Consider the following 71,850-nt stretch of genomic DNA (forward strand, 5'->3'; position numbering starts at 1 on the left):
GTCTGTCCCTGTCTCTCTCTCTCTCTCTTTCTCTCTCTCTCTCTCTTTCTATCTAAAAAAAACCAAAAAAACAAAAAAAAAACTGCTAACCAAAATCCCCACCAAATTCTCAGTGTCCTTAGCAGGTGTTAAGCCACTGGGTTAATCAACTGTGCAATGCTCCTTCTTGGCGTGTTCATGAAACTGTCCACTCCTTTATGCAGTGTTCCTGGGACTCAGCCGTGAGCACCAAGAATACTCTACCAGGAACCGTTCTCTTTTCCTTGCCCGGTCCTTGAACCCCTCTTGTCTTCTTCAACTGTCTTTCTTTGCAAAAACTTCTTCCCAAGGAGCCCTCTACTGCTTGTGCAAATAGACCCTCAAGAATCTTCCCCTTCAGTCCTCCAGGTCTGCCTTCCAGGCCTACATTCTACAGTAAAAAGGCAACAATAATAGTTAACATTTATTCATCCAGCAAGTATTTATTGGATTCCTACTCTGTACTAGACAGTGTGCTAAGTGCTAGACATATAGCAGTGTACAAAAAAAGACACCAGACAGGACCCCTGACTTTACGGAGAGCAGATTCTAGAGCTCATATCATCCTTTCTATGTATGAGCTCATTTAAGCCTAACAACCACTCTCTGAGGTGTACTATCATTACACCCAATTTACAAATGAGGAAACTGAGGCACCAAGAGGTTAGGTAATTTGCTGAGTAATTATAATAACCACCATTTATTGAGTTTTTTCACTATGTCAGGCACAGGGTGGAGGAAGGGGCATTTTGCATTTATCCCGGCAGCCCTTAGGAAGAGGTCTGAGGTAGGGCAGGTGTGGCCCGAGCCTCAGCTCCCTGTGTGCCTTCACATGACTCCTTCCCTGTGTCTTAACGCTCACTTAGGTGGCTCTGGGCCTTGTAAACATCTGAAATGCTGAACTGGAGTGAGCTTTCCTGCCTCCCTGAATCCTGGAGGGAAGCAGGAGGGGGAGGGATGGGTCCAGAGGTCCCAGCACTGTGTGCAGAGGGGCCTGGGAGTGCAGCACTGTGTGCAGAGGGGCCTGGGAGTGCAGGTGGGGTGAGGGGCACCTTTGACAAAGCCCATCAGCTCCGGGCTGGGGAGGGGGCAGCGCTGGGAATGGGGCGGCCACCCAGTCACTGCAGACTGCACCTGCTTTTCAGGTGAGCCAGAGCTGCCCTCAGCTCTTGCTGACTCCAGGGGTGACCGCGTTTCAGGGCCCAGATGATCAAAATCTGAGGCATCTTGTCTGCAGACTTTGGACAGGAAACCCTATGGAGGAGGTGGGCGAGAAGGATAAAATTAACACCTGCGGGTCTGCGGGAAAACCGTCGGCCTGGGTATGAAGGTGGGGGTGATGGCAAGAATGCTGGATTCGTGTCCCCTCACTTCCCAGGGTGAGCTGCGCTGCCTTGGTCAAGGCACACCCTGCCCCGCAGCTCTCAAGTTTCCTAATCCGTGAGCGTCAGGGGTCTGACTCCTGGCGAGCCAGGCAGATGGTGGGAAAGAGTAGGGTCTTTCTTTCCTCACCGGTCCCCGCCCAGAGGAGGGGATTCCGGGCCGCAAGGGTGTCCTGCTCCAGGGCTCCCCAGGAGGCACTGCGGACTCTGGCGCCCCCTGGTGGCCGAGAGGCACGGCGCAGCGCCGGCGTCCGCAGCCCACGGCGGGGGGTCTAGGCCGCTGCCGGGACCTGGCCTAGCTGAGTGCAGTATTAAGTCTCTGGGGAGAAAGGAAATGAGTCACCTCCCCAAGGCCGTGGGACGTCCTGGGGTGAGTGCAGAGACACGGCCGCAGGAACCCAGGACAATGGCGGGAAGTGAGAGGAATGCTGGCCTGGCTGCAGCAGCACTGCCCCTCCGTGACCGCTGATCCGGGACCCTACAGAGGGGAGCAGGTCGGTCGCTGGCTAGGCAGGCAAGAGGGTGGCGGACGAAGGTGATGGATGGGGTTGGCATTGGGTGGTTGGAGGAGGGGGACAGGGCCAAGCCCGGGGCACTCCAACTTGAAGGACAGCCCAGGCCATCTTTCCAGCCTAGCCAGACCCCCCAGAGGCTCTCTATTGCGCTTCACCCAATGCTCAAACAGGACTGAACATGAGAATTGTCTCAGGGGCTTTTAAAACCCAGATCCCCCAGCGTCACCCCAGAGGTAAGTCAGAGCTGCGGCAATATACTTGTGCATTTTAAACAAACTCTCTTTTTTAAAAAAAACTATTATTATTATTATTTTTTTTAATTTATTTATGACTTTAGCGAGAGAGGAAGAGAAAGGGAGAGAGAGACGGAAATGTTGATCTGTTCCTGTATGTGCACTGATCAGGAATCAAACCAGCAACCTCTGCACTTCAGGACAATGGTCTAACCAACAAGCTCTCTGGTCAGGGCAAAACAAACTCTTAGTAGATGATGCAGAAGCAGGGCTCCTGGGACCACTCTTTAAGTAGCACTACCTTAGAATGAAGTCCAAGCTACTTAGCTGGCTTATTGTTACTGATTGCTCCAGGCTCGCCTCTCCCCACATCTCTCCCTGCACACATGTTCTAGCAAGACTCAGCTCCTTACATTGTGCAGTTTCTTTCCTCTTGTGTTTGCACAGGCTGTTTCCTTTGACTGAAACAACTTCCCCTGACTCTACTGCCACTCAGGTTGGCTGATTTCTACCAACATCTTCTCCATGGTGTGCATCCAAGGACAGAATCAGCAGAACAAAAAGGCAACCCACAGAATGGGAGAAAATACTTGCAATATCTGATAAGAGGTTAATAGCCTTAATATATAAAGAACTCCTATAACTCAACAACAAGAAACACAATTTAAAAATAGGCAAAGGATTTCAAAAAACACTTCTTCAAATATATATAAATGGCCAATAAGCACATGAAATGATGCTCAATATCACTACTCCCTAGAGAGATGCAAATCAAAACTAAAGTAAAATATTATCTCACCCATTAGTATGGTGACTATAAAAAACAAAACAAAACAAAACAGAAAACAGTAAGTGTTGATAAGAACACTTGGTACTCTTGTGCACTCTTGGTAGTAATTAAAATAGTGCAGCTGCTGTCAAAAATGGTATGGTGAGTCCCCAAAAAATTGAAAGTAGAACTACCATATGATTCAGCATTCTACTTGTGGATATATATCTGAAAAACTTAAAAGTAGAAACTAGAAGAGATATTTGTACACTTACATTCATAGCAGCATTACTCAAAATAGCCAAAAGGTAGAAGCAACCCAAGTGTCCATTGACAGAGGAATGGATAACAAAATGTGGTACAGCGGCCTCCCCTTATTCATGGAGGAAATGTTCCAAGACATGTGGATGCATAAAACCAAAATATTACCAAACCCTCACCTGACCTGTGGTGGCGCAGTGGGTAAAGCATCGACCTGGAACGCTGAGGTTGCCTGGTCAAGGCACATATGGGAGTTGATGCTTCCTGCTCCTCCCCCCTTCTCTCTCTCTCTCTCTTCTCTAAAATAAATAAATAAATTAAAAAAAAATAAAAAGAGAAAGATTTTTAAAAAATATTACAAACCTTCAATATTTATCTTTTTCCTATACATGCATACCTACGATAAAGTTTAATTTATAAATTAAGCACAATATGATACTGACAATAATAATAAAATAGAACAATGATAATATGGTATAATAGAAGTTATGTATGCGGTATTTCTTTAAAAATATCTTATACTGTACTCACCCTTCTTGCGATGATGTGAGATGATAAAATGACTCTGAGGAGAGGAAGTGAAGTGAATGGCGCAGACATCATGACTTAGCACTAGGCTACTACTAGGCTAACTGGAACGCAAGCACCATGATACTGTGATAGTGATCTGAGAACCAATATGGCTACTGAGTGAATAATGGGTGGGGAGCATGTGCAGCATACAGACCTGAAGAAGTAAATACGGGGGACAAAGGGATGATTCACTTCCTGGGGGGAGGGGGTTGGCAGATGAGGAACTCCTGAGATTTCATTGCAATGTAGTGCAGTGCACTCTTTAAAACTTGTGAATTGTGCCTGACCAGGCAGTGGAGCGGTGGATAGAGCCTCGGACTGGGATGCGGAGGACCCAGGTTCGAGACCCTGAGGTCGCCAGCTTGAGCACAGGCTTATCTGGTTTGAGCAAAGCTCACCAGCTTGGACCCAAGGTCGCTGGCTCGAGAAAGGGGTTACTCGGTCTGCTGAAGGCCCACGGTCAAGGCACATTTGAGAAAGCAATCAATGAACAACTAAGGCAGGGGTCTCAAACTCGCGGCCCGGCCCGCCAAACAATTTTGTGCGGCTCGCAGACTAATCCACGAAGTTCAAAATATTTTGGATAAAATTAAGTAAGCCTAGGGGCCTACTTGTATTTTTCATTTCTCTAGCATCCTAGCTAGATATTAGCTTAGTTAACAGCAGTTGTGATGCGAACTACAGTTTCTGGTCGTTTTGTGACACTGAGTAAACTGCATGTACAATTGTGCTTGTTGTACTGATTTTTTTTTGTTTTCAACTGCAGTGAGAAAAGTGTTGCGTAACAGTTGCCTTTGTAGACCTAGTGCGGCCCGCCCAACGGCTGTGATCTTGCTCTGCGGCCCACATGCTGAGTTGAGTTTGAGACCCCTGAACTAAGGTGTCGCAACACGCAATGAAAAACTAATGATTAATGCTTCTCATCTCTCCGTTCCTGTCTGTCTGTCCCTGTGTATCCCTCTCTCTAACTCTCTCTGTCTCTGTAAAAAGAAAAACAACCCCCCCCCAAAAAAATACCTTGTGAATTGTTTATTTCTGAAAATATACGTTAGTATTTTCAGACCACAGCTGATCATGGGTAACTGAAATCGTGGAAACTGAAACTGTGGATAAGGGGAAATTACTGTATGTACATGAAATGGAATACTATTCAGCCCTAAAAAGAAAGGAAGTCTGACACATGTTACAGCTGGGTGAACCGTGAGGACACTCTGCTAAGTGAAATAAACCCATCACAAAAAGACATGTATGACTCCACTTGTTTCAGGTACCTAGAGTAGCCATTCACAGCGAGAGAATTGTGGTCACCAGGGTTGAAGTGGAAAAGGTAGAAATGGGAAGCTCTTATTTTACAGGTATAGCGTTTCCATTTTGCAAGATGAAGAAGAGTTGTGGTTGAATGATGCTGATGGCTGCAGAACAATGTGAGTATACTTAATACCACTGAACCGCACACTTAAAAATGATTAAGATGGTAAATTTTATATTATGTGTATTTTACCACAATTAATTTTTTTTAATCTACCTGGCAGTGCCTGACTGCCTACTTCCCCTCTCTCTCCAGGACAGATCATTCCTCCTTTTTGCTCCTGCTGTACCTCATACCTCCAGGAAAACATATGCCACACCGCACAGTTCTTGCCATTTGTTTATTTCAATTGACATGCTTATTTTGTTCACAGACAGTGGGCTTCTTAAGGCACGTAAACAAATGGGATGAACACTCTAAAGGCTTGACCCACGAGTGAACCGGGCAGCAATTTTTGATCTTTATCATCTCGTGGCACACATAAACGAATTACTAAAACTCTGCGGCACACTAAAAAATATATGTTCTGCTGATCTGATGAAAAAAATAGGTATAGTTTTGATTCATTCACACTGGACAGCTATTGTGTTGTGTTATTTTTTTATTTGATTATCTAAGGAAAAGAGGTCAGTGCCCCTGACTAAAGAGTCAGGTATTGCTTGTTTTAAAAATTCTTGTGGCACACCAGTGTGCCGTTTATGGCACATCAGTGGAAAATCGCTGGGATAAGGGATGAGGGACAAAGAAAGAATGAGTAGATTTGTAGGTGAGTCAATGCATTGGGTGAATGGGGGAATTGGCAAATGTGGGTGTGTTGTTGTGAGTCGGGGGCGCAGAGAGAGAGATCAGCAGACGGAATCATCAAGGACTAGCAAAGGACCACCGCTCACTCAGGCAGATGGCCCAAGTTTGCGCTGTGTCCTAATTTTATTCACAAGACTTCAAAAAGCTTGTTTACTGAGAAATTGGCATAACATCAAGTGTAACTTTTACTTAAAGATACATGGAGTGCACCTGCAAGATAGCTTAGTAGCAACATAATATCAGAAGGCATTAATTGCTGTTGCTTCTATGGATCCCACAACATTCCTCTCCTTATCTTAAGGGATAAGGAAAGTACAGAAATCTTATGAGAAAGTTTTACTGAGAAAAGCCCAGCAACTGCCTTCAGTCACATAGACTTGTTTCAGTGACTCGCCTTCAAGTCACAAAACAACTTTCTTGGCAAAACATTCTTTTCTTGTTGGCTGTGTTCCCATCCAAGGCCATGCAGTGGATTATTCCACTACATGGATGGATGAATGGTCTATGGATAGGTGTCTCCAGAGTGTTAAAAGGGCTCCTGCAGTAACGTGGGCTTTTTACAATGAAGTGGGAACATGTCACAAGACGCTGTGCCTACTGACATGGTGCAATGGGGTGAACAGCTCAGCACAGTTTTACAAACATGGGCACAAGTTTGTAGTGTGAGCCTTAGGCCAGGGATACCCACACACCCTTTGGCAGATATCATGGGGAAAAAGAGTGAGTCCAGACACCTGCATTCTCAGTCCAGCTCTGCACCTACTCTGTGACCTTGGCTAAATAGCTTGCTCTCCTTGGGCCTGTTTACCCATTTATAGAGTGGGGGATGACAAGGTACTAAGATTTTGCTTGGCTCTAAATCATAGTATTTTTTTCTATAATAATTTTCTTAAAGTTAATTTTAAAATATATTCAATAGATAGTTACCAAAAAATACCATGACAGGCACCCATGTACTTGCCCACACAGATTTAACAAATGTTAACATTTTGCCATATTTGTTTCATGTTTCTTTCTTTTTAAAAAACAACAACAACAACTGTGCCTGATCAGTGGTGGCACAGTGAATAGAGCATCCACCTGGGATGCTGAGAACCCAAGTTCAAAACCCCGAGGTCGTCTGCTTGAGCTAGGGATCATCAACATTATCTCAAAGTCACTGGCCTGAGCCCAAGGGTTGCTGGCTTGAGCAAGGAGTCACTGGCTCAGCAACCCTCTAATATCAAGAAAAGAGAAAATAAGAAAAGGTAACAAAGATCTCTGAGAAACTATAGATACTCAAGATCTTTTGCTCTAAATCACATATTTTCATCACTGGAGACCTTCTCAGGCCTCCCTTAGAACATATTTACTTTTATTCTAGTTACTATCCTAAGAAAGTTGATATTCTGGTTTCCTGGCCTACAGCAGATTTAAAGCTTCAAGTTAGAAGAAGCAAGGCAGAGAGGAAAGCATGCTGATAACTAAATCTGACAAAGAAAAGCCCAAATAATTCCCAAGAACTTACACAGGAATATAAGAAGGCAGAAGTAGAATGGAGCCACTCACTTGTATAGCCTTGGAGGCACAGCTCTGAATTTTATAAGCAGAAGGCAGCTCTGTTCCACATGGTCACTCAGGAGCCACCTTCACCTTGTGGCATCCAGGCTGCTCTGGCTGTGGCCATTCTGGTCAGAGATGAGAAGGAACATTCAAGTCCAGTATTTCCTCTTAGGCTACTGCGGTTGGGACTACGCACCCACCACCTGCAGTGCCATCTCATAAGTGAGAGGTTAGCTCTGTGACTACCCAGCTGCGCAGGGGTTGGGCGACAGAATCCTTTGCTGGGGAACCAGGTCGTAGAGGTCCTGTAGACCGTTATAGGACTTTGACTTTCACCCAGAGTGAGACAGGGAGCCATTGGAGGACTTTGAGCCCAGCAATGACTCGACCTGATTTACAAATATCTCCAGTTGCTATGCAGAGAAGGCTGAGGGGGTGAGGGTGGGGGGAAAGACGAGAACAAGGAATTCAGTTTCTATGACCTGCTCTATGGAAGCCTCCTTCTGCTCTCAGGCAGAGCTGACTTACTCTTCCCTTTTCCCTGCCATTCCATGATCTTCCTCACACTTAACCACTTCACTTGTCTCTCTTCCTCTAGGTCAATGTATCCACAACACCTGGCCCAGAACAAGTGCTCACCACTTACATTTCAAACATGTTGGATACAATTGAAATAACAGTTGGAACCCGGTATGCCAGTCAGAGTTTTCTGAGCTTATGCTAAAACCAATTCTGGCCATCTTAAAGAAAAGAAAACTTATGAGATGCCCAGAATCCATAAGGAAGCTGGAGAATGAGGCTTGAAAGAAGTACGGGAGGCCCTGGCCGGTTGGCTCAGTGGTAGAGCGTTGGCCTGGCCTGCGGGGGTCCCGGGTTTGATTCCCGGCCAGGGCACATAGGAGAAGCATCTATTTGCTTCTCCACCCCCCCACCTTCCTCTCTGTCTCTCTCTTCCCCTCCCGCAGCCAAGGCTCCATTGGAGCAGGGATGGCCCGGGCGCTGGGGATGGCTCCTTGGCCTCTGCCCCGGGCACTGGAGTGGCTCTGGTCGCAAAGGAGTGATGCCCCGGAGGGGCAGAGCATCGCCCCCTGGTGGGCAGAGCGTTGCCCCTGGTGGGCGTGCCGGGTGGATCCCGGTCGGGCGCATGCGGGAGTCTGTCTGACTGTCTCTCCCCGTTTCCAGCTTCAGAAAAAAAAAAAAAAAAAAAAAAGAAGTACGGGAAACAGAAAAGAATTTGCTTGGCAGTCAGGTGATGCTGCTGGGGTGAATAAGCCAACTGCCTCTCCTAACCTTGTTTCAAAGTCTAGGGAAGGAGGTCTGACTGGAAGCATTTAGGTTGCCTGTCCAGGCTTTGGTTTCACTGATGCAGAGAGAGGAAGCACTGTGGTTGACAAACCTCCAGACACCCTTTTGGCTTCTACAAGATTGTCTGATTCATTGGCCCACCAAGGCTGCGCTTGTGGGGGAGGTCATGGGAAAAGAAACCAAAGAACTGCTAGGGAAAGTGAATGCTGAGTGGCCAAGAGCCAGCAAATGTCCACCATGTTTTCCCAGGCCCAGGAAAGCATAGAGGCATGAACTGTGGACTGCAGACTGTGATGGAGGACATCTTCCTTGTCTTTGTACTCGGGCACTTAGCATCGTGCCAGGTGCTCAGCAGGTGCTCACCTAATGCTTATCCAGTGAGGGCATGGATGCAGTAACCGGCTATGGGAACCAAGGGCTGTTAGTGTCTCTTGAAACATTAATTTTATGAATAAAAGGGGGATGAGATAGCTGCAGTCTCAATGAAGAGATTTGCCAAAAAGAAAATAAAAATTATTGTCTCAGAGAGGGACAAATATATATCCCACATAGGTGCAATGTAGAACTGAGACTCGTGGACATAGATAAAAAGTGAAATGGTTAGTTACTTGGGGGAGGGGCGGGGGAAGAGGAGTAAAGCGGGACAAATATATGGTGATAGAAAATTATTTGACTTTGAGTTATGGGCATGCAACACAATCAACATTTCAAATGGTATAGAGATGTTCACCTGAAACCTATGTACTCTTATTGATCAATGTCACCCTATTAAATTTAATTTCAAAATAAAAAAATATGTTGTCTCGGGAGACAAATCATCGCCCTGTTTTTTCTGAACCTTCCCAAATGCCCCCGGCCCCATCAATCTAGCTCCCAGCAAGATTACTATTTAAAGCAATTGGCCCCATGTAGCCCTGGCTGATTGTGTTGGATGCATTGGAGAGATTGGACAGCAGGGGGTGGGCCAGCTTTCAAACCCTCTTAGAAGCCAGAGCTCTGGCCCTGACATGGTGTCCAGCAGCATCAAGGGAACAACCAAGCAGGGAATTTTGACTAGATGTGCCATGAAGCCAGTGTTTTCCAAGGCAACCCACTGGCCAGAGACCAATAAGCATCATAATCCAGGTCTGGGGGGTTGGCTGTAGAGCTGGCCTGGAGTCCATACTGTTCCAAATGGGCTCCCGGGACCTAGGAGATCACAGAAGTACCTGTGGTACATACCAACGGGTGAAGGAAAGAGGGAGGCTGTCCTCTGAGCCCCCACCCAGCCCAGTCGTCTTCCACCAGAGCAGGAATACACTTTCAGGTTTTTCAGGGAAGTTTCTATGTGAGTAAAGGGCTCATCTGTGCAAAGACATCAACAAAACGTTTGGGATCTCATTCACTAGCCTAGGGCACACCCATTTCACAAAGTGCTTTCGGGTCTGTATGTGGAGAGAATATTTATTAGTTATGTGACCTTATTAAGTGTTAGTTTCCCCACCTATAAAATGAGGGTAACTTCAGAAGATTGTGGTGAGATGAAATGGGATAGCGTATATAGCTAGCTATGATTTTAAGACACTCATTGATATACTTTTCCCTGTATTTTTCCATTTCCTTTCCCCCATTCCAGCAGTTTTGAGGGTTGCAGCAGAGTAGATAGGAAGAGGAAGAGAAACAGAATAAATCTAAACATCTTTTTAAAGAGCATAAACCCTTAAAAGAATTGAGTTGGCTACTGGAGGTGATAAAAGGGGGTCAGAGGATTTGTGTACGAGTTCAAGGCACCTTGGCCGGAAGCCGTGGGGAGAGGAGAACCCAAGCCAGGAGGAGTGTCCCCGGACCGGAAGAGGAATGACAGAGGGTCCTTAGAGCAGCTCTCAGGGAGGCGGTGGGAGCCTGCAGCAGACGTTTTGGGGATGTATCTAAGCCGGGATTGTGACCGTGATGAACTAGCACAGGGACACAGGGACCTGAAGGGGCCCTGCGGACTGGGCATGGACAGCCTCAGCGGGGACTTGGGAATTCTTTCCTCCTCCTGTGGGGCAGTAAGACCTGAGAACTGTGGCAGGGCTCCTGGAAGAAGCTATACCTTTTTCCCCGGCAGCCTAATGAAAAGGGACTCAGAATCAGAAATGAGGTACAGTTATGCAAAATACACGAAGCTCTATTTCTCTCCCCCTGAGGTGTCTGGACGCTGAGAGAGAGACCCAGCCTGTGGATCTAAGGCCTGGAGGCCAGAGGCGGAGCTGCGCATGCGCCCGCGTCTGCCCTCTCTACCCCTCCCGCTTGCTGTGAGCTTCTGCACTTAAGCTGCTTCCTCCCCAGGCCCCATCTGTTCTGCAGTCACATCCCAACTTTGGCTTCCCCTGGAGGGTGAAGCCACATTTTATGACCCCTGTAAAACATTGTGGGGCTGTTTCCTTCTTGCTGTGGGATAGATTCTTCTGGGACCTGGGAAGCGGGCAGTAAGGAATGGATGGGGCAGGCTGATCTTTTGAAGCCCTCCCTTCCCCCACCCCAGGCATCCACAGGGAGACTGGCCTAATCCCAACACTTAGCAAGACAGCCACAGATATTTGCAGAGTGACAAAAGAAGGGGGGGGGGGGGCAAAGGAAAAACTGCTTCACACATGAAAATGCCTGGGAATGTTTTCCAGACACATTATTCTTCTAGGTGGTTTTCAAGGCCAACAGGGCCTGGGGCCTGAAGCTCTTGGAGTTGACTCCAATGACTGGGCCAACATGCAGCTGCTTCTCATCCTCACTGTGTATGTGTGAGCATGTGTGTGTGTGTGTGTGTGTGTGTGTGCCCCCACCCCAGGACAAGGACTCCCCCTAGATCTTTAGAGCCCGTAAGGCATTTAGAAATCTCCTAAATTTAACCATTTCTTTTCAGGGATGTGGAAACTGAGGCCTAAGCGATCTGACCTGCATGAAATCACAACGTTCCCCAGAGATAGAGAAAGAAGCAACCTGGGACTCTGAAGTGGTCTCACCTGCACCCCAGCACTGGCCCCTCTTGATTGGTGGAGGTCACTCTCTTCCAACGGCACCACAGCCGCTGGATGGAGAGAACACTGTTGGCGTGCCTAGCCTGATCCTTACCTCAGGTCAGGCTCTGTGCTTCATTGTTTACATAAGTTGTGCCACTTCGTTTACTTTTCACCATCCTCTTCCCCAAAAGGCATTTTAATCTGCAGTTCAAATGAGGCAACAGAAGCCAGGTGCATTAAATTTCCCACAGCCCGAGCTCATTCTGTTTATGTAACCGTGGTTGACATTTTGGAGCACGTACTATGCACCAGGCACTGTTCTAAGCACGTCACATATGTTAGCTCATTTTGCCAATTATAGCAGGTTCTGTGACTATCCCTGTGTTATAACTGAGGTCCCTAAGGCACAGGGTTTAAGTAATTTGTCAAGAAAAAGAAATAACCAGGGGAAAAGTTAAGAACCCAAGACATAGTGAGGCAGGGAGGGCAGATATGTTAGGAAGAGAAGGAAAGCCATTGACGTCTACATTAATAAGCAAGTTACCACTGTGGGCAACGGGGGCTCAGCCTCACCAGGGACCTGCTGAGAAGCTGTATAGAACACATGTCAATCAGGATTCGGCAGAGAGGTCAGGATGCTCGTCATTGGTAGAGGGTCACTTTTGGGGTAGTGGCAATTCCTTGACACTTCTGAGCTGCCTCTGTATTGGCTCCTCACTCAGAGAATATCCTGGGGCAGAGATGCAAGAAGGTACCTTCATAAACTACTGTTGGCAGGTGACTCCAAGTGGCCCAGGGGAACAGCAGGACAGCAACTGCAATGGTGAATTAAGCCTGACACATTTTACTCAATAAATGCTCATTTTTTTCCTCTTCTCTCTACAAGTATTTTTCCCCCCAGACATTGTTTACCCATGAAATTGATTTCATTAAGTACACTTCAAATGTGATTTGCTTTTATAGCACCATGAAATTTTCATATTAGAAATCTTACAAATTAAGAAACTTGCTTTGTCAGATCTCTACCCAATTATTCATAAAAATTCTAGTTTCTATGAATATTCATAACAGCTCTATTTACAATAGCCAAAAGGTGGAAGCAAGCTAAATGTTCCTCAATAGATGAATGGATAAACAAAATGTGGTATATATGGACAATGGAATATTATTCAGCCATTTAAAGGAATAAAGTGTTGATACATGCTGTAATATGGATGACTTTCAAAAACATTATGCTAAGTAAAAGAAGCCAGACACAAAAGGCCACATAATGTACGATTTCATTTATACGATATATCAAGAACAATTAAATTCATAGAGACAGAAAGCAGACTCACAGTTGCTGGACTGTGGGGAGAGAGAACGGAGAGTGATTTTCCAAAAGGTACAAGGTCTCCTTTGGGGGTGATGAAAATGCTTTGGAACTAATAGATAAATGTGATCGTTGCACAACATTGTGAATTTATTAAATGCCAATAAATTGTTTGTTTGAATGGTTAATCTTATGTTCTGTGAATTTCACCTCGTTTAAAAGTGATCATGGTCACATTAACTATAAGGAAGAGTAGAGAAAGAAGTCAGAGGCAAGTCTCAGATGAGCCACACAGGAAATAGGAGAGCTGCTCCCCACCACCCCCATAGTCCTGCCAAGGAATTCCATGATGTCAAAGAACTGCAAATTAAGAGGCAAAACAATGAGGGGGCATTTTTTTGGTCTTTCAAACTGAGATTTGCTTTCACAAATAATTCTCAGCCTTGGCCAGCCTGCAGTGAAAAAGGCTTTCCCATTCACTTCTGGTGAGATACAAATTAGTCTAGCTGTTCTGGGGGAAGTTTTGGCATTTCATATTATAAGAACTTAAAATGTTCATGTCCTTTCAAGTGAAATATTTCCTATCCAGTTTTGTGTGTGTGTGTCTAATATATATTTGTTTGTTTTGTTTAAAAAAGAAGTCCATACCCTTTGACTCAGTGTATGAGATTGGGGTCTCAGCCAGAAACAGGTCTGACCATTTAGTCTGCAAATCAAGGTGGGATTTTACATCAGTGAGGAAGGCTGAGTGATGCTATTTAGGAAGTTGGCTAAATATTTGAGAAAAAATAAACTTAGATCTTTACCTCACCACATACTACATCAAAATAATTCCAGATGGTTTTTGTTTTGGGGGAGTTAGAGAGACAGACGCCTATATGCAACCCGACCGGGATCCACCTGGCAAACCCACAAGGGGTGATGCTCTGCCCATCTAGGGTCGTTGCTCCATTGTAACCAGAGCCATTTTTTAGCACCTGAGGTGAAGGCCATGGAGCCACCCTCAGCGCCCAAGGCCAGCTTGCTTGAGCCAATCAAGCCATGGCTGTGGGAGAAGAAGAGAGAGAGAGAAGGGGGAGGGGTGCAGAAGCAGATGGTCGCCTTTCCTGTGTGCCCCGATCAGAATAGAACCCAGAACATCCACACACCAGGCTGACGCTCCACCACTGAGTCAACTTACCAGGGCCCCAGGTGGGTTTAAAAGCTAAGTGAAAAAGAAGTAGGAAGAGAAAAGAAAAAACAGAGATCTAGATGAAAATTAGGGAAATCTTTGATACTCAGATGAGCCAAGGGAGCAAAACGCCAAAAGCAAAGGAAAAAAAGGATAAGAAAATCATCAAAAGCGCAGACACCATAAATATAGTATGTAAACTGTAGCCTGGCCTGTGGCGGCACCGTGAATAGAGCACTTGACCTGGAACACTGAGGTGGTGGGTTCGAAACCCTGGGCTTGCCTGGTCAAGGCACATTCAACAAGCAAGTAGTCAACAACTAAAGTGAAGCAACTATGAGTTGATACTTCTTGCCCCCCCACCCCCATTAAAATCAATTTTAAAAAATCTTTTTAAAAAAATGTAAACTCTATGCACTAAAAAGCACCAAAACCATAGTAAAAAGGTAAATTCTAAGTTTAAAAAAGTAAAAAAAAAAAAAAAAGTATTTGCGACACATATGACAGCTCTGACATTTTAAGAACTTCCACAAATCAATTAGAGGGAAAAAAAATCGAACCCTGCCTGATAGCTGGGTTGGTTAGAGCAGTGGTCCCCAACTTTTTTTGGGCCATGGACCGGTTTAATGTCAGAAAATATTTTCACGGACCAGCCTTTAGGGTGGGACGGATAAATGCACAAAATAAAATTATGCGACCAGCGTAAACTGTGGTATTTTTAAATATAATTGTCGAACTTACGAGACAAGCGTCAAGAGTGAGTCTTAGACGAATGTAACAGAGGGAATCTGGTCATTTTTAAAAAATAAAACATCATTCAGACTTAAATATAAGTAAAACGGAAATAATGTAAGTTATTTATTCTTTCTCTGCAGACCGGTACCAAATGGCCCACGGACTGGGACCGGTCCGCTGCCCGAGGGTTGGGGACCACTGGGTTAGAGCATTATCCTGAAGCGCAGATGTTGCCAGTTCGATCCCTGGTCAGGGCACATACAGGAACAGATCAATGTTCCGCTGTCTCTCTCCCCAATAAATAAAAATTTAAAAAGAGAGAGAGAAAAAATAGAAAAATGCACAAAAGTGATGAATAGACAACTTACAAAAGGAAAAGGGCAGATGTTCACATTATTTTTAAAATGTATCAGACACGTAGTCTTGGGCACGCAGGAAGCCAGGCTTTCGGTAAAAAACAAACAAACAAAAAAACAAAAAAAAAAAAAGGAGAAGGAGAAGGAGAAGGAGAGGAGGCATTCCCCTTTATCCAGCTGGGGCGCAGTGGCCTGCTGACCGCTCTCTGTGAGGAGCTTTCCAAAGAGCAGGGTCTGGCATGCGGAGCTCGCCCTTGCCCGGAGCGCTGCAGAAACAACCGCATCCTTTGTGGAGGCTTTACCCGGCGCGAACCCCGTGGCCCCTCAGGGAGGTGGGGATATGATTCCTCTCCGTTTACCAGCACGGACAATGGGCGCCGGGGAGCTGGCCTTCCCATCGCGCAGCCAGCTTGCTGGGAGCTGAGCCGGGGCCCCGAGGCAGTTTCCTGAGCCCGGGCTCCGCGGCCACCGGGGGGCGGTGCTGCTCAGGGGACGCTCCAGTCTCCGGTCCGGGCGGCGAGGCGGGGGCGGAGAGACCACAGGCCCCTTTCTTCTGAGATGAGTCACAGCCGAGGCAAAGGTCAGAGCCGGCAGAGAGGCGGGGGAGCGGGACGCAGGGCAGGTGCCTCTGAGTCACCGTGGACTCCTGCTCCGGAGCATCTGCTGCTCCCTGGGTATGGCGGGCCGTGCAGGGAAACTGGGTCAGGCCAGTGGCCTAAATTGCTGTTTCCCAGCAGCGGCCAACGGCAGGAGGTGAGTGGGAATAGCAGCTCCATTTACTCCCTGGCCCATTCATGTGACAAATATCTGAGGAGTTCCTACTGGGTGCCAGGCAAGTCAGGAGGCACTCTGACAGGCAGTGTCTAAAGCTGGGGCCACATGAGTTCAGAATATGTAATCTCAGAACCCTGGAGGCTGGGCTTGATTGGGCAGGTCCCCAAATCACTGGTCTCCCTGTCACATCTCAAATTCAGCTGCCTAACTTGGAACGCCTCATCCTGGCTTTGGATTCCTTGGGATCTAACCCTGCCCCACCGCTCTGACTGGTTCTGAGACAGGACAGAAAGAAGATAGGAAAATTCCTTGGCAAATAGAATGGGGAAACTGGGACAGATAGCTGGATAAACTGGCCGAGCAATTTACTGCTAGATTCAGAGCTCACCTCCTTTGAGATAACATCTAGGCCTCAATGGGGACGGACTGCAGCCCTGGGGGGAGGAAGGGTCACACCTGAAAAAGCTGGTAAATATTCTATTGAAATCCTGCCCTAAAAACTCCCAGTCTTTAAAAGCCCCTAAAGCAGCCCTGGCTGGATAGCTCGGTTGGTTAGAGCATCTGGTTAGAGCACCGTCCAGATATGCAAAGGTTGAGCCTTCCTCAAGCCTCTGTCAGGGCACATACAGCAACAGATCTGTGTTTTGGTAGCTTTCTCTCTCCCTTCCTCTTTCTCTAAAATCAATTTAAAAAACAAACAAAAAACAAAACAAAAAAACCAACCCCTCAAAATAAAGAAGTCAGCATACTCTCCCACCTTTCTCTTCCCTCTCCTCCTCTGTCTCCCCTTCCCTTCCCCCTTTCTGCCCCACCCACCCCACACACAGGAGTACATCTCCTAAACTCCAATGGTCCTCAGGAAACTGGCAACCAGGGCAGTGGCAGTTAGTCTGGGCTAACCCCCTGAACCCGTCCCCAAGGCCCCCTTTTCTCTACTCATTTCTTTTTTTAAAATTTTTATTTATTTATTCATTTTAGAAAGGAGAGAGAGGGGAGGAGAGAGAGAGAGAGAGGAGAGAGGGGGGGGGGAGGAGCAGGAAGCATCAACTCCCATATGTGCCTTGACCAGGCAAGCCCATGGTTTCAAACCAGCAACCTCAGCATTTCCAGGTCGGTGTTTTATCCACTGCGCCACCACAGGTCAGGCTCTCTACTCATTTCTTTCCCGTAAGGTTTCCAGAGAGCCGAAGCAACCCTGCCTAGGCCCGCCTATTGCTTCTTCTATCCTAGGCCCTCCCTTGTCTCACTGTCCCCAGCTCTAATAAATTTACTCTCCAGGTCACCTGGACTTACGAAGTTTTTCCTGCATGAAGTCAAGAACCCACACAATGCTGACTGGCCCTAGGCAGACCAGAAGGGCCAAATCCCTTGTCTGGTAACAGTTCCACCAGGTGGTCCAAACTCTGACCCCCACCCCTACCCCCACCCCGGCCCATTTCCTGCTCATATTGGCCTAGGACTGGTCTTTGTATCCCAGCTGATGATAACCACCTGCCTGCCAAGCCTACCCAATCTTCTCTCCGCTTCTGACTTGGCCCTAGGATATCTAAACACCATTTTCTTTTTCTCTCCAAAATCATCACTTCTCGCTAATAAAAAGGACACTTTTGTCACCTGGTCCAAAGGTGTGAGCTGCTGGACTTCAGCGAAGCCAGAAGCAGCCTGCACAGATCTATACTGCTGACGCTGGACAGGAGGGCAGAAGATGGCTGGGGAGACCAGGAAAGAAGGGCCTTTCCAGAGAAGGAGGAGGAAGCACCAGGAAGGGAGGCCATGGGCCCAAGGGGCACGAAGACCTTGGCCAAGAGGGAGCTCAGCAAGAGTCAGCAGGAGGAGCCTGACCTGTGGTGGTGCAGTGGATAAAATGTCGACCTGGAAATGCTGAGGTTGCCGGTTCGAAACCCTGGGCTTGCCTGGTCAAGGCACATATGGGAGTTGATGCTTTCTGCTCCTCCCCCCTTCTCTCTCTCTCTCTCTCTCTGTCTGTCTCTCTCCCTCTCTCTCCTTTCTAAAAAATAAATAAATAAAATATTTGATTACAATAAAGATTTCTTAAAAAAAAAAAAAAGTCAGCAGGAGGAGGGACTAAGTCCAGAAGGAGCTAGCTCTTCCTCTCCTTCTCTGGTTCCTTCCTCCTCCCCTCCCCCACTCCTTGAGGTAGGATCTGACGCTGAACCCACGTGGTGGGGCCCTGGACTTGGACTGCTGCAGGGCCTCTCTTAGGCTGAGTTTTGCTAACACAGTGTCATTCGATCTACCCCGCCACTGGCCCGCCCTGCTTCCCAGTGGCTCCTGGGCATCAGAGCTGCTCTGCCTGCCTTACAGGTGAACTCTCTGAGGCTAAGAGGGCTGAATGACTGCGGGAAACATGGCAGAGAAGCGGAGGGGGTCAACTCTGGCGAGGAGACGGCCGGAATGAATGGGAAAGCAGTGCACTGTGCCTTTGCTGATGACTTATTCCTAGATCTGAAGGTGTCAATGTATCTTTAGCATTCTTTAAAAAAAAATTTTTTTTTCATGTTTGCTGCAGAATGTCCAAACAATGCAGACGTGTATAAAATAGAATCTAGCCTGACCAGGCGGTGGCGCAGGGGATAGAGTGTTGGACTGGGATGCAGAGGACCCAGGTTCGAGACCCCGGGGTTGCCAGCTTGAGCGTGGGCTCGTCTGGTTTCAGCAAAAGCTCACCAGCTTGGACCCAAGGTCGCTGGCTCGAGCAAGGGGTTACTCGGTCTGCTGAAGGCCCACGGTCAAGGCACATATGAGAAAGCAATCAATGAACAACTAAGATGTCGCAACGAAAAACTGATGATTGATGCTTCTCATCTCTCTCCGTTCCTGTCTGTCTGTCCCTATCTATCCCTCTCTCTGACTGTCTCTGTAAAAACAAACAAACAAACAAAAAAACCCAAATGAAAATGCAATTCTCCCCACTTCACACCCTTCACACCCTCACATGTCACTGTTAACAGATTGATTTAAATCCTTGCAAGTTGTTTTAGCTCTCTCTATGTATTTGAGCATACCATTCTAGAACTTGCTCTGTTCTCTTCTGACAGTCTTATCCCGGTATACAGGCACCTAAAGTCCCACCATATGGTTAACCCGGCCCTCTCAGATTACACTGAGGGACTTTCCTAGTTTTACCTTTCCAGGTACCCTTCCTTGGTGCACTGTGGGAACAACTCTGGGAATAACTTTCTAAAAGGCATTGTTAGAGCAAAGGAAGTGCATGCTTCTGCTGGTCTCTTGTAAAGCTTGTCACTGCAGGGGCAGACAGGCGCAGGACAGGCTGCATCGAGCCATCACACAGAGCAGTTCCAAATGTCAGCCTCCAGTGATCCCTCCTGGCCACCTGCTCCCTGCTCCCTGGCCTGCCCCTCACCCACCAGCCTGAAGCTCCTGTCTTTGTGCACAGCCTCTGGGGTCCTCCTGGCACCACCGCCGCCGCCACCACCACGACCACAGCCATCTCCTTATTTGCCATCAAACACCTCCACCACCTTCTGGCTATCACCATAGCAAACCACCCACTCAACCATGAACTTGCCAAATCTCCCCCCTTGCATCCTAGCAGCTCTGCCCACTAGCTTTGATAACAAACCCTCTTTTCCCTCCTTCTAAGGCAGTGACAAAGATAGAGACCCAGTTTGTCTCCAAATGCAGATTAGGCCACCTCCACTGCCCCAGAGCCGGGCCTAGCTCTGCGTGGAGTGTGAGTGCTCCCTGTTTAACACAGGATCTGGGGGCCGCTCCTGAGTGAGTGGTGCGGGCCAGTCAAGCGGCAGGCTTTCACGGAGCCTGGCTGCACGCAGCCCCGAGCCAGGCACTAGGGGTGAGAAAAGAGAAAAGGACACAAACCTTCACCCATTCCCCCCACCCCCAGCATGGCCTTAAAGACTTCTGCCTCCCTCTTGCCCAACCCCACCTTCCAAAAAATGAGTCCATGTGATACTTCTTCCACGGAATTCCTCTGCAACACGAGTGTCAGTGACCGGCATCAGGTATTAGTGGGAGATATTCAGACAGGTTCAATGGGAATTCTCAGAGAACTTCTGTGGTCCATCGAGCCATGCACTGTAGGTCACTGACTCCTCTGGGAAGCTACATGGGAAAATGACCCTACACTTAGTTCTAGCCTCCCAATCTGGTCACCAAGACAGATGAGGGAGCAGTGACAACATAATGAGACATGTGCAGGAGGCAGGGTCGATAGAGGGCGGGAGGGTTGGCAACACTAAGTGGTGATGCAGACTATTATCTGTGAAGTGTTTGGGGGGATGTGACATCTGCCTAGGTCACCTTCTTTTCTTTATCGCTTGTACATTTTTACTCATTTAACTCAAGGCTATATGTTTTCTGCCTGTACCTCTTGTTCTTGAAATCTCACTGACTCAGGAAACATTTTTACTTCTGTTAAAGAAAAGATAGTAGTAACCTTCCCAATCAAAATGCAAAAACACCATGATTCTGGCCCCCTTCACAGACCTGTAGGAGTCCTTTGTCCTCTCTGCAACCTAATATTTCATTCACCTTTTGTTCCTTCATGGACTAGTTTGGGGTATGAACCCAAAGAAGGAAAAAGCCGCCTGTTGAACAACCGATATAGCAGACGTTTTGGGGGCAAGATAATACCCAGTGCTGGTGAGGTTGTAGCAAAATTGTCACACCCATGAATACTGCTGCTTATGATTTAAATGAAGTCCATACTCCCCCCCCCCAGGTGTTTTTTTTTTAATTGATTGATTTTAGAGAGACAAACTAAGGAAGGGGGAGAGAGAGAGTATTCATTTGTTGTTTCACTTGGTTGTGCATTCATTGGTTGGTTCTCCTGTGTGCCTTGCCCAGGAATTGAACCCCCAACATTCTCATTTCAGGACAACTCTCTAACTGACTGAGCTAACCAGCCAGGGCCCCTGCATTCTACACTGGCAACATGCACAAAAGTAGCAAAGTATAACTTCTGACCCACCTTCTTCTTTTTTTTTTTCTTTTTCTTTTTTTATATTAAGTGGGAGGCAGGAGGCAGAGACAGACTCCCACATGTGCCCTGACCCAGGATCCACCCAGCAAGCCCACTACCAGGAAATGCTTTGTCTGTCTGGGCAGCTGCTCTGTTGCTCAGCAACTGAGCTATTTTAGCACCTGAGGTGAGGTCATGGAGCCATCCTCAGTGCTCAGGCCAACTTTGCTCAAACCATTCAAGCCGTGGCTACGAGAGGGGGAGAGAGAGAAGGAGATAAAAAGAGAGGGAGGGGTGGAGAAGCATATGGCCGCTTCTCCTGTGTGCTCTGACTGCGGATTGAACCCAGGACTTCCACATGCCAGGCCAATGCTCTACCACTGATCCGACTGGCTTGGGCCTACATCTTCAGGATTACAAAAGCTTTGTTCCTTGGGGGGCTGCTTTTCATAGTAGAGAAGAGGAGCAACCCTAAGTGACTAACCAGAGGGAAATTGTGCATTAGACTGAAAGCTCCTTTTTGATACAGGGACTTTTTCCTGTGTACAAAGCCTAGCAGAGGCTATGGCACATAGCAGGCCCTCAGTAAGTGCTGGAGAGCCGGCAGGGCCATGGGATGCAGTGTAGTCATTAGAGTACAGCTTCAAGAGCCAGCCTACCTGACTCAGGTCTCCGCTCTGCCACCAACCAGCCGTGGGGACTGGAGACAGTTCCATTGCCTCTCCGTGCCGCACTTTCCTCTTCTGTAAAATGAGGGTGATGATTAGAGTAGGACCAACTGCATGAGATTATTATGAGATGTAAAGAAGGTAAAATATTCATGCAGTATAAGTAACTCTTAACTCTTATTATGATCACTGAATGAACCAAAACCTTCTGAAATGTCATGTGGTGATTATAAATGATCATATGTAGCAAAGCGGAAAAAATATTAATGATAATATGTAGCAAAGCGGAAAAAATGTTAATGATGTCATAGTCTCAGCCCATTCTTCCTGCCTCTCTGCCTCGCCGTCTCTGGAACATTCCTTCTCAGTTGTCACGTAGCTGACAAGCAAAACTAACCCTGTGACTACACTGCGCGGCCTTCACTGCTTCAAGTCCCCTAAAATGCTTAGAAGCTGCTTCACACCTCTATACCTTTGCTGCCCCCCTCACCCAACCTGACAAACAACTCATCCTCCAGACCTAGCATTGCTTCTAGAACATTCCTTCCTTCACATGCTTGAGCACTGCTGCTCATTCTTTCTGAGTCATAAGTCCTGGATCAGGAGATGAACAAGCTCCTGGCCGTGCCTGCCTCCGGGGTCTGAGCCAGACAGCCATGCGTATGAATACTACCCACACCTTTCTGGTCCCTTGGCCTCTCCCTTTCATTTTCCAGCCATTGAAAGGCCTGTGCGGTAGCCTCCTTTTTCCTTGCGGCCTTACTTTGCCCACAGGGAAGGCCCCATTGCTATCTAAGGCAGGAGCCTCGAACTGCAAAAGAGGGCTGGCCATAAAGTGTGCCTTGTATCACAAGAGAGCCAAGTAGGGAGGCCATTCGGTAGGGAGGCCGGGTAGGAAGGCTAGCACCGCTGCCCCAGGTGGCATTTCCCTGCATCCTCCCTGATTTCCGGGGCTCGCCCCCCACAGCCTCCTTCTTCTGAGGGTCCCCTGGGGTCTGTTGGGGCCGTGGTTTCAACAATAGGAGCAAAAGGAAACAGCACCTCAGTATCCCAGTCCAGGCTCCGCTACTAACTTCACCTTGTCTTGAGCAAGTCGATTGACTTCAGTAAAATTAAGGGGTTTGAACGAGACCAATGGTTTCCAATGTGGCGTGGGTTGTGGTTTAGACTTCGAATCTCCAGGAAAGGGGCCTGGTGGGTGTGTTTTCAGAAATTCCACAGGTAACTAATTGTTGACGCTGACCTTAGCTCATCTCCGAGGCCCTTTGTCGCCCCTCCATTCTCTGGTGAGGGCCATGGGGCACACTCACGGTGGGCATGGTTCAGGGTGGATATAGAACCCCAGTGCTATACCAAGTGTTATACCGGTTAACCAAGAACTTGCAGCATAGTAAAAAAACAAAACAGCTTAACTTTTATTGTGCTATATCCCAGGCTCTATTCCAGTCTTGTAACTATTAAGTCCTTTAATCCTTCTGACAATTTTATAAGGATGTTAATTATATATTATTATCCTCATTTTACAGCCGAGGAAATAGGCGCAGAGAAACTCAGTTCCTGATCAAGCGCTCGCAGCTAGGAAGGAGTTTGGCTGCAGACTCTGCTGTCAACCAACGCTGTTGCTCATTGTACTGAGCCCAGCAAAGAGGGCTGTGCCAGGGATCCTGCGTGTGGCTCAGTATAGCAGTATGAGGCTGTCTTTTCCTTAGGTGTTTCATCGTTTGCCGGTCTGTTTTCATTTGCCCCCTACAGTGGAACTCCTTGAGAGCAGGAACTATGTCTTGGTATCCCCAGCACCCTGCATTGTCTGGCATACAGCAAGTCCTCAAGTGCAGCTGGGTAATGAATGAATGCATGAATGATGGGAGGAAAGGAAGAAGGCACACATGCATGAATGACTAGTGCTGGCATAGAGGGGGAGGCACCGGTGCAGAGGAAGCAAGGGTAAGACAGCTATGGCCTGGGCACAGGAGCGAATCAGGTCTGAGGATTGGTTTTGTGCCCTGATAGGCCCATATCCGAGGAGCTGCTAAACAGTGTACTCTGGACGGTCTGTGCACAAAATCTGCCTCAAGGAAGTGGCTCAAGTACTTGTTCCAGGAAAAACCTCAGCTTGGAGAGGTTGCCTCCTTCCCTGGCCCTGCATGCTCTCTGCCTTCCCCTCCAGGGAGAAGAGGCTCCTCCTCCCAGGCCTCCAGCGCTTGTGTCTTGGGGGCAGGACGCTAAGCTGGTTTCCATCCACTTCTCCACCTCCCCTCCCAGCCCTTCTGGATCATCTGACTGCTCACTAGGCCCAGAGTGGAGTGTGGCTGCTTTTAAGGCCTTTGGCATTTATGCCAGGAAGAAAAGAAACTTAAACAAAACAACTGCTTAACACAGTTAAAAATATTCTACGGCTTGCCTGAATTTTGTACGAGGGAAAGGACCCTGTTGTATTGGTGTTGCAACCTTTTAGGTATAATAGTAACAACTCCCTACCTTAGGCTAGGCCCTATGCTAAGTGCTTTGGGACTTGATTTCACTTAAATCTGATAACCACAAGCCTTAAGCACTATGATGATGTACTATTTCACCTGGTGAGGAAGAGCTCCAGAGGTTAAGTTACCTGCCCAGGTCACACAGCTACAAAGTAGTTAGAGCAGGGGTTTGGAACCTATGGCTCGCAAGCCAGATGTGGCTCTTTTGATGGCTGCATCTGGCTTGCAGACAAATCTTTAATAAAAAATAATAATAACGTTAAAAAGATAAAACTTTCTCATGTATTACAATCCATTCATTTCCTACCACTCATGTTCATGGTTGCGGGTGGCTGGAGCCAATCACAGCTGTTCTCCGGGACAACACCATATTGGATAATGCGTAAGGTACACGGGTCATTGTATGGCTCTCACAGAATTACATTTTAAAATATGTGGCGTTCATGGCTCTCTCAGCCAAAAAGGTTCCCGACCCCTGAGTTAGAGTAAGATTATAAAGGAAGTAGTAATTGACTCTGAAGCTGATGGTCTTACAGGTATGTAAAACCAGACTCTGTCTTGGCCTCATCCCAGAATGTGTCAATGGCTTTTCAGTATTTATTTTGTGCCTAGAAAACAGGCAAAAGTGACACCCACTATGGTATAATTTTATTTATCAATGTCACCCTAATAAATTCAATAAAAAATTTTTAAATTAAAATTTTTTTTAAAGTAACCCACCTGATGCAGTGGACAGAGCATCAACCTGGGATGCTGAGGTCCCAGGTTCAAAACCCCGGAGTCATTGGCTTGAGCATGGGCTCACCAGCTTGGGCACGGCGTCGCTGGCTTGAGCATGGGATCATTGATGTGGTCCCGTGGTCGCTGGCTTGAGCACAAAGGTTGCTGGCTTGAAGCTCAAGGTTGCTGGCTTGGGCCTAAGGTTGTTGGCTTTGAGCAAGGGGTCACTGGCACGGCTGGCGCCCCTGGTCTAGGTATGTCTGGGAAGCAATCAGTGCACAACTAAAGTGACACAACTACAAGTTGATGCTTCTCATCTCTCTCCCTCTCTCTCTGCTTCTGTTTCTATCACTAAAAAAAAGAAAAGAAAAAAAAAGTGACCCACTTTGCACAGAAAAGCTACATATGGGCACTCTACCTCTTTCCTTCTATCTCTCTCTTTCTCCTCTTTCCTTCCTTCTATCCCTCCCTCTCTACCTCTCTCTCTCTCTCTCTCTCTCTCTCTCTCTCATTTGCAAAGAGAGATACCAGGGATGGGATCTCCTGTGTTGTTTCTGGGAGAAGGATGAGTGTGTGGATTTTTTGGTTATCTTTGGACTTTTCCTTATGGCTTGACCTTACAAAACTATGAACAATGATCTTTAAAAACTATAATGTCATGAAAACATTACTTTAAAAATACATGGAACATTTATATTTATGAGAATGTATTTACTTTTAGACCCTAGTTTGCTCTGCCTGCCAGGAAGCTCAAGGTTGAACTCGGTGCTCAGTTGCACATTGAGGGTTTTACTGTCTTTAGTCCAGAACCTGGAGTCAGAAGACCTGGGTGTGAATCCTGACTCCACATTTTACTATTGGGTGGCTTTTTGGCAAGTTGGTTAACCTCCCTATACCTCAGTTTCCCTATTTATAAAATGGGATAACAGTGTGTGCTTCATGAGAGTTGTTGTGAGGATTAAATTATACAGGTTAGCCTGACCAGATGGTGGCGCAGTGGATAGAGCATCGGACTGCGATGCGGAAGACCCAGGTTCGAGACCCCAAGGTTGCCAGCTTGAGCGCAGGCTCATCTGGTTTGAGCAAAAGTTCACCAGCTTGGACCCAAGGTCACTGGCTCGAGCAAGGGATTACTTGGTCTGCTGAAGGCCCGCGGTCAAGGCACATATGAGAAAGCAATCAATGAACAACTAAGCTGTCACAACAAAAAACTGGTGATTGATGCTTCTCATCTCTCTCTGTTCCTGTCTGTCTGTCCCTGTCTATCCCTTTCTCTCTGTCTCTGTAAAAAATTAAAATTAAAAAAATATATATACAGGTTAAGTACTTAAACCTGTGCGTGGATCATAGCAAATGTTAGATATTTTACTTTAATAGATGTACATTGGCTGGATTTCATCATCAAGCCATATTTCAGGGAGAGCCCACGGATATTATGTGCTTTTGCTTGCCTCATCTTATGTCATGCTTCACTTACTACCTGTTTCTGTTGTCTTCCACTCCTGACATTATCTGTAACATCCCATGAACTTTTACTTATCAATTCCATTGGTTCTGTATTTCATCAAATCCTAGACGCCACTGCTTATATCCTGTACCATTATACTGTGAATCACTTAAGAAAAAAATATAAAGACACCATCAATTCTAAAATACATCCCAAGTTCAGAAATGTTCAAAAGTGTAGGGATAAAAGTGTAACTTTTAACCCATGAATATGATAAGAATGATCTGATCTTTTACTCCTGGATTGGGCCCTTTGCAGCTAGGAGCTGTTCCTGCTCTTCTGATGCCTCAGTTGACCTGGAAAACTCTTCCTCCCAGTCCAGTCTGGCCTCCAGCACTCTGGCCCAGTGCCACTCTAGTGGCTGCTTTCCTGCTGGGTCAGCTCCAGACAAGTGAGTCTAACCTTGTCTGCACAGCTGGTGCAAGGGGCTCAGGTTTCCCTGGATCTGGCAGCTGGTAACCCGACTGAGTGTTGATCTTTAAAGCCAGCGTCCGCAGGCTCACCTGACTTGCTCACCTCCAGTGACTGTTTTGCTGTTTCCCATTTCAGCCTGTCTGAATTGGGTTGTTCAGATGGGCAATAAAAGTGATTTGTTTGAGGTAAGTTCCTAGGGAGTGTAGTGTGGAAGAAAAACTAACCAATGTCCAGTGTTATTTCCCCACGCCGAGAGCAAAGGCCAGAGCTCAATAGTAATTTTCTTGTCTGCATGGGTTTTGATCACCAGATTATATTTGAAATTATTCCTTCTTTGTTTCCCCCCACACACACAATTTAGTGAAGGTGGGGTGTGTTGGGAAAGGTTAAGCCTGACATCATACATGGCCCCTGGGAATTAGCAAAGACACAGGCAGGGACAAATTTAGGAGTCTAATGTTGACTGGGTGCCCTTCCTAAATTAAAGTGCCCATCTATGGCCCTTATGGAGAGAAAGAGGGCTCTGGAGACAGAAAACCCAGAATTATATCCTGAATATCATTTCTCAGTCAGATGACCTGGAGGAGTGAGTGGGTCGGTCTCTCTGAAACCCCACAACTATAAAGCGGGGATAAGAATACCTCAGAGCTGCTGAGAAACACCAGGACACCAGGAATAGCGATGAGCACATGGCCAGTGCTCAACAAATGGTAGTAGTAACAAATGTCAAATGCCTACCAGGTACCAACACGATGCAAACATGAAATAAAAGCTAAACGCTATTCATGCAGGGGAGGCATTATTACAGCATTTATTATAGCAAAGCTCCCAAAGTTACAAGCTCTTAGGCAGCCAAGCCAGCAATCACCCCAGTGTTTCTTGGGAGTGCAGCCTCAGCCAGCACTTCTGCAAAGTCCTCTGGGCAGCAGGCCCTGGGGTGGGAAACCAGGCCAACCTGCTATATGAACATCCGCCTGATCTGAGGCCAGATGGGGCCAAGCCTAGAAGGCTGGGTCTTTGCCAGCTGTTGAGCAGCATGACCCAGTCTGAGAGCTGCTTTCTCTGCCCAGCACAAGCTGGATGGGCTGGCATTGGACCTCTCATCCAGACTCTCCAACCCAGGGATACTTCCACGCCTGCGGACCAGGGGCCGGTCTCTCATCTTTCCATGGCTCCAACTACCAGTCACTGTGACCCAAATGCCAGCCAAGCCCCAAGAAAGAAGGCTGAGAGAACCAACCCCTACTCGGGCATGACACATTTGTCTTCTAAATGAGGCATCAATCCTAAGGAGTCACTAGCAACAGAGCATATCTAAAAGGCCAGGTGGCATGGAAATGAACCAAGACTGGTAGAATTTAAGAAAGGAGCAAGACCATTCAAGTTTTCTTTTTCTTCTTGGTTATTCAATTGTTAAAATAAACCTATATATAAATACCAAGCCACAATCACATAAAGCTACCTAACCACCTGTAAAAAAACAGGTCACTTTATACCTGATTCAGACCAAATGTTTTGCTTTTGGTTATAAAGGCAAATTTTACAAAGCAAAGGGCAGGTTGAGATCACCCACTAATCTTCATTCCTTCCAAACATCTTATCATAAACACAAGCCAAGGTCACGATGACCGTTTCTACAGGCTGCACTTTGCTATCAAAAGTTCTTTCTTCTAAGGCAAAAGGATTTAAAATACCAGTATACTTCAACTGATGCTTTCTGTATGATTCTGAAACTGACATACAAGAGTAAACCCACATATAACTCTACAATTGACACTGTTTTTAAAATCTATAAATTCTGTAGTTGAAATGCATGGTCATAGGCCAAAACCTGGCCACAATTACTTGGACAAAATGTTTATCACCCATAAACTTTCATTCTGATTAATCTGGAGGTTGGATTCGCGGTCTTAATGGTTTCTGGCCTGTGAAACAATTTTGTGAAAGAATTGTATTTTCTTATCCCTTTGCTGGCTGGCTGACAGCCAGGTCTTCTGTCTCCATCAGCCAGCCGCTGCCTCAACCCACAGGCGTGCTCCAGCCTAGTCCAGCCTTTTTCCATCTTGCTGCCTTAGGGCAGTGCAGACCAGTTGAATCTAACTTTGCCTACATCGCAAGCAGGCAGGATACTTCAGGGAACATACAGTTAAGATTTGCCAACCTAACCTCTAGTTATAGGGCTTTGCTTGGCTGCTGAAGGAAATCAAATCTGGACAGAAATGATTATCTCGCCGGTTCTCCAAATGACATGCTTGTGGCAGCTAGGAGAGATAAAGAAGCAGGATCATTTTTTAAATCATGTAGCTGGACTCTGAACCATTTTAAGAATCCAACCATGTCTTCCCTGCTTTCCTTGCTTTGGCCAGTCTAATACGTGAATAAATACATTAAGGTATTACCATCCTGTTATTATTTTCCTCCCAACAGTTGGAAACATAAGCATGTTTCTACTTGATTCATGTTCTGCAATCGTCCATTCATCTTGGCACCATAGTTTTCATGGGAAAAGGAAGCAAGCAATTCCGGCCTTTTCAGAGAATGATTTACCTCAAAATGCTATTTTTAGTTGGTTGACTAAATTGGTTGGAGAGTAAATAATTTAATGGTGTGAAGAAAAAGTAATGCATCTTATTTTAAAATTATGAAGCATACATATTACAAAATAAAATGCAAAAAAAAAGTCACAACAGGTTTCAAGATAGATACTTTTGTGCTTTTTGTAAATATAAGTGATTCACAAGAAGTAACCTCAGCAAATTTGCCACTGGCTTTCCAATTGATAACCCACACCCATACCCTTAACAAAGCCAACTATAAGAACTTCCAAATGTTTTTTTCTTCTTTTCCAAGTGAAAGGAGGGGAGATAAGAGTCCTGCATGCACCCCGACTGGGATCCACCCTGACAATCCCTGTCTGGGGCTGATGCTCTGCCTATCTGGGGCCATGCTTGCAACTGAGCTATTATTAGCACCTGAGGCCACCTAAGCCACCCAGGGCCAATGTGCTTGAACCAATCAAGCCATGGCTGAGGGAGGGGAAGAGAGAAGGGTGAAGGAGTGGGGTGGAGAAGCAGATTGTCACTTCTCCTGTGTATCCTGACCAAGAATTGAACCCAGGACATCCACACTCTGGGCCAACACTCTACCACTGAGCCAACTGGCCAGGGCCCCAAATGATTTCTTAGTGGAAACAATCAAGTCTTCAAGAGTACACACAGATAATAAAAAGTTTTGCCTTTTTTTTTGCCTCCTCAAAGGGCTGAAATCACTAGATTTTTCTTATGGCTATTTTTTTTTTTTTTTTTTTTTTTACAGAGACAGAGAGAAAGAGAAAGGAACAGACAGACAGGAACGCAGAGAGATGAGAAGCATTAATCATCAGTTTTTCGTTGCGACACCTTAGTTGTTCATTGATTGCTTTCTCATGTGCCTTGACCATGGCCTTCAGCAGACCGAGTAACCCTTTGCTCAAGTCAGTGACCTTGGGTCCAAGCTAGTGAGCTTTTTACTCAAGCCAGATGAGCCTGCACTCAAGCTGGCGACCTCGGGGTCTCGAACCCGGCTGGGTTCTCCGCATCCCAGTCCGACGTTCTATCCACTGTGCCACCACCTGGTCAGGCATGGCTATTTTTTTTTAAAGCTATTATTTATTAATTTTAGAGAGGGGAGGGAGAGAGAATGAGAGAGAAGACAGAAGGAGCAGGAAGCATCAACTCCTATATGTGCCTTGACCAGGTAAGCTCAGGGTTTTGAATCGGTGACCTCAGTTTTTCAGGTTGATGGTTTATGCACTGCACCACCACAGGTCAGGCTTCTTATGGCTATTTTAAAGAGATAGATTCACTATAAACCTGTTAGTTCCCCTAAAAGATCTTATTTCTTTGCTCAGTAGTTATTTTCCTTTGTTCTAGAGTTTGTGTTGTAAGCATTACTGCAATAGTCCTCCCAGCAGAAACCAATGTAGAAGTTGGGTGCATTAATCAAGAGTTCTAGCCTGTGCTTGTGCTGTTTCTTCACCACCTTTCTCGCTTAGTGTGCTAGTGGTGTTCCAAGTGTACAATGGAGACAGACAATCATATTTAAGAAACATTTGCAGAAGTTAGTGGCTTTTTATGTCTTTAATTAAAAAACTCAACAAAATATATAATCAAGCATTTTACATGATACATCCACTCTTAGTGTCTGCAGGTATGATACATAATAGAAGGCAAAAGCAGGTACACTGTACTGTTTCTCTTTGGTAAGTCACCAATATTATCCCTGCAGAAACACAGGCTACATGTAAAAACAAACAAAACAACAAAAAGCACAAAACCATGGTCTTAACATAATTGTCCCTTAATACAAACAACAAAATATTTAGCAATAAAATAATACAGTAGATGGATTTTCAAACTGACTGAAATTTATAATACTTTATACCACAGGGGTTAAAGTAACAAGCTGCTTTCCGAAATTAGGCTCGCAGCAGCAGTTTGGGGAGGGGCACCCCTTTCTAGTTATCTCCTGGCTGTTTTTAGTTGAGTAACGTCACATTCAAACCCTCCCTTTCCCGTGCTGTTGTTAAGGAAAACAAAAACCCTTTCCCTAAGTCTTGTCTGCCCCCTCAATGCACCTTTAATATGAGGCAAATCAGTTTCCTTAAGTCAAAATTTACCATCTAAATTCAGTGTTCCAGAATAAAAAATATTCCTCCCACTTTAGAGCAAAGAGACATACTGTGGGGTTCTGCTGAAGCAATATATACATGTTGGAACTAAAGATCAGAGAAGCAGAAGTCCGTTCAACACATAGCAGCTTACATCTAAATATGTACAGGTATGTATGTTTTCACAGTTACATTTTAGAAAAAAAATTACATTTTACATGTTCAGAAATATTTCTCCTATAGTCTATATTTTAAAAACTCAACTCATGAAAATGCAGTACAAGAACATATGAAATTAAATAAATCTTCTAAACCTTGAAAAACAGATACTTGAAATCAGTAAAGTTTGAGGTTTGTGTAAAGTGAGCTCTGTCAGTTCCAACTAGTAGGAAAGGCAGAGTTCCCTAAATGCGATAGGAGAGAAACTCCAACACTTTAGAAGGAATCGGCAGCTCCTGAACTTGTTGAGTGGGCATCACTCTCCGGATTGACATGCGACATAAATGTTGAAGGCTCGGGATCTGCCTTGGAGTAGCCCAAAAATACACACTTCCATCATGTGTCCTAAACAGAAACAAACAAAAAAGCACAAGCTCAGTCTTCCAAATATGTTTCAACATCCTACAGCTACAACTATCATTCAGGGCTGTGTATCAGAGTCTCAAACTGCACATTAAAACCTAATTCATTAGATCTATCCAATGATCATCATCTCCTCTATGCCAAAACAGTAATGTTATAAAGAGTCCCTTATGGAAGATTTACTGACAATAAATATTGGCTGCTTTGACTAAAAACCACCTGAAATTGTCTCTTAAAAACAAACAAAGGCCTTGGCCGGTTGGCTCAGTGGTAGAGCGTCGGCCTGGCGTGCAGGAGTCCCGGGTTCGATTCCCGGCCAGGGCACACAGGAGAAGCACCCATCTGCTTCTCCACCCTTCCCCCTCTCCTTCCTCTCTGTTTCTCTTTTCCTCTCCCACAGCCAAGGCTCCATTAGAGCAAAGTTGGCCTGGGTGCTGCGGATGGCTCCATGGCCTCTGCCTCAGGCGCTAGAATGGCTCTGGTTGCAACAGAGCGATGCCCCAGATGGGCAGAGCATCACCCCTTGGTGGGCATGCCAGGTGGATCCCAGTTAGGCGCATGTGGGAGTCTGTCTGACTGCCTCCCCGTTTCCAACTTCAGAAAAATACAAAAAAAAAAAAAAAAACCCCATAAAAAACAAACAAACAAACAAAAATGATTTACCCAGCAGCTAAAACACTGCCATCAGTAGAAAAGGCACAGCAAAGACCATTGCTCAACGGTGCAACTTGTACTGGATAATCCTCATCAATTCTCCAGAACCTCACCATTCTGGAAGGGAAATAAATTGTGCAGTGAGTATACAGGAGGAAATTTAAGGTAAAAGCAACTTTCAACCTGACCAGGTGGAGGCACAGTGGATAGAGCATAGGACTAGGATGCTGAGGACCCAGGTTTGAAACCCCGACGTTGCTAGCTTAATCATGGGCTCATCCAGCTCGGGTGTGGGGTCACTGGCTTGAACATGGGATCATAGACATAATGCCAAGGTCGCTGGCTTGAAGCCCAAGGTCACTGGCTTGACTGTAGCCCCCTGGTCAAGGCACAATGAGAAAGCAATCAGTGAACTACTATGATGCCGCAACTACGAGTTGATGCTTCTCATCTTTCTAACTTCCTGATTCTCTCTCTCTCACTTAAAAAAAAAAAAAAGCAATATTTAAAACTGAGAAAGAAATGCCAGTGTCCTGAATCACGAAATAGTACAATCACACACAAATCACTGCAGCAAGCAATTACTGTGATTAGCTTTATAAAGTATTTTACAGTCTATACCAATTGGCAATCTAGATCAACTCACATGTAAGAAACTATAATACATGTCTGTCTTCTATTCCCAGTTCAGATCCATGATGCTCACAGCCAAAAGCTTTCTTCTTTTCCTTACACTTAAAATCCAATATCTGATCTGGTTTACTCTCATTCCAAGAAATTTATAAAGCCTTTTCACCTAGGTCGAGTATGGCTAGGAATGCCAGAGAGCTGACATTCAGAATTTATCCGAGCAAACAGGAACACAATACTGGCAAATAATAAAGAACTCTGCCTGTACATTTGCTAACATTCTAGAAAGATGATAATGAGTTGCTTTCTGAATTAATGTGACCAATTTTCTTAATGCTATATCCATGCACACTGTATGATAAAAGCTTGAGAAAATGGAATGGCTACATTAGTTTCTGCTTCTTACCAATAAGCAACACATCTCATTCATGAGACATTTCATTTTGTAGTCTCAACTGCAGTGGATACAAATTACTCTTTTTTATCATTTATTTTACTTTGACTATGTTCTTCTGCTTCAACCTTTGTAAGACTATTACTGAAAAGAATCTGTGGGCTAGGCTAAAAGGTAGTTAAAAATCTACCCAGTTTGCTTAACTAGCTAGCAGGGAGCTCAGGAAAAGGCATGCATTATCTTCCGTTTACATGGCTACTGTTCAGGTCAGCATTCTTTAAGATACACACATCTCCCAAGATCTTGTCTAGAGAAAAGAGACACTAAATAACAAACTGCAGAAAGGCATTTTTTTTTAAAATATAGCCTTAAGAATGTTTTCATTAAGTAAAAGGATGAAAGGAAATCTTTAAAAGACAATAATAAATGGGTCAAGCTGTAGTTCACACACTTACTTATCATCAGCAAGGCTTGCAATATGCAGTCCATCATGACTAAAAGATACAGATCGTACCCATCTGTCATTAGCTCCTCCAGCAAAAATTGGAGTAGGTGGGGGAAACAGGTGCCTGAGGTCAAAATACACGTGTTCAGTGGAAATGAGGGTCACAGTCACTTCAAGAAACATAACTACCCAGGTACAGAGTACATCTGTCTTTGAGTAATGGTTAAAGTGGCTTTAACGAACACAACTAAGAAGACTTGAGAAGAGCTGATATATCCAAATTAAATAAAAGGAACCTGAACAGAATTACTAATCTCCTTTTAAGAATGTGGTTTCAGGCATTTAAGATTAAGTCCAATTTTAGTTTTAACTATTTTTTCCAACATGAAACTCTAAATTAATTACTACTTGTACAAGTAATGTCCTATTAACAAGATTTGTATCAAGAGAGCCAAGTTTATTTTAGCGTTTATATTCAAAGCTTTGCGTTACTCAAGGGCTTAAATAATGAAATTATAAGTTACCATATACTGCAATTTTAGGTTTCACATGTTAGTGATTCTAATCATTCATGAATTTCTTAAAAGTTATACTGATGGCCAGAGATAAATTACAGACTAAAATAATTCATGCTACACTCACTCACTCACCCAAATTCCATCAGAATGTCTCCGGTATGTGGATCCCAGATATATACTCGAGTATCATAAGATGCAGTAGCCAGTAATGCTCCATCGGGAGAAAAGTCACAAGCTACAACATCGTGGTGATGTCCTTCTAGTTTCCGTATCATGGTATATTTATCCATATTCCAAAGAAAAACCTGCAATAAAAAGGCAAATGTTATAGCTTCATTCAGACGCACAAGGACAAAATGGCACATCTTAAACTAAAACTCCCATATTTAATTCAGATTATATTAAACATTATAAATTAAGGATAATTAAAAGAATATGCTCAGTGTCACAGATTTTTAAAAAATCAGTCTTTAAGTTAATTAAAGTAGACATGCACATTCTATTTCAAATGTTTCTGTTAAGTGTTAATTTAAAAATAAGCCTAAACATAAAAATAGCAGTGCAATTTAACCACAAAGTTATACTGAAATCCATTTATTTCAAAAACTAATTAACTAAAATATATAGAGATACATAGGGTTAAGTACTACAAACCCCCTTCTTTTTCTTCCAGAAACTACCAAATTTTAAAAAAATATACAGACAGAAAATGTAAGGTTAACAAATTGTTACTCCATTGGCATCTCCCTTTGAGATAATCACTTGTTTACAAAAGGCTTGGGTCACCACCGTGAGCCTAGGAAGAGAAACAGATACTGCAAGCAAAGAGAATTTTCACAGCCAAATGAAATTTCTTTGGCAAAAACAAGGATGTTAAACCACATTACAAAATGAAAATGCTAATTTATGAAAATAATACAATTAACATTTCTGTGAATCAAGATTTGCTAAACTTATTTTTATCAAACTGACCACACAATCATTAGTCATTTTAATTATAAAACATTTAAATTACTTTAGTACAGATTAACATATAGTTTTACTGTAAAATCAGTAGCTGGACTGTGCAGAATAGCTCCAAGTAGGATTCTAACGATTACTGTAGTCTATTATACTGAACATGAGCTTGAAAGTTCAACAATCATAGTAAGACAATCTCTTCTCCTCTTGGGATAAAGCAATCCTTTTGGCTACATTTTTTCTGCACAGACACAATATATTACTTCCAAAGAAAAAACCACAAATTTTAAATGGATCAGACTTAAGGTTATCTCTACCATCTCAAAGAATTCCAAAAAACAGTACTGAGAAACCATCTGAAAGCCAATTACATTACATTAAATTGGTTTCTCATGTCTGACTCCCAACTCCAACAGACTGGAAGATAAATTAACACGGAGGAGTCAGTGGGTTTTACTGGGGGAAAATTATTTTAAAAAAGAAAAAAAGAAAGAAAGAAAAGCAGAAAGTGGACATCGACCAGCACCTGCGTACGTACAGTACACCTTGCAGCCGAATGCAAGGTTACTTCATCCTATGGTAAAGGTCGCCCCCAGCCCGGCAGCCAGAGATGCCACTCTTTCTGCCCAGCTAACACCATTGTGCGCCTGTGTGCGAGTGGTGCCAGCATAACCTCAATCACACCAATATTGCTGCCACCACCTGTGACAGGGAAAGCAAGAAGCATATGGAAAACACACAGCCTAAAATAGCAATGTCAACATCTAGCTTTGTTCTTCTTATGATTTTTAAAGAACTAAACTAATAAACTAAATACGGTATATTGTTCTAAACCTCCAACATTTGCAACTATCATTTTAACAAACTTCTTGGCTAAATAAAATACATTTTAACCAGCCCCCCAACCCCCATTATTTCAAAGTTTATTGTGATCATCAAATGTATTTAGACTTAAACTATTTTCACAAATATCTAAAGCTAAAAAGATTTCTTTAACAATACTAACTCAGAGCTGGAAGACAACTACAGAGTTCATGAATAAGCACAACACTCTTAAGAGTCACTTTATACTTAATCTGTCTACAGGTATGCTATACCTGTTAGCATTAAGACAGATCATATCAAATTTCTTCTATAATTCACTCTAGGACATACATGAGTGCTATTTTCATTTTTATTATATTTTTAAGTTACTTTTGTTCAGTTAAATGTCCAGGACCAGCTGGGACTCAAACTTTTTAAACAGCAAACTGGACAAAAAAAATAGAACAACAGAGAAGAAAATTATTAGCAAGGGAATGTCTTAACATTTGGACTATATCTCTTCTATAGCACAGAAACCTTCCTACATCTTAGTAAAAATAAATTTGACAAACCCCTTAATTTTATGAATAATATCTCTAACTAAAAGCAATCCAATTTCTGACTTAACAATCGATAACTGTATTTAATTTCCCTCATGCAAATTCTCCCCATCACGATATAAAACATTTAAGATATTCATGACACAGAGCACAGACTTAATAGGTTACTTAGATTTATAATGATTATGCCAATTATAATCCAATTAACAATAAATGTATAAGAACTTTGATACATACTGCTTTGCTGGCTCCCACTGAGCACAGCATGGAAGAGTCCGGAGAGAATGCACAGCTGTACACCCAGTTCTGATGGCCCCTCAATACTTTCATCATGTTTCCTGAAACAAAAGAAATACCTGCATTAACCCTAGAATCCACTTCAAACGAGTATCACTAAAAAATGGCAGGATCACAGAATCACGAACTTCTATAGTGGCAGTGATTTACCTAGGACGGGGGGTGACAATATACACCAGTTACTCGTTTTTGTAACTCAAGTTTTATTGGAATATAATCATGCCAATTTGTTCATGTTGTGCTTCCACGGCAGAAAAGAATAACTATGGTAGAGGTGGCATGGCCCTTTATGAAAAAAGTCCACCGACCATTTTTTACAGAAAATAGACTTTTGATCTAATCCCTTTATTCTACAAATGAAAGAAATGAAACACAACAAGGTTGAGACAATGAACATCTCCAAAATAACTTTATACCTATATTTCTTTCTGATAACCTCTATTCTATTCTAAATCCCCTGTATATTATACCCAAGGCACACAATTTAGGCTAAGTATTCTTAACTCTTAGTTTTACAAATATTTACTGAATATCTACTACATACCAGGCAGTGAAAATACAGCTGTGAATAACACAAAGTCCTTACATTCTTGAAGCTTACATTTTACTAAGTATACATTCTTAAAACATGCACTCAAAATATGTTGAAAGCAAGCACTCTTTGATATGCAAAAGAATATAAAAACTTAATTATCAAACTCCTTTAACTGTTGGAATCTCTTAACCCTTCATCAGCTGAGCAATTAGAAAATTGATAAAATGCAGAGGAAATATCTCATGGTTTAGAAATAGTAACATATTATTTTATTAGGCAGTGGTTACTACCCATCAGCTGGAACGAGTCTCCAAATCTGAGGATTTTGCTTCCTACTACATTCAATTTAGCTACTAAGCAAGCCTGTCAACTTCCAGCTTAAGGCTGTTAGAGAATTAGCAGATCTTATAAAATATGTACAAGGTGTAGTTAAAACTGTAAACTCTTTCACTAGAGGCTAAGAAGAGGTAAGAGATCACCTCTGGTAATCTCAAACAAGGTAGAGTCTCCAAAACCTTATTAATAAGCATCATAATTATCAACATTTCAGAAAAATCTGAGTACTTGACACTGACATACCCTTAATTATATCAAAGGGCAAATCTGCTTTTCATAAAGATAATTTTTTAAAGGTTTTATTTATTGAATTTTAGAGAGCGAGGAGAGAGAGAAAGGGGGTAGTAGAGTGGGAAGTCTCAACTCATAATAGTTGTTTCTCACACGTGCACTGACCGGGCAAGCCCAGGGTTTCAAACCCGCAACCTCGGTGTTCCAGGTTGAGGCCCCTATCCACTGTGCCACCACAGGCCAGGGTAAAGATAATTTCTTACTTAACCCATCCAATGTAATATTATGCTTACTAGCCTTTACATGTTATAAATTCTGGTGTACAAATCATACTTCAATCTAAATTTTATTAGATCACTAAGCTGTACTTGTTTGTTATTTAAGGTCTACGTAAATTTTCACTACACAAGAGGGAAGTTAATAACTCTCCCTAAGATAAGGAAATAAACTCAGACCAGTTCATATAAAACCCTAAAACTGAAGTAGATTTTACCCTGAAATAGTTGATACGTGTGGTTAGTTTCTGAATAGTATTAGATTGTTTACTTAGAGTAACTGCTGGTTCCTATTCTAGGTCATATGTGCGGTTTTGTTTGATCTACACAGGAAAAGAAACCAAAGAACTAAACAGAAAAAAGGAAACTGATCATGTGTACTTTTAAAGTCAAATGCCCCACATGAACCCAATACCTCTCAGTAGTAACATCAAGAAACTAATTCTTGCCTGACCTGTAGTAGCACAGGTGACAGGGTGTTGGCCTGGATTGCTGAGGTGGCCAGTTCAAAACCCAGACATGCTTAGTCAAGGCACATACGAGAAACGACTACTACAAGGTGAGGCTTCCCTTTCCTAGCCCCCCTTTCTCTCTCTCTCAAAGCCATAAACATAACAAATAAAAGAAAATAAATAAATAAAAAAAGAAAAGAAAGAAACTAATTCTTTTTCACAGCCTGGAAAAAAAAACATACCATCATCTTTCAGGTCCCAAACTCTCAGAGTTTTGTCTCTTGAAGCTGACACAAGAATCAAACTCCCATCTGGAGCAAAAGTTAAATCTCTGACCACTTCAGTATGATCTACCAAGTTAAGGAGGAGTTTTCCTAAATGCAATGAATGGGGAAATAAGACAATATTAGCAATTTTTATCAGTTTCTGTTTTATAAAATACTGTTTCTCACTATTTAAAAAATACTTGGATACCTCTTATTACTTAATGCTTTTACTATACCTTTAAAGATTCACTATTTACACAGTTTCAAAATGAATTACTTTCAGTATAGCAAAGCTTATATTTGTTAGAAAAAAATAAAAGGAAATTCCTGAAATGTATGTACATAAACTCCTGGATCAAGTTAATTTAGTATCAAGAAAATCTATATTATCATTTAAATCTTTGTATAGGATTTCAAAAGACTTTTTTTTTTTTTTTACAAAGACAGAGAGAAGGATAGATAGGGATAGACAGACGGAAACGGAGAGAGATGAGAAACATTAATCATTAGTTTTTCATTGCGACACCTTAGTTGCTCAATGATTGCTTTTTCATATGTGCTTTGACGGAGGGGGGGGGGTCTACAGCAGACGGAGTACCCCCCCCCCCCCCGCTCAAGCCAGAGACTTTGGGTCCAAGCTGGTGAGCTTTTGCTCAAACCAGATGAGCCCGCGCTCAAGCTGGCGACCTCGGGGTCTCGAACCTGGGTCTTTCGCATCCCAGTCCGATGCTCTACCCACTGCGCCATTTCCTGGTCAGGCTCTTTGTATAGGATTTTAAAAAATATAAATCAAATTTTCCTTTCCCTTTCCTTACTAATGGACTGTCAAACTCCCCAAAAGATTCATGTTATCCCACAACAACCTAAATTTTCAAATATAATCGCAGTGGGAAAAAATGTACTTTATTCATCTACTACTACAAGAGTTTTCTATGAAAATCTATGTGCCTAACTTAAATGTTTTTCAAGAATCCAAATTTGGCCTGACCAGGCAGTGGCACAGTGGATAGAGCGTCGGACTGGGATGCCGAGGACCCAGGTTCGAGACCCCGAGGTCGCCAGCTTGAGTGAGGGTTCATCTGGTTTGAGCAAAAGCTCACCAGCTTGGACCCAAGGTCGCTGGCTCGAGCAAGGGGTTACTCAGTCTGCTGAAGGCCCGCGGTCAAGACACATATGAGAAAGCAATCAATGAACAACTAAGGTGTTGCAATGCGCAATGAAAAACTAATGATTGATGCTTCTCATCTCTCCGTTCCTGTCTGTCTGTCCCTGTCTATCCCTCTCTCTCTCTGTTAAAAAAAAAAAAATCGAAATTTAATGACTCATCCCCACTCATTCATATCACTTGCTGTGTTCTAAATGTACACATAGTTTTAATGATCATTTTTAAAAACTTTCAAATATTTGAGTACATACTATCAACCAGAAACTGTTTTAGGCAGTGAACAGCACATTCACTTTTAATTTCCCAAAGAATGTAACTTCTAATCCTCTCTAGTTAAACTGAAAATGTCACTAAAACCTTCCAAAGGGTTAGATGACTGTTAAATACCAGATTTGCCTTGAAACCCATTATAGCTATCAATCACTGAAAATTATATAAAAAAAATACCTTGCTATTTGAGTCATAAACTAAGTTATATGTGATTTTTTAATTATAAGTGATCATTAACAAAACATCCCTTAGATATGCCCATTCCTGCTGTAATATTCTCCAAGGAATGATCAAGCAGTGTGAACTCTATTACCCTAAATCAAAACCACAGCTGAAAATGCTATTCAGGCCAATTATAAAGACACATTGCAACAAGAAACAATACAAAGAAAAAACAAAAAAGGAATAAAAACACATTGCACCAATTCTTGTTTTTCAGTAAGTTAAAATCCTCATATCATATATTCTACTGCCTATGAGCAACGCCCTATATATGAAATAATGAAATTTGCTTTTAAAACTATTGACTCCATACCTGTATATACATCCCATATTTTGATACGTCCATTGTTCAGCCCTGTGGCAAGGAGTAGCTGATCTTGTCCAAATTTGAATCGATGCCATTCTATATTTACACAGCGACTCTGTTTTTCTGGAACTGAAGATCCAAAAGCAAGACTCCAGACGATATCACCACAGTCTATAATATGTTCACGAGGCTTATTTTTCTGAGCACCATCACTATTTTGTCTTGACAATCTCAAACTGTTTGAATTAGTGATATTCTTGGTGCCATGTAAGAGACTGGGCGGTGGGGGGAAAAAGGGTCAGATTAAAATCTCGTTATTATTTATTTTGGACTCTTGAGGAAATAAAATGATGTTTGTTAAAGTAACCTTCGCCCTGTCCAGATGGCCCAGTGGATAGAGCATCAGCCTAGTTTATGGATGTCCTGGGTTTGATCCCAGGTCAGGGCACACATGAGAAGCGACCACTGGCTTCTCTCCTCTGCCCTCTCCCCCTTTTCTCTCTCTTCCTCCCTCATAGCCAGTGGCTCAAATGGTTCAAGCATAGATCCCGGGAATTGAGGATAGCTCGGCTGGTCCGAGCATCAGCCTCAGGCACTAAAAATAGTTTAGCTGATTTGAGCATCATCCCCAACAAGGGTTGCTGGGTGGATCCTGGTTGGGGTCTGTCTCTCTATTTTCTCTACTCTCAAAAAAAAAAAAAAAAAAAGAAGTAAAGCAACCTCATTATTATTATAGTGATACTAAATGACAACAGAATTCTATAAATGGGAAGGGGAAAATTGATATTAGCTATGAGGGTGTGACCAAATAAATTCTCAGTGGCTGAAAAACAGAGGAAGTTCAACAATAAAGTAAAAAAAAAATGTTTCAAAATTTAGGACTCCTTTAATTAACCTAAAGCAAGTATAAACAAGCAAAAAATCAAAACAAAAAACCTGAGAAGATATTGTGAAGCCAAACACCAGATAATATCCTTTAAAAAAAAAAAAGGCTGAGTAAAATTAAATTTAGTGTATGATAAGTTTTAGAAAAAATTTCAACAAATCTAAACTCAATTTAACCAAAGCAGAGGATAAGTACATAAAAAAATAATTACATAATCTATGCACCAGTTATCTAATAAAATGTTGTGAAATCAAAAAGCTTCAAATAACAAAGGTTCCCTGACCTGGCACAACACAATATATACACTACTCCAAGGTACAATTACTCTGCCTTTTAATACACAGCAACATTTATTAAAAACACAAACATATCTGAGAAAGTGTTCTATAATTATAAGGCCAGATAATTCTTCCCACAAATTTTCTAATAAATATATTCAGCTCATAATAAAACACATTTACAACAGTCTACAAAGGAAAAACTTAAATATCAAAATCTTATTACTCTACATAGAAAAATCAACAAACAGATACAAAATACAAAAAGAAAAGTGTCTTACAAGTTCTTCAGGCACTGGGACCACGGAACAAGCTTTACTGTACAATGTCCTTGGGACCAAGCGAAGTACGAACCATCTGGAGCAAAAGCAACAGTCCAATTTTCACAACCACATTTCTTGTCAAAAGGAGCTGCAAGAGCTAAAAGTTCGCCTATCGTACGCGATCTCACTAAAAAGAAAAAGAAAAATACAGGATATCATATATAACCAACAATGAATTTGAGACTGTCTCTATATTTCTTTGGGACTCACTCAACTCCATTGAGTATTTTCTCCCTTTTCTATGAGGATAAGATATAATGAATTCTACTTTCTATCCTTGGAGGGGACATACCTGCCTTAATGATATCTTCGAGTTTTAGAAAAGTGGTTTCCTAAAATTTCCCAAAGCAAAAGCTTTTTAGAAAGTTAAAAAAAAAATTAGTCAAGTAATAATGCTATAATGATCAATCAGGGCTAGTGATTACTTATGTCCTGACTTTTGCATTGTCTTGTTTTCATCAAAATTACTAACATTTAAAATGTAAAAGACTAAAGTTACTTTACAAGAAAAGTTATCTTCCAAAAGTCTGTAGCTTTCAAAAACCATAAACCATTATAAAATACAATATTAATGTTACATCATTACTCTGACAGAAACCACCCACACAGGGCATGGGGAGGCGGGGGCGGGGAACATGGCGGGACACGAATATTCGTCTCTTTTAGGCCCAGATCACAAATACCACAAAACTCTCAGAACTAGAAGGAATTTAAAGATTACTTAGTCTAACCTCTCAACAAGTGCTTTAAATGCATTAGTATTTTTGATTCTTCCACAGTGGTCCTCAAGCATCTGCCTAATGGGCTACAAACTGATCCCAACATGGAAATTATTTTCGTTTTTGAAGGACAAATGGGAAATCCCATACATTTCTAATATAGAGTAAATTTAGCATTCATAAAAGCTGGTCTATCAACAGCGTGTACAGAGAATTTTTATTCTGTGTTTAACAAGCTCGCTCAACAAGCTCCTACGGCACATGTGCCCATGCGTACTCAACTGGAGCGCCCTCAATTTCAGGAAAGGATCTTCTGTGTCAGTTTATCATCAATGCTGTCTTGGGTTGGTCTTAGTTACAAGTTATTGTCAGGTTTAGTTTCCCTAATATCTATTTTGTGGTCAATTGTCTGTTCATCTCTACGGTGTGTTTATGTTTTTGGCTTGAACCTTCCAACAACAAAACTTCAATACATACTATGTATTGCAGTTCAAATAAGAACCACCTATACTTCTAGTGCTATGGCAGATATTTAAATCCAAAAACTTTCAGTCTCAACGTGTGCTCCATCAGCAGCTAGTGTAGCACTCGTCATGAGTAAGTATTTATTAAATGAACATAAAAACACATGTATAAACACACATTCTTTAGTGTGTGTGTGTGTGTGTGTGTGTGAGAGAGAGAGAGAGAGAGAGAGGGACAGAGAGAGACAGAGAGAGGGACAGATAGGAAGAGACAGACAGGAAGGAGAGACGAGAACTAAGTGGCACCTTAGTTGTTCATTGATTGCTTTCTCATATGTGTGTTGACGGGGGTAGGGGGCGGGGCGGCTACCGCAGAGTGAGTGACCCCTTGCTAAAGCCAGCGACCCTGCGCTCAAGCTGGTGAGCCCCACACTAAAGCCGGCAACCTTGGAGTTTTGAACCTGGGTCCTCCGCGTCTCAGTCCAACACTCTATCCACTGCGCCACCTCCTGGTCAGGCTAAAAACTCTCATTCTTAAAGTGTTTTAAATATTTCATTGCCTAATTCTTTGCTATATTAACAAATAAGCTCATTCTAATATGATATATCTGAAATTATCAGAAAACTTCCTTCTTGTGACTCAAAATCTTCCTCCTTGCCATTCCACCCACTCAGTCCCAATTCTAACCCAAGAAGGTAAGCCTAATGCTGCTCTTACATGACATTCATATGTTGAAGACAGTTATGACATCAGCAACTAAATCTTTTCACCAGACTAAAATCTCTAGTCCTTTCAATCATCCCTTTACATGGTTTCAAGTTCATTCCCCATCTTTACCTTCAACACACTTTCATGAATAAGCTTCAATTAGTAATGACTCATAAAAGTGGTACTCAGAACTAAACACAATACTTCGGGTGCGGCTTAATCAAGGCAGCAGAACCCCACTTATCAGCCCCTCACTTGTATCAATACAGCTAAAGTGACATTAATTTAACCCCACTAGTAATAACATGACTTTCTTACTACAAAACTTACAAACTAGTGACCTTTATATGCCTGCAGTACAATTTTTTAAATATACAAATGATTTTTGAAGGGCTTGCTGCTCCATGTGCTTTACATTCCTCCAAGCCCACAGTCTTTTTTTTTTTTTTACAGAGACAGAGAGTGAGTCAGAGACAGACAGACAGGAACAGAGAGAGATGAGAAGCATCAATCATAAGTTTTTCGTTGCGACACCTTAGTTGTTCATTGATTGCTTTCTCATATGTGCCTTGACCACGGGCCTTCAGCAGACCGAGTAACCCCTTGCTGGGTCCAAGCTGGTGAGCTTTTGCACAAACCAGACGAACCTGTGCTCAAGCTGGCGACCTCGGGGTCTTGAACCTGGGTCCTCCGCATCCCAGTCCAACACTTTATCCACTGTGCCACCGCCTGGTCAGGCCAAGCGCATAGTCTTACACAGTCACTTCACTGGGGAACTTTATGTGCCTGGCCCCTGAATTTGCAACCCCTAACTCTTTTTTTTTCTTCTCCTTAAGTGAGAAGCAAGGAGGCAGGGAGACAGACTCCTGCATGGGCCTGAGCTGGATCCACCCAGCAAGCCCACCTGGGGATGCTCTGCCCATCTAGGGCCACAGTTCCATTGCTCAGCAACTGAGCTATTTTAGCACCTGAGGCGAGGTCATAGAGCTATCCTCAGTGCCCAGGGCCAACTTGCTAAACCAAACACAGAAGAGAGAGAGAGAAAGAGAAAGAGAGGGAGAGAGAAGGGAGGGAGGGGGAGGGGAGAGGGGGTGGAGAAACAGATGGTCACTTCTGTGTGCCCTGACCAGGAATCGAACCCAGGACACCCACACGCTAGGCCAACGCTCCACCATTGAGCCAACTGGCCAGAGCCTTTTTTTTTTACCTTTGGTTTTTGTTTAACCACATCTAGCTATGAGTTCATAAATTTTAGAAGAAAAAATAAAAGTTCACAAATAAGAGATATTTTAAAATTCAACTGAAAAAGGCAAGCTTTATCTTAAAAAGGGAAAGTCCCTGTTTAAACTAGATGAAGACATTTATGTATTTTTTCTCAAAAAACAGACAACTGGCCCCTGTATTCAACTCAAAAACCCCTGGTCGCCTGACCAGGCAGTGGCACAGTAGACAGAGCATCGGACTGGGATGCCGAGGACCCAGGTTCAAGACCTCGAGGTCACCAGCTTGAATGCGAGCTCATCTGGTTTGAGCAAGGCTCACCAGCTTAGACCCAAGGTCGCTAGCTCGAGCAAGGGGTCACTCAGTCTGCTGTAGCCCCCTAGTCAAGGCACATATGAGAAATGAATCAATGAACAACTAAGGAACCGCAATGAAGAATTAATGTTTCTCATCTCTCTCTCTTCCCGTCTGTCTGTTCCTATCTGTCCCTCTCTCTGACTCTGTCTCTCCCACAAGAAAAAACAAAAACAAAAAAAACTACCTGGTAAATTAGACTAGCATTTACCTATTCTTTAGGAAGCATTAGCAAGACTAAGTTTCCCACAAAAAATTCATTGTTTTGGTCTGCACTTTCGGACCATGCTGTATTTTCTTTCAGAATCCAAAATCTTTTTAACAAGGCAGGGTTTTTTCTCTTCTTCTTAACCCTGTCTACAATCACAAAATTCCTCTTACATAATGGGTATGGTACAATACTGTAAACTAGCACAAGATTTATAATAAAGTGCTTTGAAAAAATTTTTTTAGTTCTGGCCAGTTAGCTCAGTTGGTTAGTTAGAGTATGATCTGGATACACTAAGATTGTGGGTTCCATCCCTGATCAGGGCACATACAAGAATCAACCAATGAATGCATAAATAAGTAGAACAACAAATAGATGTTTCTTTCAAATCAATAAAAATTAAATAAATAAATAAAAAGAATCCTAGCCCTCTATTTTAAAACATTTTAAAAATAAGTTAAACCTTTATTACATTACTTGCAACTGTTTAATGTTGGTATCCTAAGAAATGCATGATTTAATACTTTGTATAAGGGAAAAGCCTCCTGCCATGGGAACTCGGCTATAAGATATAATTCTACATTAACAATATCTGTACATTAGTAACGCATCTCCTGAGTCACTGCTGAACCAAGCAAACCAGATTTAGCTCCTTCTTCACATTCCTCCCTGCAATTTCATAACCAGAAAGGGAGGATCTGTGATAATGACTTGTGAAAGAGGGCAGTAACTCCCTGAAAGGAGTTATAGACTTTTTTTGAGAGAAAGGACACATAGGAAGGGAGAAAGATGAGAAGCATCAATTATTCATTGCAGCACCTTAGTTGTTCATTGATTGTTTTCTCATATATGCCTTGACCAGGGAGGGGGGCTACAGCAGAGCCAGTGACCCCTTGCTCAACCCAGAGATCTTAGGCTCAAGCCAGTGACCTTGGGGTCATGTCTATGATCCCATGCTCAAGCTGGTGACCCCACACTCAAACTGGTGAGTCCGTGCTCAAGCCAGAGACCTCGGGGTTTCTAACCTGGGTCTTCTGCGTCCCAGGCTGACTCTCCATCCACTGCACCACCGCCTGGTCAGGCAAGAAGTCACAGACTTTTAAAATTACTCATGCAATCTTGTCTGTTTCAGTACTCCTAGAGAACCCAAATAAGTATAACCAATATCCAAGAAAGCAGGGAAAAAGTAAGTACTTCTTGATACAAAGCTACACAGAGATAGTATTTAACTTTGTGTCCAAATGATACTTTATAAAAAAGCCTGACAAGTATTATCCTGATACACCAAAGCCAACTTTGTGGGTTCCATCTGGGGTCAGGGCACATATAAGAGTCAACCAATGAATGCATAAATGGGTGGAAACATCTCTCTCTCAAACTTAAAAAAAAAAAAAAAGGTCAGAAAGGCCAAAGTTCTTTTATATATTGGCACTCAGTAACTTTATATTATTATATCCAGGAAATAAGACCTGGGTATGCAAAAACAAATACCTAAATATGCAAAAAATAAATTAAAAAGACTACTTAGTAGATGGTTCTACCTTATGTACGTATGCTAAGATTAAAGAAAACCCCACTGGCCTGAGAATAAGGACTTTTGAGTTCTATGTTCCACATCAGGACATACTCACTAGTCTTAAAGTACAGTTAAAATAAAAATTGGACACGAATTGTTTTCTCTGCATGCTTAAAATATTTATTAAGCCTGACCTGTGATGGCACAGTGGATGAAAGGTTTGACCTGGAATGCTGAAGTCTCTGCTTTGAAACCCTGGGTTTGTCTGGTCAAGGCACAAATGGGAATTGATGCTTCCTGCTCCCCCCCCTTCTCTCTCTCTTTCTCCCCTCCGCCTAAAAAACGAATAAAAATCTTAAAAATATGTATTTATTAAAATCAGGGTTAAAGTCTCCTCCTAACCTGCCATTCAACCTTATTCTTAGGAGAACTAGGGTCCAGAATTCTAAGTTGTCTCTAAATATAAAAAATTTACCCACATGCTACTTCAGCGTCTCCCTTTCTCTACAAGCACCTCAATGTATTTAGTAAAAGTACACATTGAGTTGAAAAATAGGGAAATGCAAAGAATCTCTCCTCAGTAGCCACCTTCAATTTTCACGTAATTAACACAGCAAGTTCAGAGTTGGGGAGTTTTTATTGGGAGGGACATGCTAAATCTATTTCAATTTTTAAAATAAAAATTGTGTATATTTAAGGTATGTAACATGATGACTTAATAAGTTCAATTCTTACTGAAGTATATCTATCACCCGCACTGCAGCCCCCCAAACTCCCCAAAAGTTGTTCATTTTACCTCGAGAGAGGATTTAAATCATGCGAGGTGCTTTTTAAGTGAGCCACTGAGGTCTTTGGCGCACAACCTTCCCAATCTACTGCGCCGTCTGCGGCGTGGCAGAGCTGGCCACTAACCCAGTTTTTAGACAGCCTTTTCCGAGTTTGCTTTTTCTGGACGACAGCTTTTCTTCCGTCACTCCACCCAACCACTTGCTCCTCCCTGCTCCTATGCGTCTGAAAGATAACTGAGTCGTCCTCCCCTGACTCACTCCCTTTCTTAACGCCATACCTTTTTTTTTTTTTTTAATACCGCTTTTTTTCCAGTCTGATGGCACCTTTCGGTCGCCTCACTCCTCGAAGAGTGGTTGGTACAGACAAGGACCCCACCTTCCATTACAGCTCAGGACACACAAGTCTACCTCTTGCATCGTAAATTGAAGAGTCCCCTGAGACATGCCCAGCACTCCCCTGATCGATCGACCATTCGATGCGCCAGCCGCTAAACCATGAATCCCAGGATAATGGGTCTCGGATCCCAGGAAGAGGGGTCTCGGATCGAAGAGGAAACTGGGACTCCCAGGGGTGTGTCTGCCCCGGGCCACACAGTCAACGATCCATTCACCCCTCGCGACACCCACCCGCGGGGCCGCTTCCTTCCAGTTCGCTCCGGGCTCGGCCCCGGCTCACCCTACTTCCCTCCGACTCAGAGGTTTCCTCTCGAGCCTCCCGCGCGGAGTGCCTGCGGCTCCGGAGCCCCCGCGCGCTCACCAGCACCCCTCGCCCACCGTCCCATCCTCACCGATCTCTTTCTCGTTGACCCTCGGGGGAAAGCTGGCCATCTATGGGGCACCGTCTGATTCCGGGGGCGCGAGGCGGCCGCAACGACAGAGAAGGGAAAGGCGAACGCTGAGGGGCGTGACGCGGGCTCGGTCCCTCCCGGTCCCCGGGAAGGAAGGGAGGGGCGGGGGCGGTCGCGGCGGCCTCTGCCAACTGCCCCGGGAAAGCTCCGGAAGGCCTGGGACCAAACTACGGAGTCAAACACAGACAATAGACCCTGGTCTCTGCCTCACGCTCAAAGACCAAGGTTCTATCTCCTACGATGCCGAAGGCAAACGAGACACTAGAGACAAAATGGCGGGCGATGCTGGTGATATCAGCGCTGTGGGGGCGCGGCATCTCCACGTCACAAACCTAGGCCCCGCCTTCCCACGCTCCGGACGTGATGGCCTCCGTGGGGCGCCCCACCCGCTCACACGGTGTGCGCGGGCGTTGCCTGGAGGGATCTGAGTTAACAGATTGTCTAGTTCTCCCCCTGTCAGATTCCCCAGATAACCTGTCACCGTGGAGCGTAAAATTGGGAAGACGTTTCATAAGTTTGGGTCTGGATTATGGATTCTTGCTGTAAACTGAAGTTGGTCAGGCTGTCTGGGTATAGCTGACCCTCTTCCAGTTGTTTGTCAATATAATTCGTAATATAATTCGTAAATTAATACAAATGCTCTCCTCATATCTTTATACAAACACTAGGAAAATATCATTCAACAAATCTCACCAAAGGAATTATAAAATTTTATACTCAGGGGGAGATTATAAATTAAGGAAAGGCATAGGTTTAGAGGAAGAATAAAAGACCCTAAAAACAACAAAGGATCTTTAAAAAAAAACAAATACATTAGTGAATATCACAATATATTTATTTGTACATTTTTAAAAAGTGAGCTGACCAGGCGATGGCTCAGTGGATAGAGCGTCAGCCTAGGACACAGAGGATCCAGGTTTGAAACCCCGAGGTCTCTGGCTTGAGTGCATTTACATCCGGCTTGAATGCAGGCTCACCACTTTGAGCGTGGGGTCGCTGGCTTGAGTGTGGGACCATAGACATGACCCCATGGTCACTGGGTTGAAGCCCAAAGTTGAAGCTTGAAAGAGGTGTCACTGTCTTAGCTGGAGCCCCCAGGTCAATGCACATATGAGAAAGCAATCAATGAACAACTAAGGTGCTGCAACAAAGAATTGATGCTTCTCATCTACCTCCTTTCCTGTCTCTGTCCCTGTCTCTCTCTTAAAAAAAAAAAAAAAAGGTGAAAAATCTTTGAAATAAAAGTAGCCCATTTTATTTTTTATAAAAAATGCCATATTTATTATGAGACTTTGACATTTATTTACCTTAAAGTCACTATTTGAAAAGGTGCTAATTCATCACTGATATTTAACATTGTACCACAGGATGAAGCAGTCATGATGTTTAAAAAAATGTAAAAAAAGAAAATTAAAAATTGAACAGGAAAGATAAAAAACATTTATATATATACAGTGTTAATAGGACTGTTGACTGAAAACACTGGACAATGCTGCCCACAAGCTGTCCATGCACTGCCCATGTGCTGCCACGTGCAGTTCATGTGATGCCCAGTTGCTGTCCACATGATAGCCACCTACTGTCCACTAGCTGTCCACGTGCTGTCTGTGTGCTATCTCACTACTACCTGTATAATGTCCACTTGACGCCCACATGATGTCCATGTGATATCTACTTGTTGCCCACGTGCTGCCCACAACTGTGCTAATTAGATGAAAATATTAAATGAAAAGAAAATATCTACGTGATATGATTAAGTTTTAAAAGATAGGTTTTGAAATAGAGTTCAGTGTATGTACCATTCTTTAAAACATATGTATAATCAAAGATTTTATTTTTATTTATTTTAGAGAGGGATAGAGAGAAAGAGAGAGAGAGAAGGGGGAGAGGAGCAGGAAGCATCAACTCCCATATGTGCCTTGACCAGGCAAGCTCAGAGTTTCAAACCAGCGACCTTAGCATTCCAGGTCGACATTTTATCCCACTGTGCCACCACAGGTCAGGCCATATGTACAATTATATCTAAACAACTGACCACAAGATATAAATTAAAATGGTAATTGTCGTTACTTCTATTGAGGGTAATTATATGCATTTTCTTTTTAAAAATATTTTTCATAATGCTATAATAAACAAATGTTTCATAATAAAATTAGTATTTATAAAATAGTACATGAAGATACTTTCTATGGAAACTGTAATTGAAAAAATTTTAAATGTTTCATAGAATAATCATGAATGTTAAATATGTGCATACGTATGATACACAATCAGACCTACAAAGAGCCTTAGAATGTAGTTAGCTGTTAACGTCCTCCTCCTTCTCCTCCTCCTCATTATGATCATGGATCTTGTTACTATTGTACATTTCCCCATGTGTAAGACGCACTTCTTTCGAAAAATTTGGGGTCTTAAAACTGGGTGTGTCTTATACAGTGGTTGTGATGTTTCAAATGCCATAGATGGAACTGAGGACAGGCAATACATGAAGACAGTGATTTGTCATCAGAAACAGATGAGGACAAGCTAATGGATGGGAGGGTTTTTTTGTTTGTTTGTTTTGTTTTGTTTTGTTTTGTATTTTTCCTAAGTTGGAAACGAGGAGGCAGTCAGACAGACTCCCACATGCAGCCAACTGGGATCCACCCAGCATGCCCACCAGGGGGCGATGCTTCGCCCATCTGGGGTGCCCTAGAGCCTGAGGCAGAGGCCACAGAGCCATCCTCAGTGCCCGGGCCAACTCCACTCCAATGGAGCCTTGGCTGCGGAAGGGGAAGAGAGAGACAGAGAGGAAGGAGAGGGGGAGGGGTGGAGAAGCAGATAGGCGCCTCCCCTGTGTGCCCTGGCCGGGAATTGAACCCTGGATTCCTGCACGCCAGGCCGACGCTCCACCACTGAGCCAACCGGCCAGGGCCTTGGATGGGAGTTTTGACAGTGATGAGGAGTTGTATGAATTGTATGATGAATAAAACTTGAGTTCAATAACTTAATATAATACATTTTTTTCAAATTTCAGGCCCCCAAATTAAGGTGCGTCTTATACATGGGAGCATCTTAGACATGGGGAAATATGTTATTTTGAGTTTATGATGCCCTGCAGTTCATAAAATATAGTGGATTCACCGATGTGGAAGGTAATTTCTGGTTCACATAAAAATCCAACCTGGTAGACAGGAGATGAGTATCTCTGATCTCCTATCATCTAGGGCAAGGCTAAGTGTATTTTCTTTGTAGAGGGCTAATGATAAATATCTTCATCTTTTCAAGTCATATGTTTTTTGTTGTAATTAGTCAACTTTACTGTTGCCATGCTACATGAATGAAGAAGTATGGCTGTATTGCTAACCACTCTATCCCAGCATCATGCTCTGTCTTATAAGTCTCTGCCAAAACAGGTTAACCATTTACTGATTACACTAGTCCTCCCTTATCTGTGGTTTTAGTTTTCCACAGTTTCAGTTACTAGTAGTCAAATGCAGTCTAAAAATATTAAATGGAAAAATCCAGAAATAAACAATTCACAAGTTTAAATTTGCACACCATTTTGAGTAGTGTAAAAAAAATCTCACACCTTCCTGCTCCATCTCACTGGGAACATAGGTCATCCCTTTGCCCAGCACATCCGTGCTGTATATGCTGCCACCTTCTTGACTATGAGATTGACTGTCTCGGTATCACAGTGATTGTGCTCAAGTAACTGTAATTTTACTTAATGACGTCTCGCTCACCTCACGTTATCATATCACATAGGCATTTTATCACCTCACATCATCACAAGAAGAAGGGTGAATACAGTACAATAAGGTATTTTGACAGAGAAAGTGAGACCACATTCACATGATTTTTATTGCAGTATATTATTATAATTGTTCCATTTTATTATACTTGTTTATCGGTTACTGTGGTTAATTTATAAATTACACTTTATTATAGGTATGTATGGTTTCCAGCGTCCATTGCCAGTCAGTCTTGGAATGTATTCCCCTTTGATACGGGGGAACTCTTACTGTAATGTGAACATGGATGTGTGATAAATACAACCAATAATATGCCTAATTTACTTTATATATTCAATATTGCTTTGAAGCTATGCTCCATGAATTTAAAAACCAAGGATGGACATGTTTGAGTCAAGGATACTATAGCAATATGTTTCTTTTTTTTCTTTTTTTTTTTTTTACAGAGACAGAGAGAGTCAGAGAGAGGGATCGATAGGGACAGACAGGAACGGAGAGAGTTGAGAAGCATCAATCATCAGTTTTTTGTTTTTTTGTTTTTGTTTTTGTTTTTTTTCATCAGTTTTTCGTTATGACACCTTAGTTCATTGATTGCTTTCTCATGTGTGCCTTGACTGTGGGCCTTCAGCAGACCGAGTAATCACTTGCTTGAGCCAGCGACCTCGGGTCCACGCTGGTGAGCTTTGCTCAAACCAGATGAACCCGCGCTCAAGCTGGTGACTTCGGGGTCTCGAACCTGGGACCTTCCGCATCCCAGTCCAATGCTCTATCCACTGCGCCACTGCCTGGTCAGGCAGCAATATGTTTTTTTGTTTTTGGGGTTTTTTTTTTTTGTATTTTTCCAAAGCTGGAATCAGGGAGGCAGTCAGACAGACTCTGCATGTACCCGACCAGGATCCACCCGGCATGCCCACCAGGGGGTGATGCTCTGCCCATCTGGGGTGTTGCTCTGCTGCAACCAGAGCCATTCTAGCACCTGAGGCAGAGGCCACAGAGCCATCCTCAGTGCCCAGGCCAACTTTGCTCCAATGGAGCCTTGGCTGCGGGAGGGGAAGAGAGAGACAGAGAGGAAGGAGAGGGGGAGGGTGGAGAAGCAAGTAGGCGCTTCTCCTGTGTGCCCTGGCCGGGAATCGAACCCGGGACTCCTGCATGCCAGGCCGACGCTCTACCACTGAGCCAACCGGCCAGGGCCAGCAACATGTTTTTTACATTACAAAATTTCATGTATTTCTTTTACGGGTACTCTCTTCAACTTTGGCCTATTTCTATCTGTTGATTAGATTAAGGTCTAGCTAAATTAGAGGTTGATTAGAACAAGCTGTTGATTAGATGAGGCAGATGATTAGATGCAGGATTAACAACATCGCCTGCTCTTGTCAAGTAACAGTATCTAAACAGTGATGCAGCAGGTTTGCTTGGTATTTTTCATGACACGCATTAAGACAGCTCCGTTTATCTCTGTGCCAGTGAAAATTGTCAAGATGCTTCCCGAAAGGCAGAAACTGTGGGACAAACCAAAACCATGAGACTCATGTGCTCCAAAAGGAAAATTTACTTTAAAAGCTCTTGAGTATAAGCAGGCTGAGACTGGCAAAGGATGTCAGTCAAAATAGCTGTGGGAGGGAGCAGGTAGATATGGCGGATGCTGTTAGCATTTGCTGCTATGAGGTTGTTTGTACCTGGACATACTTAGATTAGCATATTGGGGTTGGTTGCCTAGGTTACAGATTGTGGGGCAGCTGTGTTAGGCTTGCTCTCTGGTTTACTAGCTGCAAGCCCTTTGCTTGATTAGTGTTGAGCACCTGCAGCGCCACTTGTGTATGGCCTATATAAGGCTATGGGTGCTTGCACTCAAGGGCATCGTGGATGTACAGATTGCTTGGCTGTCACCGCGAGGGGCCATTTTGCTGTTTGTTTGCCTGAGAGGCGGTTTCCCCTGTCTGTGTGCTTGTCCGCCATTGTGAGACCTTATTAAATGGAATGGCCCAATACTTTATGGCTCCACAGTTTTTCTACTGTCTGCCCAAATCGGATGTGAACCTGCCTGGCCTCAGCCACCAGTATTACATCTGGTGTAGTGGGCAGGATTCGGAGCAGATTGGTATGGAGCTGCCGACACCCTCAAGGGGTGGAATAGAGGAGTGGCCGTTCCCGGTGGCTCTCCTGGTGGGGACCGTGGGCTGGGTGATTTTTACAATCCTGCAAGAAGAAACCAAGAGCTCTGTGTGAGAAGCTGAGTGAGGCCAAAAGCTCCAGGATGAGCTGCATACTGAGCACCAATGATGGTGTGAATTGGAGCAAGCACTGGAGTAGGAGGCCGACCAGTTGCCGTGTGAGGTACAGGCTGAGTGCCAACGGCATCTGGAACTGGAGCGGTCTCTGGACAAGAAGTTATGGGTTCACAAGTCGCAGTTTGCCCTGGAAGCTGAATGCTGGCAGCAACGGCTGTGGAGAAACAACTGTGGGTTCAGGAGCTCAAGAGTCAGCTTCAGGCTGAGAGCGGCAGCCGTAGGGGGAGTGAAAGATGGAGCTGCATTCGTGCGGGCGGAGTGGTTCTGAGTCAGCAGGAGCAGGTGTTTCTGACTCTTCTGAGAGGGAGGCTTGGGCTGCAACTGCCATCCCCAGACTCAGAGCCCAGCCAGTGGTCACCAAAAAGGTAAAGACTCGGCAGCCAAGAGTCCCTCAGGGGCAGCCACAGCCCCCTCCACAGGGAGTGGAGCCCTCTGTGGTCTGACCCTACACCCAGGCAGAGCTGATGGAGTTGGGGGTGAAATTCAGGCAAAAACCCCACTGAGCCCCTGGCAGCCTGCTTGGTGGGGCTGCAGGACCTGGGGGTGGATGGCATCATGCCCTCCAGAACAGAGATGGACCGTAAGGCTGAAAGCTGCTGCCCGTGCTGCCCCCCGTCCCTGCCCAACTAACAAGAGAAACGGGCCTGTGAAAGTTACCTGAACACAGATGGGAGTAGATCTGATTGCAGCTGGGCCAATAGAGAGAGGTTAAATGGCAAACCTAATAAGGTCTTGGAGCTTTGGCGGCAGCTTGAGTCAGAACAGAGGTTTCAGGCACTGAAAAAGCAGGGGAAGCAGGTGGCCCTGGCATCTGCCAGGAAAATGGCTGACGTTCAGGTTACAGGATCCCCAAGACGCGTTGTCCCAGTTTGAATATGGGAAAGGGTGAGGGACCCATCCAACAGGGAGGGGCCAGAGGCTCAATATGAAATTGGCAATCCACTGGTCCCCTCCTAATGTGCAGCAGGTATTGGCATTAGAAGATAATAGGTGCTTTTTTTTTTTTTTTTTTTTTTTTACAGCAGCAGCAGCTAAGAGAACTATTAAGGCGACACAGGCCTTGAATGTGTTTGACCCCACCAGGCCCTGCGAGCTTGTTGAGGGGTTTGGATGGGGCTTGAGGCAACAGATAGCACAGCACACTATGGAAAGGCGCTGAGGTCCATTAATAAAGAGCTATGTGGTGGCCCTGGCCAGTTGGCTCAGCGGTAGAGCATAGGCCTGGTGTGCAGGAGTCCCGGGTTTGATTCCCAGCCAGGGCACACAGGAGAAGCGTCCATCTGCTTCTCCACCCTTCCCCCTCTCCTTCCTCTCTGTCTCTCTCTTCCCCTCCCACAGCCAAGGCTCCATTGGAGCAAAGTTTGCCCGAATGCTGAGGATGGCTCTGTGGCCTCTGCCTCAGGCACTAGAATGGCTCTGGTTGCAACAGAGCGACGCCCCAGAGGGGCAGAGCATCGCCCCCTGGTGGGCGTGCCGGGTGGATCCCGGCCAGGCGCATGCGGGAGTCTGTCTGACTGCATCCCCGTTTCCAACTTTAGAAAAATACAAAAAAAAAAAAAAAAAGGAGCTATGTGGCTAGTTGCCTGTAATGGACCTTTACCTTGGTAATTTGCACAGACAGCTGGGCTATTGTGGACTGACTCTTGGACTGCGACCAGAGGGGGGCACCGGCTCCCTTGATGGATGGACATGTCGCTCGTGGACAGTAAGTACTATGAGAGATCCTGACGAGGGTGGTGTGGCACTGTGGAAGCCCTCCTGCACTGGTTCTTATCCAGTTGCAGAGGTGCACCAAGGACACTACGGTTTCCATGGACACAGCCCTGGGTTATACAGGCCCTCCTACCTACCGTGGGGTGGGAGTTAGAGGTGGGCCTCCAGGTGACATCCTGGGCAAAGTGCTCAGGGAGACATTGTGAAGGGCCCCTTTGTAATTATTGTGTAACTTTTCCTGTTGCTCTAGTCTCTATTTCCTGTCATGTAGATTTTGAAGTGAGCAACCCTAAAGGGGTGGAATGTGGGGCTGCTGTGTTAGGCTTGCTCGCTGGTTTATCAGCTGCAAGCCCTTTGCTTGATGAGTGCATGAGCACATGGCTGCGCCACGTGTGTATGACCTATATAAGACTATGAGGCCCTGGCCGGTTGGCTCAGCGGTAGAGCGTCGGCCTAGCGTGCGAAGGACCCAGGTTCAATTCCCGGCCAAGGCACACGGGAGAAGCACCCATTTGCTTCTCCACCCCTCCGCCGCGCCTTCCTCTCTGTCTCTCTCTTCCCCTCCCGCAGCCAGGGCTCCATTGGAGCAAAGATGGCCAGGGCGCTGGGGATGGCTCTGTGGTCTCTGCCTCAGGCGCTAGAGTGGCTCTGGTCGCAACATGGCGCCGCCCAGGATGGGCAGAGCATCGCCCCCTGGTGGGCAGAGCGTTGCCCCTGGTGGGCGTGCCAGGTGGATCCCGGTCGGGCGCATGCGGGAGTCTGTCTGACTGTCTCTCCCTGTTTCCAGCTTCAGAAAAATGCAAAAAAAAAAAAAAAGACTATGGGTGCTTGTGCTCAGGGGCATCGGGGGTGTGCGGATTGCTTGCCCACCACTGTGAGGGGCCATTTTGCTGTTTGTTTGCTTGAGAGGCGGTTTCCCCTGCCTGTGTGCTTATTTGCCATTGTGAGGCTTTATTAAACGGAATGGCCCACCCTTTCTGGCTCCACAGTTTTTCTACTGTCTGCCTGAATCCAATGTGAACCTGCTGGCCTTGGCCACCGGCATGACACAGATTGTCTCCTTTTCCCCAACCCTCAGGCCCCTCATGATGGCCTTGTAGCAAGGATATTTTTCAGAACCTTCCCAGCGTGGGGGAGGGGGAATTTTTTAAAGGGAGGGGGATGTTGGGCGAGGAAAATGTTTACTGAAGAAGTTGCCTTAGTGGAAGTTGTGTGAGGGGAATTTGAGTTTTAAAGAAGCTAATTTAACTCTAACACTTCCACTTTGTGAAATTAGTCTGATTCATTTTAAAGCCATAATATTTGTTTATAAATGCTTAGCAAGTGATTCAAAAGTATGTCATCAAAATAAAAAATCATGATCATCTTTAATGGGCATGAAGGAAACCGAATGGAAGAGGCACAGGAGGGGTTTCTGAGGTGCTAGCATATCACATGTGTTGACCCAGATGGTGGCTCCAGGGGTATGCGCCTAATACCAATAATTCATTAAAATGCACAATTATTTAATGGACTTTTCAGTATGTAGTTTTCATCCAACAATTAAAAGCCTTTTTAAAACATCACATGTCATAATTCTGTTGTGTTTCCTCTCAAGGAAGTCCCTGTGAGGAATTCCACACTTCCGTTTTTCACTTATTCTCTATTAACCTGTAATTGGGGCCACATCATTGAGAAGTCCTGTTGCATCTGGAAAATTAGACATGAGAAGACAGCAGGTAGATAGGATAACCCAAAAGAGACAAATTTGTAGATGGGAGTGTGTCCACGTGCTGGAAACAGAAATATGTAAGTTCTCTATACTTTTAAAAAGTGTTGATTTTTGTTGCAACTTCTCCTCTGACAAAGAATCCTGCAGTTGTCTTGTAGCTAAAGCTTCAAAACCAACCAGGCAGACTCTTGCAACTAAGATCTACTTGTCAGCATCCCCAATTCACAGATGAGAAATGCTTATCTGTTTTATTTTTCTTAGTACAGTACTTCAATATGATTATTCCCATGGAGAAAAGCAATATTGTGGATATTTTTAGCGACAGTTCACACATCCTCCATAAGGACCAAAGAGACTTTTTCCAGGGAACAGACACATCTACCTTCTGCCCCAGGAAGGCTCAAGCCAGCAACCTTGGGCTTCAAGCCAATGATCTTTGGGATCATGTCGATGATCCTACGTTCAAGCAGGCGACTGTGCACTCAAGCTGAATGAGTTCACACTAAAGCTGGGACCTCAGGGTTTGAACCTGGGTGATGCTCTTATTCACTGCGCCACCACCAGTCAGGTGCTAGCTGTGTTCCTTAAGCAAATTATTTAGCTCCTTATACTTGTCTTCTCATCTATAAAATGGGGATAGTGATCATCTCTGCTTCATAGTTTTTAAGGATTGAGTTAACATAAAAAGCATTTAGAACAGGGTCTGACACAATGTCAGATACTAAGTGTCAAATATGTATTAGATATTATTTTTACATATAGTAATCACAGCTAACCACAAAATTAAAAGATCAAATTCTCCTAAAAAGTAAGGGATTGGAAAAGAGCCATAAAAATAGTGTAAAATATATGTATAATCAAAATAATAAATAAAAGTTCTGGAAAGCATTCATTTTCTTTTTTTCAGTGAGAGGAGGGGAGGCAGAGACTGACTCCCGCATGTGCCCCGACTAGGATCCATCCACCCAGCTAGCCCACTAAGGGGTGACAGTCTGCCCATCTGGGGCATTGCTCCATTGCTCAGCAACCGAGCTCTTCTTAGTGCCTGAGGCAGAGGCCATGGAGCCATCCTCAGTGCCCAGGGCCAACTTGCTCCAATCAAACCATGGCTGTAAGAGGGGAAGAGAGAGAGAGAAGTGAGAAAGGGAGAGGTGGAGAAGCAGATGGGTGCTGTTTCTGTGTGTCTTGACAGGAAATTGAACCCGGGACATCCACATTCTGGGCCAATGCTCTACCACTGAGCTACCCAGCCAGAGCCAAGCATTCACTTTCAAAACAAAGCTGATACTCTGGTTTCTCTTCAGATCACATAAATCTTTCACCTTTTCGAAACAAGGCTGACCCGATCACTAAAATAACCTATTGTTTTTTTTTTTTTTTTTTTTTTTTTACAGAGGCAGAGATAGACAGGGACAGACAGACAGGAACAGAGAGAGATGAGAAGCATCAATTATCAGTTTCTCGTTGCGCGTTGCGACTTCTTAGTTGTTCATTGATTGCTTTCTCACATGTGCCTTGACCGTGGGCCTTCAGCAGACCGAGTAACCCCTTGCTGGAGCCAGCGACCTTGGGTCCAAGCTGGCGAGCTCTTTGCTCAAGCCAGATGAGCCCGCGCGCGACCTCGGAGTCTCGAACCTGGGTACTTCCGCATCCCAGTCCGACGCTCTATCCACTGCGCCACCGCCTGGTCAGGCATAACCTATTGTTTTGAATCTCATTCTTGAGGTATTCAGAAAATATTGCTGCTGTATAGTTAGCTAAGGCTGATTTACTTATAGTTTTTTCTTTTCTATTATTGAGAGCAGGGTAGGCAGAGAGACAGACTCCCACATATGCCCAGACCCATCTGGGGCTGTTGCTTTGTTGCTCAGCAACTGAGTTATTTTTAGCACCTAAGGCAGAGGCCACTGGAGCCATCCTGAGCACGTAGGCCAACTTGCTTGAACCAATCAGGCATGGCTGTGGGAAAAGAGAGAGAAAGAGAGAAAAGGAAGAGGGGAGGTGGAGAAGTAGATGGTTGCTTCTCCTGTGTACCCTGACTGGAAATCGAACCCAGGACATCCACACACCAGGCTGATGCTATACCACTGAGCCAACCAACCAGAGCTTATAATTTTCATGTACATATTATGTCTTTGAAAATTTTGAACCAAATATTTGCTATCTTGAAATAACAATTTTTAAAAAACTTGCATCCTGCCCTGGCCGGTTGGCTCAGTGGTAGAACGTCAGCCCAGTGTGTGAATGTCCCGGGTTTGATTCCCAGTTGGGGCACACAGGAGAGGTGCCCATCTGCTTCTCCACCCTTCCCCTTCTCCTTTCTATCTCTCTCTTCCCCTCCCTCAGCCTAAGCTCCATGGGAGCAAAGTTGGCCCGGGCACTGAGGATGGCTCCATGGCCTCCGCCTCAGGTGCTAGAATGGCTCTGATTGCAGAGGAGCAGCAGCCCAGATGGGCAGAGCATCACCCTCTGATGGGCTTGCTGGGTGGATCCCGGTTGGGTGCATGCAGGAGTCTGTCTCTCTGCCTCCCCACTTCTCACTTCAGAAAAATACAAAAAAAAAAAAAAAAGAAAAATAAAATTTGCTTCCTCCCTTATATTCCATTTTCTCATGTCTCAGCAAAATGTTGTATTAATAGTCTGGTCTTTTGTGTAGTTATACCTCTAAAGGGTGAGTTTTTTTTTTTCCTGTACTATATTCTTATACTGGCAAGGAGATACTTAAGCATAAGAGAGGGGAGCAATAATGATTATATTCTTTTGTTCAAAGAAACTGTAACCATGCATATGTAAATAATTAGCATTGCAAGTAGATTATAATATAAAATTTTGTCTTTTTTTATTTCATATTATAAAATAATATTTTCCTATGCTGATTAAAAAACCCTTTCACCCACATGATTGTAGGTAACCTTAACTTCATTTGAAGGTGAACGTCTTCCTTTCTTCTCCCAGAATACTAAAACAACAATCAAATGTGACTATAATTTTTTTTAAAAAGTTAATATATTTTGCAAGAGGTTTGAAGCCAGTACCACTACCACCACCATGAAAAAAAAAGCCACAAAATTCAAAGTGGAAAATATTTTATTGTTCCCTAATGTGATTAAATTTCAAAGATGAAAAGGATTACCATATGCCCTGGTGGATAGCTTGGTTGGTTAAAGCCATCGCCTCAGGCACAGAGGTTGCCTGTTCAATCAGTCAGGGCACATACAGGAACAGATGATGTTCCTGTCTCTTCTCTCTCTCTCTCAAGTCAGTATATAAAAACAAAAATAAAGAAAAGGAAAAGATTGCCATGGTTTTTTTTTGTTTTGTTTTTTTTTTTATTGATTTTTTAATTGATTTTTAGAGAGAGGGGAGAGAGAGAGAAGGGGGAGGAGCAGGAAGCATCAACTCCCATATGTGCCTTGACCAGGCAAGCCCAGGGTTTCGAACCGGCAACCTCAGTGTTCCAGGTCGACGCTTTATCCCACTGCGCCACCACAGGTCAGGCTGCCATGGTTTTTTGACTCTTGCATTGGACCAAGACCAAACAGCCAAACAAAAGTTAATTAACAGTCTGGAAAGTCCCTATGGCTTAAGCAATAGGAGAGTTGCTAGTTTGCTATTTGTTTTTGCTTTTTGGACCTCCCTGCTATTGTTATTGTTACTACAGCTCACCCCAAGCTAAGTCTTAGGCAAAGCCTAAGAATTCATCCAAAGTTATTCAGGGCTTGGATACCAGAAGCCCCAGAGTTTCTGATCATGGATTTGCAGAGATAAGACTGGGATTCTATATTAACAAGTGTGGAGTTTGCTCAGGATTTAGCTGGACAGGCATAACTTAGACACATAAACATGTCCATTAATAAACAGTAGTAGATATTTTTATAATTGTGAAATACGCTGGAAAAAATATTAGGGCCAAGAGGAAAATTCTGGCGGCAATTCTGTCTGTGGTAGTTTTGTTGGGGATGAAATGTCTACTAATGACCCCACTTTTACCCTGCTATTTTATTTTTTACTTTCCATTCTGATTTTACATATTTCGTAGGGTGGGCAGTGTGGTATGAGCAGAATGTTAGCATTGAGTTCTCAAAGATGTATAATTTGATCTTAGTGTATAACTACAGTATACCCGAAATGGCTCAAAAGTGTGAAAAATGGTGCAGCCAGTCTAGCTGTTTCTATATCTATGTCTGAGCTAGAATGCCCTTGGTGGCTCATAGGAAATGATCATATTATGTTTAAAAGAGTAAGCAGGAGACCCCCGTCTCTGGTGTTCTGTGGGATTGATCCTCTGTGCTTGTTGCTGAGCTAACCCAGCTCCATCCCTTCCCTGTCCTTATCCCTAAACTTGGGGCACTCACATGCTGGCTGTGTCCTTTAGCTTAGTCCTTGACTTTTAGGAGAAATCTGTAAAAAATGGAATATTCCACACTATAATGGAGATTTTCCTCATATCAATCTTTTTTTTTCTTCCTTGGATAGAGTGGTGCATTTTTATTTTTCTGAATGTTTTGGCCTGTGACCATAGAGATTATGAGGGAAAAGAAAATTATCCTTTACGTACCACACAAAACTGCAAAGATTTCTCTTACTTGGCCTTAACCTCCATTATTTTTTTTCTTGTTTGGGAAATGCTTCCTGTCGCCTACCTTTTGGTCAGCTGTTTCTCCTTTCTGGTGAAGACAACCCCATCGATTGGAATTGAGTCTTTTTTCAGAGTCCCCAGAAAGTCCTGGGGACAGCTCACAAGGCTACCGCCACTCACCGCCAAGCTTCTGGTCCCCGCTGGCCTGCCTGGTCCTTGTGTAATGGATTTGAATGTAAGCTCTTTGGAGTGATGTCTTTACTTGCTAGATTATAGGTCATCCTTTTTTTTTTTTTTAGGCTGAGGAATTTCTGACTGATTTTTTTTTCTTTTTTTTTTTTTTTACAGAGACAGGGATAGATAGGGACAGACAGACAGGAACAGGGAGAGAGATGAGAAGCATCAATCATCATTTTTTCGTTGCGACACCTTAGTTGTTCATTGATTGCTTTCTCATATGTGCCTTGACCACAGGCCTTCAGCAAACTGAGTAACCCCTTGCTCAAGCCAGCAACCTTGGGTCCAAGCAGGTGAGCTTTGCTCCAAACAGAGGAGCCCGCGCTCAAGCTGGTGACCTTGGGGTCTTGAACCTGGGTCCTCCGCATCCCAGTCCGATGCTCTATCCACTGTGCCACCGCCTGGTCAGGCTCTGACTGATTTCTTTTTTTTTTTTTTTTTTTTTTTTTTTTTTTTTTTTTTTTTTCATTTTTCTGAAGCTGGAAACAGGGAGAGACAGTCAGACAGACTCCCGCATGCGCCCGACCGGGATCCACCCGGCACGCCCACCATGGGGTGACGCTCTGCCCACCAGGGGGCGATGCTCTGCCCATCCTGGGCGTCGCCATATTGCGACCAGAGCCACTCTAGCGCCTGAGGCAGAGGCCACAGAGCCATGCCCAGCGCCCGGGCCATCTTTGCTCCCATGGAGCCTTGGCTGCGGGAGGGGAAGAGAGAGACAGAGAGGAAAGCGCGGCGGAGGGGTGGAGAAGCAAATGGGCGCTTCTCCTATGTGCCCTGGCCGGGAATCGAACCCGGGTCCTCCGCACGCTAGGCCGACGCTCTACCGCTGAGCCAACCGGCCAGGGCTCTGACTGATTTCTAACACACTTCTCCACATTATTTCTTTTCAAGTTCTTTTTTTATCTTCCTTATAAGATTTTTTTTCTGAATAATGTCTTCCTTCTCTATGACATGAATACCCTAGATATAATGGAAATATTTCCTTTTTTCTGCTTGGTTGTAGGTTCCTAAGGGCATAATCTTTCTTTATCTTGGAATCATTTTTAGAGCTTTGCACATAATTGATGTTCAATAAATGTTTGTTGAATGGAATTGAAATTTGTCTTTCATTTAACTTATCCTAATAGGATATTTAAGGTTAATTTATAAAGCAAATGTTCCTATCATTAACTTTACAAAAATAAAGAGAAATCAAATTTGGAAGTTTACTAATAGGAGAGTTCAGAGATTGAGGCACTTGTATATTGAAGTCAATAAAAAACATACCAGTGACTTTATTAGTTTTACACGGAAAAATAAGTGTATTGAAAAGATCACCTCCAATATAGTTTAAAGTCTTCATAATACTTACTTGATATTTGTATTTGTTAATTCATCTTTTAAAACTTAAAAGTTTCTGTATATAATGTATTTTAAAACTTTATTCTAAAGCCCTGGCCGGTTGGCTCAGTGGTAGAGTGTCGGCCTGGCGTGCAGGAGTCCCAGGTTCGATTCCTGGCCAGGGCACACAAGAGAGGCGCCATCTGCTTCTCTACCCCTCCCCCTCTCCTTCCTCTCTGTCTCTCTCTTCCCCTCCCGAAGCCAGGGCTCCACTGGAGCAAGGTTGGCCCAGGCACTGAGGATGGCTCCATGGCCTCTGCCTCAGGTGCTAGAATGGCTCTGGTTGCAGCAGAGTAACACCCCAGATGGGCAGAGCATCGCTTCCTGGTGGGAATGCCGGGTGAATCCCAGTCAGGCGCATGTGGGAGTCTGTCTGACTGCCTCCCCGATTCCAGCTTTGGAAAAATACCAAAAAAAAAAAAAGAGAGAAATAAACAAGTGTCATTGACCCAAAATGAAAATAACTTCTTCATGTAATCAAAGGCAATTTAAAGAGGAATAACTTTCTGTATATTTTATGTCATTTTATGCTGCAGCTGGTTTTCACCTAAAATCCTTTTGTGTGCCACCAGCAAGTCACACCCCACATTTTGGGAAACACTGCCCTATCCAAGAATGACATTTACTGGAAATGTGTTTTGACTCTACATTTTTCTTCTTGGGTAACATTGTATTTTATAAATGTAAATTGCCTCTTAGCTAACCTGTATCTTTAAGAGCATAAATTGTTATTTCCTTATCCCGCTGAGGAATGAACTGAGTTCCAGAGAGGTTTTCGGAATTAGATCAGCAGTGAGTGATAAGATGACTGAGCCAAGGGGAGAATAAACTAGAAGTTTAAATTTCTGATAAGATTTGGCCACTTTCCTCCTTTCTTTGATGTAATCTGAGAATCTAGGAGTTGTGCAATCCAGGTTTACTCCAACTGTCAACCAGAGAGTTAAAGAGGGTGGGGAGGAGGCTAACCTTAAATAAACTGTGTGTCCCTTGCCAGGTTAACTCATTTAATCCTCCCAGCAAAGATAGCGCCATTTTGCAGATAGATCAACAGTTTCAAAGAGGCGAAATAACTTTGGCAAATTCACACACTTATAGTAAGAGGCAGAGTCAGGATTCAAACTCCTCTTCCTGATTTCTTAAGCTCATTGGCAGTATGAAGTTATTGATTTGGAGACCTGGGTGTTAGAGTGATTTTCCCACCAAATTGAAATGTATTATTGATCTAAAGATCAAAGGATCCTGAGCCATTATTTCTACCCCTCTTTGCCCAATCATATGTTTCCTTAATTTTCTTATCACCTCACTCAGGATCCCAGTGGACTCATGTAGTAGGCCACTTATTTGATCTCTCCTCTCTGTACAAGCACTTGCATAAATAGCATTCGGCCTTTATATTATACTGTATCAAACTGTTACATTATTATAGCAGTGCAAAATTTGAGAAATTGGTTTTAAAAATTTAAATTCCAGCCCTGGCTGGGTTGCTCAGTTGGTTGGAGCATCATTCTGATGTACCCAGGCTGTGGATTGGATTCCTGGTGGAGGCACACACAGGAATCAACCAATGAATGCATGGGGCGGGGGGTGGAGCAATGGATCAATGTTTCTCTCTCTCTCCCTTCCACTTTCTAAAATCAATAAATAGGCCCTGGCCAGCTGGCTCAGTGGTAGAGCGTCAGCCTGGCGTGCAGGGGTCACAGGTTCGATTCCCTGCCAGGGCACACGGGAAGCGCCCATCTGCTTCTCCACCCCTCCCCCTCTCCTTCCTCTCTATCTCTCTCTTCCCCTCCTGCAGCGAGGCTCCATTGGAGCAAAGATGGCCCAGGCGCTGGGGATGGCTCTGGTCGCAGCAGAGCAACGCCCCGGAGGGGCAGAGCATCGCCCCCTGGTGGGCAGAGCGTCACCCCTGGTGGGTGTGCCGGGTGGATCCCAGTCAGGTGCGTGTGGGAGTTTGTCTGTCTGTCTCTCCCCGTTTCCAGCTTCAGAAAAATACAAAAAAAGAAAAATAAATAAATAAATAAAATCAATCAATAAATTAAACAAAAAGAAAACTTCTGAAATTCCAAAATTAATGCTGTTATAAGTCAACATAAACTAGACTAATTTTTTCATATATAAAAATAATCCATGCTGAGAGATAATTTGTAAATCATTTGACTTGACTGTCCTAAAATAAATCTTATTAGGAAAGCTTCTGGTGGGCGGGGGAGGGTCACAAGGGGAACTACTTGAAAGGAGATCAAAAGGGCCCAAACCTGGGGAGAGGGAAGAGATCTTAATACCCAGGAATTCAGAGGGACTTGGGGAGAAGGAGCAAAGTGTAGGAAGGTAGACAGAGATAAGGATGGTGGGAAGGGAGGGGACAAGAGATGACAAAGGAGGAAGAACAAAGACATTTTTCTCCTTTCTCAAGCTTTTCAGTTGGCACCAGTTCTTGAACATACATATCATAGGGCCTTTCCAGTGGTGGGATTCAGCCAGTTCGCACCGATTCAGCAGAACCATACCTAATTTTTTGTTTGGGTTTGGTGAACCAGTTGTTAAGATGACACTTGTAATCAGGGTTCTCTCTAAGGTGGGTGCCTGGGCAGCCGTCCAATGTGGAAATCACAAATTTACATTCCTTACTCCTTTTTAACATTCATCTGCACAACATATTCTAAGTGCCCACAGTAATGTTTATTCTGTCCATAGGTGAAAAAAATTGCGTGAGGACGCCAATCAAGAAGCAATATGGAAATATCTTAACAGCTTTAATTTTTTTGGTCAAGTATTATTTAATATTTTTTCATTAATATAAGGTCTACTGGAAAGTTCTGTCCATTTTTGGAATAAAACAAAATACAAATTTTTCTTACCATTAATAAACTTTATTAAATAATATAATTGCCATTATTATTAATGATTTCTTGCCAGCATGAGGGCAATTTGTATATCCCATTTTTGAAAAATGTTTTATTTTTGATGCAAAAAATTGAACCAGTGCTTGTTTAATATCTTCTTCATTTTTGAATTTTTTGCCCTTCAAAAAATTTTGTAGGGTGATGGGTATGCAACAGAACTAAATGACAAGATAACCTGGAAATGTTTTCTTTGAATGTATGTACCCTGATTTATTGATGTCACCCCATTAAAATAAAAATTTATTTATAAAAAAAAAATTTTTGTAAAGACAAAAACAAGTGATAGTCGGTATTATTCCTTCACCAAACACTTTCAATAAATTTCTACATGCTTCTGTAGCATTTCTTCCTTGTTGAAATTCGTAAAAATTACAGTGGTGTAAATGAACTTTATCAGTAGCCATGGGTACACTATAGCTTCACACATAAGACTAACGTGAATCAACTTTGTTTTAGTTAATTTGCTACGTCAGTATGTATACATTAAGTGATAAAAATAGAGAGGCACACATGCGCCAAATAAACATGTGCTTACGTGTTGAAACTTGTGATAGAAACGGACAGAACTTTCCGGTAGACCTTATATTTTAAAACTCAATCTAGTTTTGTGTGCCTCTTTTATTGTTCTTATTTAAGTATTAAATGCATGAAATAATAAACTACACACCTTTCAGTATGTCTTTTTTTTTTTTTTTTTTGTATTTTTCCAAAGCTGAAAACGGGGAGGCAGTCAGACAGACTCCTGCATGTGCCCGACCGGGATCCACCCGGCATGCCCAATAGGGGGTGATGCTCTGCCCATCTGGGGCATCGCTCTGCTGCAACCAGAGCCATTCTAGCACCTGAGGCAGAGGCCACGAAGCCATCCTCAGCGCTCGGGCCAACTTTGCTCCAATAGAGCCTTGGCTGTGGGAGGGGAAGAGAGAGGCAGGGAGGAAGGAGAGAGGGAGGGGTGGAGAAGCAGATGGGTGCATCTCTTGTGTGCCCTGGCCGGGAATCGAACCCAGGACTCCTGCACGCCAGGCCGACGCTCTACAACTGAGCCAACTGAGTATGTCATTCTTTTATACTTAAAACAGTCATTAGGGCAGAGAACCAGTTGTTAAATTATTTGAAGCCCACCACTGGCCTTTTCACACCCCCTGATGATAATAGTGCCCTCAACCAGGTAGAAAATAGAATTGCTCCTTTTTGCTCCCTTTGGACAACAGCTCCTCCAGCAGCCTGATGCCTTGGAGATATCACCATCTTCTCACATTTCAACAGGTCATTCATAGACACTGCCTCATGCAACCTCCATGGATGCCCCTGTGCCATGGTTCTCATGTTGCTAAAGCCATGGCACCCTGTCTTCATGGCTCACTGTACCATATAGTTTAATGCATAAGTTTTGTACAACATCTGGAGAATACCTGTGAATGTGGAAATAAAGGTTATGTCTTATTATTATTATTATTATTGATGAGAGAGAAAGGGAGAGAGAGAGGAAGGGAGAGAAGGAAGGAGGAGAGAGATGAGAAGCATCAACTCATAGTTGCTTCACTTTAGCTGTTCTTTCGTTGTTTCTCATACATGCATAGACTGGAGCCGAGCCAGTGATGCTTGCTCAAGCTGGTGACCTTGGGCTCAAGCCAGCAACCTTTGGGTTCAAGCAAATGCCATTGGGATTGTGTTGATGATCCTGTGCTCAAGTTGGCAATCTCGGGGTGAACTGGGGGACCTCATTCAATGCTCTATCCACTGTGGCACCACTGGTCAGGCTGTGTTTCATTTTTTACAAGTTTTATTTATTGATTTTTAGAGAGAGAGAAAGGGGGAGAGAGAGGCAGAAAGAGAGAGAAACATCGATTTGTTGTTCTACCTATCTATAGCTTCCTTGGCTGACTCTTGTATGTGCCCTGACTGGGGATTGGACCCACAACCATGGTGTTATCAGGACAATGCTCCAACCAACTGAGCTCCCTAGCCAGAGGCCTGTGTTTCCTTTCATTTATTGGAATATAGCAAAAAGTTAATGGATGCATATCACATGAGGAACCAGCTAATGACATATCCTTTTATTTCTCAACGTCTGATGCAACCACTGATTTTGGATAACCTATCTACCGTTCATTTCACCCTCAACACAGCCTAGTTCACACACATGCACACAAATTCCAAAAAGCTGGGACCTGCTCTCATATCAATGTTCTATAATATATATATATTTTTTCATTTTTCTGAAGCTGAAAACAGGGAGAGACAGTCAGACAGACTCCCGCATACGCCCGACCGGGATCCACCCGGCACGCCCACCATGGGGCCACGCTCTGCCCACTAGGGGGCGATGCTCTGCCCATCCTGGGCGTCGCCATGTTGCAACCAGAGCCACTCTAGCGCCTGAGGCAGAGGCCACAGAGCCATCCCCAGCGCCCGGGCCATCTTTGCTCCAATGGAGCCTTGGCTGTGGGAGAGGAAGAGAGAGACAGAGAGGAAAGCGCGGCGGAGGGGTGGAGAAGCAAATGGGCGCTTCTCCTGTGTGCCCTGGCCGGGAATCGAACCCGGGTCCTCCGCACGCTAGGCCGATGCTCTACCGCTGAGCCAACCGGCCAGGGCTCTATAATATTTTAAAACCAGGAATTATTCTGCCATTGAAGATATTCCAATTTTATTGATATGTAATTTGAAAGCACAAAGAAATTATTTCAGAGTCACAGAGCAAGGCAAAGTGGTATCCCTCAGTGAGCTACAAAGACAACAGTCGGCCCTGGCCAGTTGGCTCAGCGGTAGAGCGTCGGCCTGGCGTGCGGGGGACCCGGGTTCCATTTCTGACCAGGGCACATAGGAGAGGCGCCCATTTGCTTCTCCACCTCCCCCTCCTTCCTCTCTGTCTCTCTCTTCCCCTCCCGCAGCCAAGGCTCCATTGGAGCAAAGATGGCCCCGGCGCTGGGGATGGCTCCTTGGCCTCTACCCCAGGCGCTGGAGTGGCTCTGGTTGCAGCAGAGCGATGCCCCAGAGGGGCAGAGCATCGCCCCCTGGTGGGCAGAGCGTCGCCCCTGGTGGGCGTGCCGGGTGGATCCCGGTCGGGTGCATGTGGGAGTCTGTCGGACTGTCTCTCCCCGTTTCCAGCTTCAGAAAACAAACAAACAAACAAACAACAACAAAGAAAACAGTCAAAACCTTTCATTGTTTGCCAATTTCCTGAAGTGCCATCTTTTAAACCAAAAGTGATTTTTTTCATTTTTTTTTTTCTCCAAATGAGACAAGGAGAGACAGAGAGACAGACTACCACATGCAATCCCACCGGGATCCACCCAGCAACCCCTCTCTGGGACAAATGCTCTGGCTATCTGGGGCCATGCTTGCAACCGAACTATTTTTTAGCTCCTGAGGTGGAGGCTCCATAGAGTCATCCTCAGCGCCCATGGCCAATTCTCTCGAACCAACTGAGCCATGGCTGCAGGAGGGGAAGAGAGAGAATGGAAGAGGAAGGGGTGGAGAAGCAGATGTTTGCTTCTTCTGTGTGCCCTGACTGGGAATCAAACCCAGGACAACCACATGATGGGCTGACATTCTACCACTGAGCCAGCTGGCCAGGGCACCAAGGTGATTTTAAACAAATACTTCTAGAAGGGAATTAAAGCACAAGGTAGGTGAGAAGGCATT

The 71,850-nt window shown here is 44.1% G+C and overlaps 1 protein-coding gene and 2 long non-coding RNA genes across 4 annotated transcripts; 2 read left to right on the forward strand and 1 right to left on the reverse strand.

The window, feature by feature from the left end:
- Positions 1-1,900: 1,900 nt before the first annotated feature.
- LOC136323522 (uncharacterized) lies at positions 1,901-11,715 on the forward strand. 2 transcript variants are annotated; one of them, XR_010728981.1, is made up of 3 exons: positions 1,901-2,148; positions 5,107-5,175; positions 11,593-11,715. It is a non-coding gene; the product is annotated as an uncharacterized lncRNA (long non-coding RNA). The 2 variants fall into 2 exon arrangements; XR_010728980.1 differs by lacking the exon at positions 11,593-11,715 and adding an exon at positions 8,005-8,553.
- Positions 11,716-15,866: 4,151 nt separating this feature from the next.
- Positions 15,867-18,027, forward strand: LOC136326808 (uncharacterized). The gene is made up of 3 exons (XR_010729521.1): positions 15,867-16,016; positions 17,316-17,412; positions 17,638-18,027. It is a non-coding gene; the product is annotated as an uncharacterized lncRNA (long non-coding RNA).
- A 12,862-nt stretch (positions 18,028-30,889) lies between these two features.
- On the reverse strand, positions 30,890-49,926 carry WSB1 (WD repeat and SOCS box containing 1). Its single transcript, XM_066263275.1, has 9 exons — positions 49,592-49,926; positions 42,783-42,951; positions 41,344-41,612; positions 39,350-39,481; positions 37,219-37,319; positions 34,790-34,962; positions 34,150-34,263; positions 32,680-32,787; positions 30,890-31,998 (listed from the first exon to the last, which is right to left on the reverse strand). Exons 1-9 carry the CDS (start codon positions 49,629-49,631, stop codon positions 31,839-31,841), a joined length of 1,266 nt encoding a protein of 421 aa, XP_066119372.1. The 5' UTR covers positions 49,632-49,926; the 3' UTR covers positions 30,890-31,838.
- Positions 49,927-71,850: the final 21,924 nt, after the last annotated feature.

This window comes from Saccopteryx bilineata, chromosome 2 (genome assembly GCF_036850765.1).
Source record: "Saccopteryx bilineata isolate mSacBil1 chromosome 2, mSacBil1_pri_phased_curated, whole genome shotgun sequence".
Taxonomy (NCBI): Eukaryota; Metazoa; Chordata; class Mammalia; order Chiroptera; family Emballonuridae; genus Saccopteryx; species Saccopteryx bilineata.

What these genes read in the sequence shown, in the direction of transcription:
- WSB1 (XM_066263275.1), bottom strand. Translation starts at nt 49,631, where the DNA reads ATGGCCAGCTTTCCCCCGAGGGTCAACGAGAAAGAGATCG. An exon ending in GGTCAACGAGAAAGAGATCG is followed by an intron (nt 42,952 to 49,591) that starts GTGAGGATGGGA and finishes TTTTCTTTTTAG; the next exon opens with TGAGATCGCGTACGATAGGC. An exon ending in GCAAGCCTTGCTGATGATAA is followed by an intron (nt 32,788 to 34,149) that starts GTAAGTGTGTGA and finishes TTTCCCTTCCAG; the next exon opens with AATGGTGAGGTTCTGGAGAA.